General features: G+C 39.5%; 5 protein-coding genes and 1 pseudogene across 14 annotated transcripts in view; 3 read left to right on the forward strand and 3 right to left on the reverse strand.

The window, feature by feature from the left end:
* The window catches only part of LOC144706506 (putative methylenetetrahydrofolate reductase (NADH)), a 3,886-nt gene extending 3,447 nt beyond the window's left edge, over positions 1-439 (reverse strand). The window contains exon 1 of the mRNA XM_078579492.1: positions 140-439. Coding sequence (XP_078435618.1) covers positions 140-358 — 219 coding nt within the window. The 5' untranslated portion in view covers positions 359-439. The remainder of the gene's footprint in view (positions 1-139) is intronic.
* Positions 440-15,290: 14,851 nt separating this feature from the next.
* On the reverse strand, positions 15,291-16,354 carry LOC144707112 (protein LURP-one-related 5 pseudogene; annotated as a pseudogene).
* A 5,870-nt stretch (positions 16,355-22,224) lies between these two features.
* On the forward strand, positions 22,225-26,876 carry IPGAM2 (Phosphoglycerate mutase, 2,3-bisphosphoglycerate-independent). 5 transcript variants are annotated; one of them, XM_078580372.1, is made up of 10 exons: positions 22,225-22,378; positions 22,664-22,837; positions 23,124-23,251; positions 23,357-23,507; positions 24,376-24,579; positions 24,654-25,078; positions 25,848-26,040; positions 26,118-26,213; positions 26,305-26,460; positions 26,539-26,876. In XM_078580372.1, the coding sequence occupies exons 2-10, from the start codon at positions 22,676-22,678 to the stop codon at positions 26,701-26,703; spliced, it is 1,680 nt and encodes a 559-aa protein (XP_078436498.1). In that variant the 5' UTR covers positions 22,225-22,378; positions 22,664-22,675; the 3' UTR covers positions 26,704-26,876. The 5 variants fall into 5 exon arrangements, with proteins under 5 accessions (XP_078436498.1, XP_078436500.1, XP_078436497.1 ...); XM_078580374.1 differs by having other exon boundaries at positions 22,229-22,378; positions 22,667-22,837; XM_078580371.1 differs by lacking the exon at positions 22,225-22,378 and adding an exon at positions 22,387-22,529.
* An 893-nt stretch (positions 26,877-27,769) lies between these two features.
* On the forward strand, positions 27,770-32,089 carry CDKB1;2 (cyclin-dependent kinase B1;2). Its single transcript, XM_078580377.1, has 8 exons — positions 27,770-28,078; positions 28,173-28,317; positions 28,467-28,528; positions 30,190-30,301; positions 30,398-30,491; positions 30,714-30,783; positions 30,874-31,012; positions 31,817-32,089. Exons 1-8 carry the CDS (start codon positions 27,882-27,884, stop codon positions 31,907-31,909), a joined length of 912 nt encoding a protein of 303 aa, XP_078436503.1. The 5' UTR covers positions 27,770-27,881; the 3' UTR covers positions 31,910-32,089.
* Positions 32,090-33,523: 1,434 nt separating this feature from the next.
* On the forward strand, positions 33,524-39,372 carry LOC144706335 (uncharacterized). Of its 6 annotated transcripts, none has more exons than XR_013582231.1 (4): positions 33,524-33,895; positions 37,215-37,517; positions 37,665-37,752; positions 38,639-38,690. XR_013582231.1 is itself a non-coding variant. In XM_078579242.1 (3 exons), exons 1-2 carry the CDS (start codon positions 33,594-33,596, stop codon positions 37,513-37,515), a joined length of 603 nt encoding a protein of 200 aa, XP_078435368.1. In that variant the 5' UTR covers positions 33,524-33,593; the 3' UTR covers positions 37,516-37,517; positions 38,639-38,779. The 6 variants fall into 6 exon arrangements, 4 of the variants coding, with proteins under 4 accessions (XP_078435368.1, XP_078435366.1, XP_078435365.1 ...); XR_013582232.1 differs by having other exon boundaries at positions 37,669-37,752; positions 38,639-38,670; XM_078579242.1 differs by lacking the exon at positions 37,665-37,752 and having other exon boundaries at positions 38,639-38,779.
* On the reverse strand, positions 39,334-41,849 carry LOC144706334 (hydroxyproline-rich glycoprotein family protein). The gene is made up of 6 exons (XM_078579238.1): positions 41,499-41,849; positions 41,142-41,218; positions 39,932-39,997; positions 39,792-39,866; positions 39,634-39,708; positions 39,334-39,560 (listed from the first exon to the last, which is right to left on the reverse strand). Exons 1-6 carry the CDS (start codon positions 41,821-41,823, stop codon positions 39,405-39,407), a joined length of 774 nt encoding a protein of 257 aa, XP_078435364.1. The 5' UTR covers positions 41,824-41,849; the 3' UTR covers positions 39,334-39,404.
* Between the last annotated feature and the right edge of the window lie 29,673 nt (positions 41,850-71,522).

Raw genomic sequence — 71,522 nt, forward strand, 5'->3', positions numbered from 1 at the left:
AAAAAGTGAAGACAAGGCTAAAAAAGTGCGCTAGATTAGATCCAAGAAATCCAAAACTCAACTTCGAAGATCCAAAAAACACTAAAAACAGATCCTAACAGACCAGATCTGAGCAGAGGAGCGAGGAAAGGACTAATACCATATTCTGCATACGATTGGCGATATCAAGCGTGACGTCGGCGGTGGATCCACCGGCGCCCCAAGTAATGTCGCAGAAGGAAGGATTGTAGGAAACCATTCGGTCCATTCTCTCGAACAGATTCTCCACACCTTCCGCGGTCTTCGGAGGGAAGAACTCGAAGGAGAAGAGCGTCTTCCCATCTTGCTCAGCTGCAAGTATCTTCTCAATCACCTTCATCTTGCTCGAGCAATCTGAGATCTCTTCTTCTTCCTCCAATCCGAGATGCAGAATATGAACGAAATTGAGCTCGTAATCTTCAGACCGCCTCCTATTTATAGGCAGAGCGCCACTGTACCCGTCCCCAACAAACCCCGACTCGGACCGGTCGAACCCGTTCCGAGTCACTGACCCACCGACTCGAGCCGGCCGGTTCCCCGTCTAACCGACGCCACCAACCATAATTTAAAGAAAAACATGTACATTTGGATACGTTGATGAAAATTTGGGTCTATTTTAGGAACAATTTTATTATTATAAAATGGTTGAAAAAGGCGGAGCCCGATGAGTAGCAACTTTTTATCGGTAAAGTCGATAATCTTTATTTTATTCGTCAAACTGGATTTGCTAATTAAGCTGATTAAGCTTTTCAAATAATTAAAACTAATTAAGCTAAACTCTACTTCTTGATGTTTGGGAGCCTCGGATGTCGATGAGATGACGACATGGATGTCGTCATCTTTTTTCGTTCCAATTAGGATGACGATGGCGAGACGAAAGCACCGGTTTCTCGCTGAAAATCTCGTTTCGATGACGATAGAGGATGACGAAATACTCACGGCCAAGCGCCTGCGGCAGGATGACGGTTTCTGGGTCGTCATCGTCACAAACAAAAACAAATAATTAAAAACTTAATTATACAGTGCCTTTGTACATTGCGCCTACGTGTGAATTTAAAAAATAATAATTAAAAACTTGTCGTTTGTCCTCTGTACTCTCTCTCTCTCTCTCTCTCTCTCTCTCTCTCTCTCTCTCTCTCTCTCTCTCTCTCTCTCTCTCTCTCTCTCTCTCTCTCTCTCTCTCTCTCTCTCTCTCTCTCTCTCTCTCTCTCTCTCTCTCCTCTCTCTCTCTCTCTCTCTTTCTCTCCCTCTCTCTCTCTTTTTCTCCCCCTCCCCCTCCCTCTCTCTCTCTCTCTCTCTCTCTCTCTCTCTCTCTCTCTCTCTCTCTCTCTCTCTCTCTCTCCCTTGTTCCTCATTGAAAATGAAGAACGGAAAGAGTGTCAACAGAAACTCGAAAGCAGCCAATAGGATCCTTAATAAGAAGTAGCGAGTAGTAACTAAACACGTACCTTATACTCGTTAGAGAATAGAAATAGGAAACTATATGATTAAACGTAGACTAGGATTAAACATAGATAGATCAAATATAAATAGCATCCAACGGTGACGATTAAATCAAGATATAGCTGTTATACTTGTTATAAAGGCTATGATTAAAACGTATCGAACAACCTAAACCTTTCGATCCATGGCCGTTATATTTCATATAACGACTTGCAGTTTGAAACACCTACTATTTTAGGTATCATCGCTCAGTATATAATACGAACCAATGTAATCTTTAATTTAATGGCGAATAAAAGATCCTAATTACTAGGCTTAAGTCGGTGTCTCTTCTCCTTCTCTCCCTCTCTCCCTTGCTCTTCTCTCTCTCTTTCCTCATTTTTCTCAAGCAAAGTACGAGTTCTTACATGGTATCAGAGCCAGGCTGTTTGACGCTCCAGATGGCTCAAGAAAGTTATGTAGTGGCAATTACTTCAAAAGTGCCGATCGGTGAAGCATGCACAGCAGCGGTTGGACAAGTCCAAGTTGCGAGCCCGCCTGGAATCATAATCAATCCACGTCTGGACAGCAAAAATTACCAGTTGTGGAAAAATCTCGATGTTGCCACTCCTTTATGGGTATGATTTGATGAAATTTATAAATGGAATTTCACCTCCTTTATGATTGCAGGTACCTAAGGAAGCATGGTAGAGAATCCCGATTTCAAGAAATGGTGGAGAACAGATCAACAAGTCTTGGGATTTCTTCATCAGACTATTTCTGAAATGGTTCGACCATACATTAGGAAGGCGAAGTCTTCAAGTGAAGCCTGGGAATGTCTGGAAAATACCTTTGTCAGATGGAATCAATCCAGAGTGATGGAACTGCAACGGAAATTTCACAACATGAGAAAAGGTACACTCAATGTTGAGGATTACATTAAACATTTCAAGGAAGTAGTAGAATCATTGGAACAAATGGGTCATCCCGTGGATGAGTCATCCATCGTCTTCACATTTTTGAGAGGACTGGAGTCTGCATACTCTAAATTTCTGGTCAGTATCAATATGAATCTTTATCGTCTTAAATTTGATGAAATTGTTGCTCATCACAAATCACATGATGCATTCCTCGTCTATGAACAAGAAGAAGAAAGGAATTCATTTCCACCCATGGCTAACAACCTACAGATCCAGAGGAGTCAGTCAGGATATCAAAGGGGAAACGTTAGTCATAACAGATATAATTTCTAGAATAGAGGACGAGGAAGAGAGAGAAATCAAAGATTCAACCTAGATGCCAGATATGTCTTCGATTTGGACACAGGGCAAGAGAATGTCCAGAGTTCCAAAATTCAGGTACAAGAAGTCATTCTTTTCAAAATGCTCAAGCATTCATAGCAGAAAATCAAGAATGGTACCCAGATAGTGGAGCAACACACCATGTGATAGCTGAACAAAGCAATTTGGCTCAGCCAAGGCCATACATTCAGAATGATCAACTACAAATCAGTAATGGCTCAGGTTTGAAAATCCTATCCATTGGTTCCTAAAAAATTACCACTTCAAATCGATTCTTATATCTTAATGATATCCTTCATGTACCAGATATCACAAAGAATCTCATAAATTTACTAAAGATAATATTTTTTATAGAATTTCACGAGATTTGCTGTCTTGTGAAGGAAAAATCAACCCACTGAGTTCTGCTTAGAGGGACAGTTAAGAACGGACTGTATCATCTTGATAGTCAAGATCTTTAAAAATGTGCTTTGGTGGGGGAAAAGCATCATCAGAAACATGGCATTCGCATCTAGGACATCCTCGATTTCAGATTTTGAACTCCATTTTAAACAAGTTTGGTCTTCCTGTTTACCTACGCATTTCAAAATTTGTTTGTGAACATTGCGATCTACTTAAATCTCAAAACTTACCTTTTGTGTCCAAATCATTTTTCCAATAAGCGTTTAGAAATTATTCACTCAGATTTATGGGGGCCTTCTCCTATTTTATCCAGACCTGGGTTTTATCATTATGTTATTTTTATCGATGATTTCAGTAAATATACGTGGATTTACCCCCTTAAGAAGAAAAGTGACGTGTGTTCCATTTTTATTGAATTTAAAACTCATGTAGAAAAACAAGTAAATGATGTTATCAAATATGTGCAGTCTGATTGGGGTGGAGAATTTCAATCACTAAGTTCTTTTCTTAAAAGTAGTGGTATAATATATAGAGTTTCTTGTCCTCATACCCCTGAGCAGAATGGAACTGCTGAAAGGAAACACCGTCATATTATTGAAACATCGCTTGCACTATTAAAACATGCAAACATGCCTAAATATTTTTGGGATGAAGCTGTTGCCACTGTTATTTTCCTTATTAATCGTCTTACTACTCCTGTTATTAACAATAAGTCTCCATATGAAAGATTGTTTAAATTCCCTCCTGATTACACCTTCCTGAGAACATTTGGTTGCTTATGTTATCCATATCTCAAACCGTATGCTCGAAACAAACTTGAAGATAGGTCAGAAACCTGCATATTTTTGGGATACAGCTCAAAGCATCACGGGTACATATGCTTATCTCTCCCTTCAGGTAAACTACATATCTCTCGACATGTTGTTTTTTATGAAGATTCTTTCCCTTTTACAAGCCATGAAAAGGATCCGTCTGAAGGTATTTTAAGTTATTTTCCACCAAATTTTTTTCCAAAGTGCTAAAGATAAGACTTTTGAAAACGATATATCATAATCTCTGGTAGTATCTCATCATATCAAAGATCCGATATCACCCCAAGATGTTATGGACTTAGAAAAAGTCCCATCATCTTCAGATCCTATCTCATCTATGGGATCTCTTAATTCAGAAATCAAAAAGGCACAAATTAATTCCATGTGTCCTTCTGATTCAAATAAATATTATCCAGATGTTTTGGTTACAAAATATCCTGATATTATTGCAACTTTTGACAATACTCCTGAATCCAATGTTAAATTAAAAATAAAGAACCTTGCGGATATTCAAGATGATCAAAATACTAGTCCTAAAGAACTGCTCCTATGCTCTGTAAGATATCCAATCCCCTCATGTTTTCATATACAGAAATCCAATATATCGGAACCTACTTCGTTTACTTCTGCATCAAAAAATTTAAATTGGATGCAAGCTATGACTTAAGAATTTCAAGCACTCATGAAAAATAATACTTGGACACTTGTACCCCGTGATCCAAATTTTCACATCATTGGATGTAAATGGGTGTATAAACTAAAATACAAACCATCAGGGGATATAGAGAGGTATAAGGCATGCTTAGTTGCAAAAGGATATAATCAACAAGAGGGCTTTGATTTCAACAAAACCTTCAGTCCAGTTATTAAACATATGACTATTAGACTCATGCTTTCTCTAGCTGTCAGTCAAAGCTGGCATATTCATCAATTGGATGTCTCAAATGCTTTTCTTCATGGTGATTTAGATGAAACTATCTTTATGGAACAACCTCCAGGTTTTAAACACAAAAATTTTCCTGACCATATTTGTCGACTTAACAAGTCAATTTATAGTTTAAAACAGTCTCCACGAGCTTGGTTCACCAAACTCACAGGTAAATTAGTCACACTTGGTTTTTTGGGTTCCAAGACTGATACTTCCTTGTTTTTCAGACTTACGCCTAATCCTCTTTTCATTTTGATTTATGTTGATGACGTCTTAGTTATGGGACCAAATCTCCTTGATATATATTCTCTTGCAACTCAGTTACATCTTGAATTTGCGATAAAAGGCTTGGGACCAGCTCATTTTTTCTTAGGCATCCAATTTCTCAAGAATAGTAACGGATATTTCCTAACACAATCTAAATACATTTTATCCATTCTTGAACGAACAAAAATGAAAAACTGCAAACCTCTTCCCATACCATGTGCCATTTCGGATTCTACAACATTAAATGCTCCAATTACTGATGGAACAATCTATACACAAATTTGTGGTTCCTTGCAATATTTGACTTTAACTAGACCCGATATTGCATTCACCGTAAACAAGTCTTGTCAGAAAATGCATTTACCAACCAATGGTGATTGGAAATTTCTCAGACACTTACGTCGTTATTTAAAAGGAACAATTCATCATGGACTTAATTTGTATAAAAACTCAGATCTTACTTTAATGCATTTAGTGATGCTGATTGGGCTGGAAATAAAATTGATAGAAGGTCAACAAGTGTTTTCTTGTTATATAGAGGAAAAAATCTTCTTTCGTGGAGTTCTAAGAAACAACAAATAGTAGCTCATTCTAGTTCACAGGCTGAATATAAGGCGCTCGCCAATTGCGCAGCAGAGATCTTATGGATACAATCAATTCTCAAAGAAATACATATACAGCCTAATCAGAACCCAACATTGTGGTGTGACAACATTGGAGCTACCTATTTAGCAGCTAACCCTGTTTTCCATGCAAGGACTATACATGTGGAAATAGACTTTCATTTTGTATGTGAGTAGGTAGCTGCCAAAAACATCTGGGTCAAATTCATCAAGGGAGATGATCAGCTAGCAGATGCTTTGACGAAGCCGTTGCCTCGACCTTGATTCAAGCTGCTATGAGACAAGCTCAACGTCGGCAAGCGTCTGTTGAGCTTGAAGGGGGGTGAAGATGAGGAAGGGAAAGAGTAACAATGGAAACTCGCAAGCAGCCAATAAGATCCTTAATAAGAAGTAGCGAGTAGTAACTAAACACGTACCCTATACTCATTAGAGAATAGAAATAGGAAAATATAGGATTAAACATAGACTGGATTAAACATAGATAGGATCTAACGGTTACGATTAAATCAAGATATAGTCGTTATACTTGTTATAACAGCTATGCTTAAAACGGATCAAACGATCTAAACCGTTCGATCCATAGCAGTTATAATTCATATAACTACTTGCAGTTTTAAACACCTACTATTTTAAGTATCATTGCTTAGTATATAATACAAACCAATGTAGTCTTTAATTTTATGGAGAATAAGAGATCCTAATTACTAGGCTTAAGCCGTTGTCTCCTCTCCTTCTCTCCCTCTCTCCCTTGCTCTTCTCTCTCTCTCTCTCTCTCTCTCTCTCTCTCTCTCTCTCTCTCTCTCTCTCTCTCTCTCTCTCTCTCTCTCTACATATACTGTAAACGAGAAGTACCCCAAAGGTATGAATGAATGAGCTCTTTCGCCAAGGAATGTGGCCTTGGTTGAGACAGGCGGCTTCACCAAGGAGGATTTGATGCATGTCTTTGTCCTTCACAAGACAATAATTGTCATGAAATTCAACACAGACATTATTATCATTGGTGAATTTATAAATAGACAGTAATTTTTTTAGTAATTTCTGGCACATGAAGAATAGCTTTTAAATAAAATTTTCAGCTAGATGTGGACATTTTTGACGAACCAATAGATACGATTTTTAAACTTGCGCCCTTACCGATATTCAGTAGATCATGGCCATGATATTCTTGATGCAAAGATAAATTATGCTGATCAGCAGTGATGTGGTGTGTTGCTTCACTGTCAGGATACCAGGCTGAATTTTTCTTTGAGGAGAAAATGTAGGTTTGAGCAGGTGCAGATTCTCGGTCATGGGGCTTCAAAATAGGATTTTTTTTCTACAGCTTAGGGCATTCTCTTGCACGATGTACAAACTAAGAACATAATTGATAACGAGGCTGGAATTGTTGATTTCATCCTCTTCATCATTGATAACACCCTAAATTCGGTATTTAATTCAAGCAATTAACACAATCTTATACATTTAAAGAGTTTAAAATATGGTTGTTATCATATATTTACATGTTAGTTTATGTTTCCAAGTAATTTCTGATTTTCCCCTAATTTTATGTTAATTTATGAATTTTATGGAATTTATTTAATTTTGGATCAATTCTATTTAAATGAAAATGGCAGGGTTAAAAAATAAATTTAATGTAAATTTATGTGGGGGTGAATTACTAAATTTTATAGAATTTTATGGAATTTTATTGGATTTTTTGGGAATTTATTCAAGGAAGAAATGAATTTTTAACTAGCAAAAGGATATGGTTATATGGAAAATAAAAGTTTTAAAGCAATTTCTACAGCCAGAGGGGGTTTTCTTAAATTTTTGTCACAAGTATGCCCTTAAAACAGCTCTCGGTCATCCATTGCAGCCGTAAAGATTCAATTAAAATAGTTGAAGGTTTAAGTGAATTAATCAGAATAAGGAAATATGGAAGTAAGGGGTACAAACACAATTATTTTGTGGGCATCATCCGTTTGCACGGGTCACTTTTAATATGAGACATTTCTGCAAAATTCCAGGAAATTCTCTCTACAGGCATAAGTGATGTAACACGACTAACGCAGGAATCGAACGGCTCGTCTTACACTCAAGGAGGGCGAGGGCAATCATGTCATGAAGTGGAAACGACTAATGCGGACGTAATGAAAGTGATGATGATGCAACGATTAAATCAATGATAAGTATAAGTCCGACGTCAACAAATGCCAACGACCACTAGGCTACGTTAAGTGTGATGTAGGAATGCCACTAGACTCTTGCTGACCCGGACGACGGGTTGAGGGCGGACAATGCGAGTAAAACTATTATCGCTCGTGCAAGCACCGTTCGAAGCCCCAATCAAGATCGACCGATAGAAACCTATTCCCACTGAGGTATTCCTATCTATCACTAACCTAACCCCGGTGGTGGAGAAACATAACGCCGAGAGGGAGTTATGAGCATACTAGTAGCAGCAGGCGAGACAATGTCTGCGTCGACACCGGTGGACAGCAAAATGCATGTAGGCGCAATGACGGCGCAGGTAGACGCAATGGTGTGAGTAGGTGTGCCGGCGAGAGCAGACGCGACGGCGGGCGTAACAATGGACGTAGCAATGGGCACGGCAAAGGCGCAGTGATAGTAGGTTGTGGCGGTGTGATGGCGTGGGAGAGATAGGGTGTGGCGGCTCGACGTAGTGGAGAGGCACAGTGGAGTGAACGCGGCGGCCTGGGGAAACATGTACAATGGCAGCAAGGTAACAACTTTAGGCACTGAGGTGACGGGAGCGGCGGCGACGAGTTCGATGGCAGCAGTCATGGCTAGCATTGATCAAGATAGCGTAAACAGGTTGTCGGTCAGTGGCTGCATAGGGCCGCTGCAGTGGTTGATAGGGTTAGTGCGGTCGCGATAGGCCACGGCGACCGCTAGGGCTGTTGTGGTGGCCGCGGCTGCGGCAGCGGCAGAGGGCGGTTGTGACGACTCTTGCAGCTGCAGGCTGCTCCAGCGGCTATGGCACTTGTGGGCTGCTGCGATGGTCGTGCGCGGCTCCGGCAGCCGTTGGTTGCTGCAGCAGCTAAGGACGGCTTCGACGGCCACGGTTGCTGCGGCGCCCAACAAGGGCCTTCGGCGATCGCAGTTGCTGCAACAACCATGGGCGACTGTAGTGGCTGCTAATTGCCACAGGAGCCGCAGGCTATGACTTGCAGCCGCGGCTACTAGCCAGAAGGCCGTAGTGGCGATGCGACTGGTAGCGATGGCGGCACGGGTGACCTAGGGGGGCGGTAGTCATGGATGGCAAGGCTGCGGGAGATAGCGACTAGAGCTCCAGCGAAGGTGGTGGCGGCGGCAGATTCCGGCGAAGATGGCGACACTTTCCAGTGTACTCTAGGGGTTTTTTCTCTCTCCTAACTTTGCAGTGGCATTTTCATAAATATGTAAAAAAACTAAATTAAACACTAAAAATCAAGAAAAAAATCCTTAAATTTTTTTTTTCTCCTCCTCTGTTCCTATGGGTGGGCCCCACCTTTTATAGGGGCAAATATGGGCCTCCTCCTTAGAAATAAAGGGTAGAAGGCTCAATTAAGAGTAATTAGGGCCCCCTAATAGGAGATAGAAACCCACTAACATGCCCACACACGGGCTCACACACGCACAAACGTGTAGGTCCATATATCGGTCCAAACACGTGCGAACAAACAGAAAACAAACACATACACGGCCGACATACAAGGCCTACTAAACCAAGAAAACATAAAGAAAGATAGCATCAAACCTTTGTGGCCCATTGACGAGGCCGGTACTTTGAAGGTTGGGGCTCGCGCGTGAGCCCTTGCTCGACGAACTGGTTCGATGAGGTCTTTGAAGTTGGATGGTCCCCCATTAGTAAGTTTATCGCACGTACGATGCATACACAACGCGTGCACAAAGGGTGACGTGGCGCTCTGTAAACGGGTGGCCATAGTACAAACGCAAAGGTGCGTGCAAAGCGCAATCTACAATGTGGATTTTTCTATTTTCTCTTACTTATAGGAGGGGGATATTTAGCGCACCAAGAGAGGATGTGGAAAATGAACTTGAAATTTTGCATCCAATTAGCAGTCGACACGTCATTGCATGTAAGGAAAAAAATTTATCGATCCAATGGCTTTGATTGGTCAAAATTCATTTATTAATAACTTTTGATCCAAAAGTCCGGTTAAGGGGATTTTTTATGGATTTGCAGATGAATAATTCAGATCAAGCCTACATTGGGGGATAAAAATTAATAACTGATTGGAGGTAAAATGGTAATTTTACCACTTAACCTAAGTATAAAAGCTGAATTTCGAGAGGAGGAGGTCATTTTGGATGTGGCTCTATCACAACTGCATGACAAAGTGGAGCTCCATCCTGGACCAACTCTATTAGGTGCTTTCTATTTCCTTGTATTTGAATTTTTTGATGTAGCCCAGAAGCCCATTTTCTGAGGCCCATTAGGAAGTTGTGGCCCAAGAAGGAGATTCTTCTAGAACTGACAAGATCTGCATAAATATACCTAGAGCCCCTCAAAATCCTCTGACAAGATTTTCTCTGACAAGATCTTCTGACAGGATTTTCCCTTACAAGATCTTCTGATAGGATTATCTCTGACAGGATTTTCTCTTACAATATCTTCTGACAGAATCCTCTACAAGATTCTTCTTCTGACAGGATCTCTGCTCTAACTTGTCAGATTTGCATATCTTCTGTTTTGTCCCATCAGGATCTTCTTGAACCACACAAATATCTCCTAAAAACTTCTACAGGGCCCAGAATCTGTAGGATATTTCTGCTCATGCCTGTCAGGCTGCTTATCCTCTATATTAGTTTGTCAGATTTGTTTTTCTCAATGTTTTGACTTGTCTTGTCATGGGTACAGTCATATGGACGACCCTGTACTTCTTGTGGCCTATATAAGGCCTCCATGTACCCTGAATGAGCATCATTGAAATCTATTGTCTTGTTGAAACTGTTGTTTCTCCCCCCTGAGTGTTCTCTTTGTTAGAGAGTGCTAGTGTGCTTGTGGATTCAAGTACAACCCCTTGTGGACTCAAGGGTTGGAGAGGATATTTCTGTGGATTCAGGACTTAGCTCCTTCTAGTAGAGCAAGGCTTGAGGACTCAAGTTGTGTTCCTATCTTGTTCGTGTACTAAGGCTGCGTCATTTTTAGTGTAATTTGGATGATTTTTTAGTGAATTTCTTCATTGTTCTTCTCTATCCTCGTTTGAATTTCTAAATACATAGGCTTGAGCGGAATGTACAAACTTTTACTGGGACTGAGAAGAGAGATTGTGAAATTTATCTAGTTATTCCATTTGCACAATAAAAAAACTATAAAAATAATTTAATTTTTAGGATAAATTAGATTGTCTTTATGATAGAGTAGCTACTGAATTTTGATACCTAATTCCCCTAAGCAAACTAAAACAAAATCTCGTTCTTAAACCCTCTAATTGACCCATTTGATCCTTTTTGTTGGATCAAACAAGTCAATCTAGAGCTCCTAAATTCTTTGATTCTTTGCATCTCTTCTGTCCCCTTTCTTAATTCGTAACCTAATTAGGGTGATTTGATCTTCATTGAAGATTAAATTAACTCTAATTAGGGTAAAAATTATTAAAGCAGATCACTAATTGAATTCCTTACTAGCTTCCCTTGGACGATACCGATACTTATCATTATACATCTTAAGTTAGGGTTTTATAAATTTTATTGTATGAGATAAAATCAACAACGACAAGGGATTAAAAAATTGCAAAATTTACCCCTATTTTTGGCTTATCACTCGCCCTTGTATTTGGATGGAATCCTAAACTGTAATTGTAATCTTTCTGTTGAAAATGAGCTGAGGATTGCTGATGAGATGGCATATGTACCATGAGAACTTGAATGTTGTTTGCAGTAGGAGGGAAGAAGGTATTGTCTTCTTCTTGAGTGAACATAAGGAACGCTATTTGGGATTGGTCACAGTTTCATTGAAGGTTAGATAGCCAATATTGGCGTTGATGATAACAAAAATTTGAGTATAGGCAGATCTGATTTCCTATAAGAAAGTAAAAGCTATTGAGGAGTCATTGACTTGTTTCCCTACCAATTCTAAGGCTTCGGTTACTGACGTGAAATGTTTTACATATCCATCAATGTGCATTAATCATTTATTCATGTTGCGGTGTTTTTGCTAAAGTTCCATCACACGAATCTGATTCCATCCATCAACTGTGATTTCTACGATGTCTCAAGATTCTCGTGTTGATTTAGCTTTGCTGATTTGGGGAATGACAAATTCAAAGATGGTGTGGTGGAGAAATCTCAAAACCTGTTGGTCAATCAACCACCATCTCTTGAAATCGGGATTATCAACTATGTTTCCCTGATCATCTGAAATAGATATTGGAGGAGGAAATTATTCTATGAACTTCATTCAATCATACCCCTTGGGAAGCGGCAGCAGTGCACTCATCCACATCAGTTAATTTTTACTGTTGAGCTTCACGTAAACCATAGCTCCAATCGAAATAACCATTGGGGCTTGTCCCATAGTTTCCACGCAGATCTCGTTGGGGAGTCTGGAAGAGAAAGACATTGGGGTAGAAGAGGAAGTCATGGCGGAGGAGTTTGCTTCTGTCATGTTTGATGCCGCCCTGGCTCTAATACCATGTAGGTAATTGCTCTTGCTTGAGGAATTTGAGAGAAGAAGGAAGAAATAGAGAAGAAGAGAACGGTCTAGAGTAATCATTTTGTATATTTCCTTTTAAATGTATTGATACATCACTGATACATATTTATAGCCATGTAGGTTTACACCGTAATATATTCGTTGTAGCGGCTATATTAATGTTTCCGTAGTCGGGTGAGATCATAACAGTTTATCTAGATTAAGTCTCATACGAGTGTGGGATATGGGTTCACTTACTATTAGCTATTGTTAATTATGATGCTTATTGGACAATGTGGCCTCTGGTTAGGATATCAAGTTTGCTAACTCGCTTACATATATATCATCCCTCGTCTATCTCTCTCTTTACTCATCTCTCTCCCTCGTTCCTCATCTCTCTATATTTATCGTCCTTTGTGTATCTCTCTCTTTGCTCATCTCTCTCTATATATATCATCCATCGTCTATCTCTCTTTGCTCGTCGCTCTTTCTAGTTTCTCCTCTCTCTCTCTATAGATATGGTCAGGCGATGTAGAGGCTGAATAGACCCACACCTCTATCACAACTCTACTTGGCATGTGGGAGGCAGTGCGGGCAGGACAATGCTGTAGAGTGGACGGGGAAGATGTCACAGACAAGGGGGGATGGTGACAAGGGTGACAGGGATTGCAATGACGGCAATGTCAAAGATGACAACATGGTGATGAGGACATCACACTAGCTACATGCTAGTACGACTAGACAGAGATAGTGTTACCATGAGATAACATGGTAAGGTGGCAGCATGGGCGAGACTATACATCTTTTTGTAACTGATTTTTTTTTCTCAAAAACTTCTTCATCCTCTTGTGCACATCACAAGAGGGTTTATATAGCCTCCCAGCGATGTTCCTTTAAAAAAACAAGGAAATAAAATAAAAACATTAAAAAAAGGAAATTAAAAACTTAGCAGATGGGCCAGATCATTAAGCTCGGCCAATTTCCCATCATTAGTCCTTCTGCTAGCAGCAGCACCCAGCTCAACAGCAGCACTATCGGCAGCTGATTCTAGTCACACCGCACACTCTCAAGCTTCAACCAGGGTGAATCATAGCAGAGATTTGCATTAACCCTCCAATAAAAACACCTTCAACTAAGGAATGAAAGAAGCCGTCTAGAGCATTCGCCCCATGAAATCATTCTCCCTCAAATCAAAAAAATCTAAGATTCTTCATCTTGAGGTGAAATTTGGATTTGTCCAAGAAAGAAGAATGAGAAAAAATTGTTCCCTTCATTTCTTTAGGAAAAATCACACCAAATCACACAAGGCGTGAGTAGTTTTCAGGTTGGTGGGTTTGTTGTTAGTAGGGTTCATCATTTTGGACCAGGAGTAGTCAAACAGCTCTGAACTAGGACCGTAGGATTTATCATTTCAGTATACACCATGTGCTTGTGGGTTGTGGCCCACCCCCTCTCTCCCCCCAGCATTCACGCTCTCCCATCATACCCGTCCCTCTCTTTCTTATTTTTGTATTTTTCTTCTCCTCCTCTTTTCTTCTTCATTTTCATTTTCTTCTCTTCATCTATTTTTCTTCCTTTATTCTTCTATTTTTCTTTCCTTCTTCATTTTGTCATTCTCCTCTTCTTATTTGATTCTTAGTTTCTTCTTTTCTTCTTATTTTCTTATTCTTTTCTTTTATCCTTCTTTTTTATTCTCTTCTTTTCTTATTTTCATATTTTATTCTTATTTTCTTATTCTCTTCTTTTATTCTTATTTTCTTATTCTCTTCTTTTATTCTTATTTTCTTATTCTCTTATTGTATTCTTCTTTTCATATTCCTTTCTTCTTCTTTTTAAAATGTTTTCGACTTCCTTTCTTCTTCTCTTCTTCTTTTTTTAAAAATGCTTTAGACTTCCTTTCTTCCTCTCTTCTTCTTCTTTTTAAAATCTTTTAGACTTCCTTTCTTCTTCTCTTCTTCTTTTTTAAAAAATGTTTTAGACTTCCTTTCTTCCTCTCTTCTTCTTCTTTTTAAAATCTTTTAGACTTCCTTTCTTCCTTTCTTCTTATTCTTTTTAAACTCTTTTAGACTTCCTTTCTTCTTCTCTTCTTCTTCTTATTTTATTAATCTTCTATTTTTCTCTTCTTCTTCTCTTCTTCTTCCTTCCTTCTTTCTTCTTCCATGCCATTTTCACTTTTTCATCTTTGACTTTGACTAATCAACCTGATTAAACCGGACTGGACCTGAACCCAATTTTTAATAAGGTTCAGGTCCTCGCTAAAAACCTGGACCATAAACCCAATATCTAGTTTCTCCTCTCCCTCTCTCCCTCTCATCTCACATATCATGAGCAGTCTTACAATATTAGCACTACTAAAGATACCCTTTGGGCATTCCTATCGAGTTACACGAGATTTTATAACATTACAATATTAAAAAATTACTCTTGGTGAGACCATCAAAAGATTTTTTTTAATTTCTTAAAAAGAGAAGAAAAAAAACCGGGGGGGAGGAAGACTAGCACGGGTAGGGCAGCCTTCTCGTCTCCAGCCAGAGGAAGAAGAAGCTCAAATGCCGGGGCCAAAGATTTGACTAGTCAACCTGATTAGACCAGGCTGGAACTGAACCTAATTTTTAATAAGGTTCAGCACCTCGCTAAAAACCTGGACCATAAACCCTCTCTCTCTCTCTCTCTCTCTCTCTCTCTCTCTCTCTCTCTCTCTCTCTCTCTCTCTCTCTCTCTCCTCTCTCTCTCCATCTTTCACATCTTTTGATGGTCTGTCATCTTACATATCATGAGCTATCTAACAACATTAGCACTACCAAAGGTACCCTCCGAGCATTCCTGCGAGTTGCAAGAGGTTTTAGAACATTACAATATTAATATTACTCAAGGTGAAACCATCAAAAGATTTTTTAAATATCTTAAAAATCGAAGAAAAAAAGAAAAAAAAAACCGGGGGAGAGGAAGACTAGCACGGGGAAGGGGCGGCCTTCTCGTCTCCAGCAAGAGGAAGAAGAAGAAGATGATGATCATCATCATGATGATGATGATGAAGAAGAAGATGATGATGATGAAGAAGAAAATGATGATGATGATGAAGATCAAGAAGAGGAAGAGAAAGAAGATGATGATGATGATGATGATAAAGATGAAGGAGGAGTAATAGAAGACGAAGAAGAAAATGATGATGATGATGATGAGGAAGATCAAGAAGAAGAATAACAAGAAGAAGAAGATGATGCTGATGAACAAGAAGAAGAAGAAGAAGATGATGATGAAAATGAAGATCAAGAAGAAGAAGAAGAAGATGATGATGATGAAGATCAAGAAGAAGAATAAGAAGAAGAAGAAGAAGATGATGATGATGATGATGATGAAGATCAAGAAGAAGAAGAAGAAGAAGCTCAGCCGAAGATCTGATCAAGGACGACGACGAGCGCCACGGCGGCGGCGGCGTCGAATCCTGGCCGTACGATCAGCCGGAACACGTCATCCCCGAGACGGACCCCGCCGGCGGCCTCCTTCCTCGCAATCTCCGCCACGCGCCGCCGCTCGCCGTCGTAAACGGCGGCGCGCCGCTCCACGTAAGACCCCTCAACGGCCAACCATAACCGCCGCCCATAACCGCCGCCAACCGCTGCAACCGCCAACCGCCGCTGCCCAAAACAACCCTTCACGGAGAACAGCGCCGCCCCCGCCGCCGCGTCCCCCGCGTACACCCGCCACCGCGCCGCCGCCGCCAGCCCCCGCCGATGACGCCTGGCCGTCATCACCGCCGTCCCGTCCCCGTCCATGATGACGACTTCGTCCCGCCGCGTCCTGCTCGTGTCGTAGTTGTCCACGCGGAAGACGAGTTTTCCGTCCTCGTCGAAGACGGCGAAGCCGTCGCCGTTGAAGAGCAGAGACTTTCGCCAGACGGTCAGCGCCGCCGTCTTCGGCGGAGCTTCGGCCATGGCCATGCCATTACCGCCGCCGTCGCCCGGTTTTATAGGGCAAGGGGAGGACACGTGTCGGGCTCTCAGAGGGGGCCGGTGGGGGGCGGCGGGGGAGACTTACGTGTCGCCCGCTGAATGGTCGGAGCTGGAGGACATCCTCACGTTTTCTCTAGGGGAATGAGTGATGTTTTCTTGAGCGATTTGTCTCCTCTTTTGTGGGAAATTAGGGTTTGAATAATGATGATTTGCTTAACCCGTTTAGGAATTAGGATTATTGAATGTTAACTTCATTTGGACTAGGCTTCAGATGTTGGATATTATAAATGATATTAAGTAATAGAAGTTAGGGTTCAATGAAGGTAGTCTGGTTGGTTCATTAAGTGGATTGTTTAAACCCATTTAGGATATTGAATGTTGACGTCATTATGGATTAGGCTTCAGATGTTGGATGTTTTGATTAAGTAATAGATATTAGGGTTGAATGAAGGTGATCTGATTGGTTTATTAAGTGGATTCTTTAAGCAAATTTAGGATATTGAATGTTGACGGTATTTTGGATTAGGCTTCAGATGTTGGATGTTTTGAATAAGTAATAGATATTAGGGTTGAATGAAGGTGATCTGGTTGGTTTATTAAGTGGATTCTTTAAGCAAATTTAGGATATTAAATGTTCACAGCATTTTTTAATAAGCTTCAGATGTTGGATGTCTTAAATAATATTTGATGTCTTTAAAGCTACTAGAAATTGGGGTTTAATGAAGGTGATCTGGTCGGTTCAATAAGTGGATTTTTTAAGCCCATTTAGGATACTGAATGTTGACATCATTTTGGAATGAGCTTCAGATTTTGGGTGTTTGAAATAATATGTGATGTATTAAACTAACTAACTTGTACTTGAAACAGTTTAGTTTAGCTGATTAATTAATGTATTTTTGAAGAGGGGACAGTGGTGATGCTAAATATCTTGAAGAATTGAAGAGGGATTGGACTTTGAATATTTGTACTGTTTCAGTATCTAGAGACATTTTTTATTTCTTCAAAGGTGGAGTATGCCTACAAGCTGGAACCACCCGAGCAGCTTCGTGTCATCATTGTCAAATCGATGAATACTGCACTCCAATGAATTTGTGGTCATTTAAACGTTTAACGCCTAGGAAGTTGTTTGTGGTCTGATATTTTTTAGGGTTTTAAAATAATGAAAACAAAGTTCATTCGGATCATGTATAAACCAAATTTTATTGTCACTGATTTTATCAGCTCAAATGTTCATCCTGGTGCTCATGATTAAACCCCAACATTTTCATTAAATTACCTCAAATATTCTAAATCTGACCTCAAGATTATAGCCATCTCTCTGCGCTCTTAGCCTATCTTATTTACTCTATACGGTATATGATGGTGTTAGTTTGGTTTTCCTCGTTATGGGGTACATAGTGAAGCATATCATGAAATATATATCTTGTCACGTATTTCAAATGATAAATGGAGACGAGCTTATCAATATGGATTCAATTTTTTAGGCGCACATGTATTAGTGTAGATGTAGAAAGGGGGGCATTGCTTTGGAAGTGGGTCCAACTTTGATTGTCGTTGATGGACACAACAAGCTTCTGAAGTCGAAATTTCTGGCATTTCTTGGATTGAATCTAAGCTTATTATTTCATTCTTGATATCCTTATTTCTCCAAAGCACCAAGCATGGGATAAATGTGCATAATCTAGGAAGAGGGATTTATCAAGAGCACCATAGTCTGGGGTGCACGAAAAATCCATTAAAAATGAGATAGTTTGACTGAAACTACTAGGATCGACAACAATATTTTAATTGTAGAATGTTTAACCTCTGATCCTCTTTCATTCACTACATTTCCAATATATTTCTTTTCAAGTGGGGAGAAAAACCAAGCATATCCTACTCTCTCATCCTTATATTTTGTATCCTAAATCTTGATCTCTTGAGAACATCAAGATTTGAACATCCCTATTGCCATACTTCTTCTCCTTGAGTTTACTTAATCTATAGGAGAAGAGTTGGGTCTAATAGAAAACATCTTTCCAATATGCGGAAAATGAAATCAATCTCAGCTGACGTCTAAAACAAAATAAAATTTGTGTACCTTGTGCTAAACTTGCTCCACTCCTGACTTAATCTCTTGGTGAGTGTTTTGAAGCCGTTCATGTGTCTTCTTCTGAAACTATTTTAGAAGACCTTGTTGATATTATTACCATAAATATTCTCCTTTTTTTGTTGAAGAAGGAAAATGAGAAGGAAGGAGGGGCAGCTTTGGCTGACCTTGGTGGCAAAATAGGTTTCCCTCCCATATTTATACTTAATTTTTTTTCATAAAAGTTCCCTAAATCAAGTATATCCACTGATGTCCTTTTAATCTTATGCATGTGACCATCTTCTGCATAGCTTTAATTATCTCATTATAGTTGACAACCTTCATGGCCCAGTAACAATTATTAGCCAATCTTACTAAATAATATAGGATCTATTTAACCTAGTTGATAGGGTAAATTTTCAACATCTGGAGTGCCAAGCTAAACCATGGGATCTATAATATATGTAGAATTAAATGAACTCTCTTATAGAACATTTACTGGCATTCATCACCTGTATACATATAATCATTTGCCCATAGGAGACTCTCGAATGACATAACCATTATTCTCACTACCCTGGCCACGTATTTTGCTGCATCATCTTCCTTGAGTCAATCTCCTCCTAGATTGACCTCTCAACTACCTTCATAGGCTCCTTCCTATATCCGAGCTAAAACTTGTTTGAATCCCATGGTTAGAGACTCCTAAGTAATAGTTAAAACATAGTCATTCATCTATGAGATGTCCTTGATGAACCATAAATTAGGGTTAAATATGTTTTTTAAGGTTTCTGGTTTATACAACAATATTTATATTTTCCTTATGAGCATAGAACGAGTAAAGGTCAAATCCATGGGGAGAAAGTATTTAATAAGTAAAATTTGTCTTTAATTTCTATTTTTTGGATTGCTATGTTTATTTTAAGAATTAAACTTACTCTAACAAAAACAAACTAGGGACAAATAATTCAAAATAAATATCGGAGGGTCAGAAAATATTGATCATATTTATTTTAAATTGCGCAAATTTGATAGAATAAGGTTGATAATTGTGATATAACTTTACAATAGAAAATTTCTAATTAATTCTAATGTAAAATACCTTAGTCAGCGCTTTGGGAGGGTCGGCTGAAAGTAGATGGGCATGGATGTGAGTGGAGTGTAGCAGATGAGAGGAATACCTTGCTGATTGCTATGGAGATGGTGTTGGATATACATCAAAGAGCGGTGGAGCGGGAGCAAGTGATGGTAGTTTTACTATCACTGGTGCGATATAAATGGAGGTGGATACACACTAATGAGAGGCAGAGTTGAAGGGGGGTGTTCATGATATTGGAAACATAGACTATCAATGATCACAACCTAAGAAAAAAGACAGATACGGGAGTTGAAAAAAAGATGAAGATCACACTGAGCTCGTTGCACGTGCCTAGTGGACAAAGTGGTGTTTTTTGTACTTCTATATATCTGAACATCATTCCTCATTTTCTCTTAGAGTACAAATACATACCAAATGAAATTTGAATTGAGGAAATCACTCTATTAGTTGATAAATTCAAAATGAGCGTAAAATTTGCAGCGTTCTGAATTTGAGTTTAACCAATAATACTTATAATTCTTTACTTATGAATAATTTATTTGGATAATGATGAGCAAGGGTCGTCTCCACAAGGAACAGATGTTAGGGAAATATCTCATTGTATAGAGTGAATTCTAGAAGGCGAGAAGGATTGTGTATAGTGTAAGAGATAGTGATTGGATGAAGATATTGATCATTATACATATAGCAGTAAATTAGGAAGACTTAACGAGTATCATAATATTGATAGTTCATAATCAAGTGAGTAGAAACTAGAGCTTAGGATGGAGGAAGACGCGAACGGTGGTGATGAGATGAGAATTAATGAAAGGAAGTAGCTGATTTAATACAATAATAGAATATAGGAGGATTGGAAGGCGAGACAAAATGAAGATGATAGTGTGGTGTGTGGCGATGAAGGTAGTGAAATGGACGTAGAGTGAGGATTGAAATGGGGGTAGATTGAGCTCTTGGTTTTCTTAAACGAATGGAGAGGAGGATACATGACAAGGTTGTGAAGGCATGGGTGGCACGTGAGGTGGATGGTAGAAAATGATAGATATGTATGATGATGGATGGAAGTGATAGATAATCTACCTAAATTTGTTGAAGTATAATCAATGTTAAGCAAGACGCTAACCTTAGATCCTTATATTTTGCCAGGATCAAGACATAATCCTAAGGCAGATCAGCCTCCCCACTCCTCTCCAAGCACTAAAAACGCCAAGAACACCCTCGAGGGATCTTCCAAACTTCATTTTGTTTCAAATTGTCTATCTAGTAGGAAGTGAGCTTAAAGATGTTTAACAAAGATCAGGAGCACAATTTATAGATCCAACCACATAGATTGATAGATGGCATAAAGACGGAGCTACCCTTGAATTTTCATCTCAATCTAAGCTCTCTATCATCAGATATCAAGCCCGGAAGTTGGATGATTCCTTCTTTTTTTTTTTTTGGAAGTTGGATGATTCCTACCCATTGATTCTATCAAAATATCTCTCTCTCCTTATCCTCGTTAGCCCTGTCATGTCATTCTATTAGGTTTTTGTATCATTGTTACATTAAATGCAATCATTGCCTCATATTTCCATGCATCATCCTTGATCGATAGTTCTTGTCGTGCCATGTGTCACATTTGGAAAAAGACAAAATTAATAATTAATTAGTTGATATTAAAATATACTCTATATGTGTTGCAGTCGACATGGCCCTGCGTCATCGCATGCCGCATCAGCATGCTTCCCTTTATAAACTAAAAATAATATGATACATGCGCGCCACATGTACACGTGGAGCTAGGCGTCTCATAACAAATGGGACAACTGCAACTTTTGACCAGTCAGAACTATTTTTAAAAATCATCTTTTAAAAATCATTTTTTGGATGGATATGGAACGTCCGATCACTAAGAGAAAGAGAGAGAGAGAGAGAGAGAGAGAGAGAGAGAGAGAGAGAGAGAGAGAGAGAGAGAGAGAGAGAGAGAGAGAGAGAGAGAGAGAGAGAGAGAGAGAGAGAGAGCAAGAGAGAGAGAGAGAGAGCAAGAGAGAGGGAGAGAGAGCAAGAGAGAGGGAGAGAGAGAGAGAGAGAGAGAGCAAGAGAGAGAGAGGGAGAGAGAGAGAGATATAGAGAGAGAGAGAGAGAGAGAGAGAGAGAGAGAGAGAGAGGGAGAGAGAGAGCAAGAGAGAGAGAGCAAGAGAGAGAGAGGGAGAGAGAGAGCAAGAGAGAGAGAGGGGGAGAGAGAGATGGAGAGAGATAGAGAGAGAGAGACAAAGAGTGAGAGAGGGAGAGAGAGAGCAAGAGAGAGAGAGAGAGATCGAGAGAGAGAGAGAGAGAGAGAGAGAGAGAGAGAGAGAGAGAGAGAGAGAGAGAGAGAGAGAGAGAGAGAGAGAGAGAGAGAGAGAGAGAGAGAGAGAGAGAGAGAGAGAGGGAGAGAGAGAGAGAGAGAGAGAGAGAGAGAGAGAGAGAGAGAGAGAGAGAGAGAGAGAGAGAGAGAGAGAGAGAGAGAGAGAGAGAGAGAGAGAGAGAGAGAGAGAGAGAGAGAGAGAGAGAGAGAGAGAGAGAGAGAGAGAGGTAATTGATTCAATGGGCTTCTTGGGCCTGGGCCTAGAAAACGGCAGCAGGAATACACCATCAGAATATCCCCGGCGGGTCAACGCGGTAAGTCACTCAATCTGGACCGCCCGTTACCGGTATACGATCAGCGTCCGAGTCGCGGGTCTCGAACCAGGGAACGGCGCGATTTAGGGCAACCCTCGGCACGAGTCTTCCCCAGATTGGTGCTCAATATCTCACATTTCCCAGCCGGGGCGAAAGATATTCGCTTGCAGATTTCTTTAATCCACGCGTGGGTTTTCAATTGAAGGTATACTTCGATTTCTCCTCCTGTCGCTTTCTCCGTGTCGCCATAAAACTGTCATCTTTGAGGCTTTGCCTCTGTCCTCGGTTTGCCTTTGGTCATTCTCTCGCCTCTTAAGTTCTCGTTTCTGATTTCTGCTCTTGGCGCTCGCTTTTAGGTAGGAATTTTTTCGATCCGTGCCCTCGTTGTCTTCCCCTGCTCAGAGTTGCGTCTTTTTTTTTGTTTAATTTGGGATTTTTTTAATCGCGTGTCTTGAAATAATGCTAATTTTCGTTCTGGTTTTTTTTGTAGAAGATCTAGAACATGGGTAGCACTGAATTCTCATGGAAGTTGGCTGACCATCCGACTCTTCCGAAAGGGAAGACGATTGCTCTTGTGGTTCTTGATGGTTGGGGCGAGGCTGATAACGACAAGTACAATTGCATCCACGTTGCGGAGACGCCCACCATGGACGCCCTAAAAAATGTATTTGCGCTGTTAAACAACTCTAATTCCCCTTTGATTTTCTTGACCTTGTCTGATCTTGCATGTTCATCGTAAATTCTTCCCATTTATCTGCCCTTTATCTATTTTTTCTAACTGATGTTCTCTAACACTTTGTTCTACTCTTCTTTTTCCTCTGCCAAATCTGTTGATTTTTTCTTCTCTTAGCTTGTTCCTTAGTATTCAATTATAACTGCTCTTTTGTCAACAATTAACTATTCCTCAGTATTTGAGTTAATTGTTTCATTAATTTTTTATGTTTCTATAGGATGCGCCGGAGAGGTGGAGACTGGTGAGAGCTCATGGAACTGCCGTGGGGCTTCCTTCCGAGGATGACATGGGGAACAGTGAAGTTGGGCACAACGCTCTCGGAGCTGGCAGGATCTTTGCCCAAGGGTATGTACTGGCTGCCGTTTTCTGAATTTTGTTATTGTCTGTTGTTTGGATTTGCGTTTAGTTTCATCAGTATAGTGATATTTATTCTTGTTGATCCTCGTTAAGTGCTAAGCTGGTGGATCTGGCGTTGGCATCTGAGAAGATTTATGACGGTGAAGGCTTCAAGTATATCAAAGAATGCTTCGCCGAAGGAACCTTGCATTTAATCGGATTGCTGAGTGACGGTGGAGTTCATTCTCGACTGGATCAGCTTCAAGTATGTTTATCAACCCTTTTTTATTCAGCAAAAATATTTTTATTCTTGTCGGAATTATAAAATGAATCCGTCGCAGTTTTTCCCTCTAGATATTATAGAATCGTTATTTTTTTAAACTCTGAAACGTACCCATCGCGGTATCCCGACGATTCAGCTCGTATTTCCAGCATCTCTAAATTATTAAATGGACCCGTCGTGGTTTTTAGCTATAGAAATTATAGAATCGTGGTTTTTTTATTAACGAACCAATAGGGGTATCCGGGCAGATTGCCTACCGTAATTCTAACATTTTTAAATTATAAAAAGGAGCCATCTCGGTGTTTTCCTCCTATAGAAATTATAAAGTCACGGTCCTATAGAAATTATTATAAATATTAAAGCCGTGATTTAATAATTATAAACTAGTCGATGAATATACCGCAGTATCCTGACGATTCAGTACATATTTTTATCATTTTAAAAATATAATACGTGTCCGTCGGCGTTGTTTTTTCCTTTAGAAATTAGTAGATCACAGTTCTCTTAATTATGTAATAAGCGCATGGGGTTTCCTGACGATTTGTCATGTATTCCTGCATTTTAAAATAATGTAATACTCTCAGTCAGTGTTTTTTCTCCAGTAGATGTTTATCAAAGATTCAGTACATATTTTTATTTATTTTTAATTGAACTCAAACCAGTCTCCCCTCTATAAGGCACCTATTTCAGGCATTGGTATCTAATTAATGGACCCATCGTGGTTTCTTGTCCCTAAACAAATCATATTATCGCGGTATTATAAATTAAAATTTGAACCGATTGTAGTCTCCCGACGATTCGGCATACATTTATTGCATTTTAAAATTATGCCCACTTTCCATTGTTCTAGTTACTCCTGAGAGGTGCCAGCGAGCACGGTGCCAAAAGGATCCGCGTCCATGCTTTCACGGACGGTCGTGATGTTCTGGATGGCTCCAGCGTGGGTTTCGCTGAAGCTCTTGAAAAAGAACTTGCCGATCTGCGGTCGAAGGGCATAGATGCCCAAGTTGCGTCAGGCGGAGGCCGTATGTACGTGACCATGGATCGCTACGAGGTACAAAATTTTCCATATTTATATGAAAATTTAAATAAGAAATATTCATTAAACTTTTTCCTCAAAATTTTCAGAATGATTGGGAGGTGGTGAAGCGTGGATGGGATGCCCAGGTGCTTGGAGAAGCCCCCTTCAAATTCCATAACATAGTTGAGGCGGTGAAGAAGCTGAGGGAGATTCCCAAGGCCAATGACCAGTACCTGCCTCCATTCGTGATAATTGACGACGAGGGCAAGGCAGTTGGGCCCGTTGTTGACGGCGATGCCGTTGTGACTTTCAACTTCCGGGCTGACCGAATGGTCATGGCTGCCAAGGCCTTTGAATACGAAGACTTTGACAAGTTTGACCGGGTACGGTTCCCCAAGATCCGATACGCTGGAATGCTGCAGTATGACGGAGAGCTGAAGCTGCCGAAGCATTATCTTGTCTCCCCCCCTGAAATTGACCGCACCTCCGGCGAGTACCTGGTCCGCAATGACGTGCGGACCTTCGCTTGCAGGTCAGCAGTTTTGACTTTGACTTTGACTTTGATTTACGGTAGCTCAATGGTTGTATCTTGCTATGGGTTTTTGAGTTTCTATCTTTGTCCTGAACAAGTTCGGCTTGTGAATTTTGACTTTTGTATTTCTCAAACGTTGTCTGTAATCTCTTTTGGGTCAGCGGCAGTATCTTTTTCTGGGGTTTTGAAAAAAGTTCTCTCTGGGTACGTTTAGCTAACGAAAGTGAATTCCGATCGAACATTGGTCAATGGCAGTATCTTTTTCTGGGCTTTTCGATTTGCTCTTTCTTCGGGTAAATTTGACTGTTGGATGTCAAGTTAGGTCCAACGCTTTTGACCTTCGTCTGTCTACAATTTTGACTTTGATACGTCATGGGTCAACAGCATTATCTTTCTCTGTTAATGTGGTCACTTTGGCAACAGAAACTGAATTAATCTGGCCTCAGAGGTTGCGCTGTTGACTGTTTTCAACATTGGCTTTGATAAAATTTTCTGGGTCTATGAAACTTAATACTCTCTGGAGGCGAATTTTGCAATTGTAGAATAAATTTATCCTTTTTACTTCAGGACTTTGACAACAGAAATTGAATTAATCTGGCCCTAGAGGTTGCTCTGTTTACTGTTTTCAACGTTGGCTTTGATAAAATTTTCTGGGTCTATGAAACTTCTACTCTATGAAACGTTTGTTTTGACTTTAGGACTTTGACTTTTGTTTGGTCAAACTGGTACTTTTTCTGGGGTTGTCTGAAAATTTTCTTCCTCGTGGCAGCGAGACGGTCAAGTTCGGCCATGTCACCTTCTTCTGGAACGGAAACCGCTCTGGTTATTTCGATGCTTCCAGGGAGGAATACGTGGAGATCCCAAGTGACTCTGGGATCACGTTCAATGTCAAGCCAAACATGAAGGCCTTGGAGATCGCCGAGAAGGCCAGGGACGCAATCCTCAGCGGCAGGTTTGACCAGGTCCGTTGACTCTCAGAAAACCCATTTCTTCGTGCCCTTGTTCTCTCTCTAAGACGTGTACTTACCCGATTGGTCAGATTCGCGTGAACATTCCCAACGGAGACATGGTGGGCCACACCGGCGATATCGAAGCCACCGTCGTTGCCTGCAAGGCGGCAGACGAAGCTGTCAAGGTGAGAAAGTCTGGCACTTGAAGGATGACTGAAAATTGAATTTTGTTGTTATTTTTTAAAATTGAATTTTGTTATTATTTTTTTTCGGCAGATTATTCTAGATGCAGTGGAGCAAGTCGGGGGGATCTACGTCATCACCGCCGACCACGGCAACGCCGAGGACATGGTGAAGAGGGACAAGAAGGGCAAGCCTCAGCTGGACAAGGAGGGGAAGATCCAAGTGCTCACCTCCCACACTCTTCAGCCGGTCCGATCCCCGTCTTCCATCCTTTCTCTTTGGCGTTGACCCGTGTTTTGATCGTTGACTGAGATCGTTCATCTGCAGGTGCCGATCGCGATCGGAGGGCCGGGTCTCGCCCCTGGCGTTAAATTCAGAGAGGATCTGCCCGACGGCGGGCTTGCGAACGTGGCGGCGACGGTGATGAATCTACACGGCTTTGTGGCGCCGGCAGACTACGAGCCCTCCCTAATTGAGGTCGTTAACCAGTGATTGGATTTTCTGGCGAGTTCCCTTGAAAGTCTGCCTTTTTCTATTTTTCTAAATTAGGGGCAAAAAAAGGGATATTACCGATCGTCTTGGCTTTTGGGGAGTGATCTGGATTCCCTGGAATAACATATCTGAAATAAACTGCTTGAAAGTATTGGAAACGTTATTTTAGACTACTCCACGGCAGTTTTTTTTATCCCTGTAGGATGTTTGTCTCATTTTCTGATAATTAAAGAAAGCTTAATAAATCACGTGAATATTTACTGTTCTGAAGATTGCGATTTCCAGCTTGAGCAAATTTCTCGATAAAAAACAAGATACTATTTCTATGTAATAAGTCAATATTTTCTTTTGCAACATCGTTATGACCAAAAAGGAGTGTTTTTTTAGACTATTCCAGGGCAGTTTTTTTTACCCCTAAAGAATGTTTGTCTCATTTCCAGATAATTAAAGAAAGCTTAATAAATCAAGGGAATATTTACTGATCTGAAGATTGCAATTTCCAGCTTGAGCAATTTTCTCGATAAAAAATAAGGTAGTATTTCTATGTAATAAGTCAATATTTCCTTTTGCAACATTGTCATGACAAAAAATGAGTGTTTATCATGTTTTACATTTATCTCCCACTAGAAAGGATAAAACTGTGATCAGTCATAGAAATCCAGAGTCCGTAGAAAAATAAATAAATTCAAAACGCAACGAAAGTGAATTATGTTTTTTTTTAAGTAGACTTCATGGAATTTATGAGGAAATTTATCGATGAAAAGATTCTATTAGCAGTATTCGAAGGCGGCTGAGCCGAGTATTTTTTATATTTTAATGAATTTATAAAGGAAATTTAACAGTCTTAGAAAGTCACGAAAAACAAGTTTCTCCTAACTCGGGATAAATCAGAATAAAAATCAACCAGTCTTATATTAATCGACCAAACTTATAAATGAATAGAACTAACTGTTCTTGATTATGTCTTGTTGGATACAACGGTCATAAGAGTGCGGGTCCCACAGCCACGTGTCCTTTTCAAAATTTGAAAAAGAGAAAACGGCAATCTTTCGACCGTTGAAGAATCGGCCCAAATAGCCCAACAGATCTGGTCTTCGTCTTCGATCTCTTCTTCTCTTCAAAGGAATTGCAGAGGAGGAAGAAGAAGAAGAAGACGAAGACCCCAGAAACCCTAGGCCATGGACAAGTACGAGAAGCTCGAGAAGGTGGGAGAGGGCACGTACGGGAAGGTGTACAAGGCCGTGGACAAGGCCACGGGCAATCTCGTCGCGCTCAAGAAGACTCGCCTCGAGATGGACGAAGAAGGCATCCCCCCCACCGCCCTCCGCGAGATCTCCCTCCTTCAATTGCTCTCCAAGAGCATCTATGTCGTCAGGTTAACGGCCGCGGTTTGTTTTCGGCAATTCGAGAAGAGAATTTTGGTTTTTTTTAATGTTTTTTTTTGTTTTTTTTTGGTGTTGGATCTTCAGATTGCTCTGCGTGGAGCACGTGGACAAGAACGGGAAGCCGGTGTTGTACCTGGTGTTCGAGTATCTTGATACGGATCTGAAGAAATTCATTGATTCTCATCGCCGGTGCGCTAATCCGAGGCCTCTGCCTCCGCAAGTGATCAAGGTTTGGCTCGTTCTTGGGTTTTTTTTTTGAAATTAATTCTGGTGAATTGAGGGTTTGCGTTCGCTTGATTTTTTTGGGGTTTTTTCTGATTTGAGCTGTGATTGTGATGGGTCTGAGAACTTATCCTTGTCTTGTGATGTTACTCGCAGAGCTTCCTTTTTCAGCTGTGCAAAGGAGTTGCCCACTGCCATAGCCATGGTGTGCTTCACAGGTCGGATCTCTCTCTCTCTCTCTCTCTCTCTCTCTCTCTCTCTCATGCACACTCACAAAAAACAAACACACGCACATACACACACCTGTCTCTTTCTCTCTCTCTCTCTCTCTCATGCACACTCACAAAAAACAAACACACGCACATACACACACCTGTCTCTCTCTCTCTCTCTCATGCACACTCACAAAAAACAAACACACGCACATACACACACCTGTCTCTTTCTCTCTCTCTCTCACACAATTCTTTGTTTCTCTCTCTCTCACAAACACACAATTCTCTGTTTCTCTCTCATCTCTCTCTCATTTCTGTCTCTATATCTCTCTTTCTCACACACAATTCGCTGTTTCTCTCTCACATCAATCTCTATATCTCTCTCTCACAGAATTCTCTGTTTCTCTCTCATTTCTCTCTCTCACATCAATCTCTATATCTCTCTCTCATAGAATTCTCTGTTTCTCTCTCATCTCTCTCCCTCTCTCACATCTCTGTCTCTATCTCTCTCTCCCACACACAATTCTATGTTTCTCTCTCATCTCTCTCTCACATCTCTGTCTCTATATCTCTCTCTCATACAATTCTCTGTTTCTCTCTCATCTCTCTCCCTCTCTCACATCTCTGTCTCTATATCTCTCTGTCACACACAATTCTATGTTTCTCTCTCATCTCTCTCTCTCACATCTCTGTCTCTATATCTCTCTCTCTAATATAATTCTCTGTTTCTCTCATCTCTGTCTCGCACATCTCTGTCTCTATAATCTATATCTCTCTCTCATACAATTCTCTGTTTCTCTCTCGTCTCTCTCTCGCACATCTCTGTCTCTATATCTCTCTCTCTTACACCATTCTCTGTTTCTTTCTCATCTCTCTCTCGGACATCTCTGCCTCTACATCTCTCTCTCACACACAATTCTCTATTTCTCTCTCATCTCTCTCTCGCACATATCTGTCTCTATCTCTCTCTTTCTCACACACAGTTCTCTATTTCTCTCTCATCTCTCTCTCGCACATCTCTGTCTCTATCTCTCTCTCTCACACACACAATTCTCTATTTCTCTCTCATCTCTCTCTCGCACATATCTGTCTCTATCTCTCTCTTTCTCACACACAGTTCTCTATTTCTCTCTCATCTCTCTCTTGCACATCTCTGTCTCTATCTCTCTCTCTCACACACACAATTCTCTGTTTCTCTCTCTCCTCTCGCTCTCTCACGCACACCCGTCTCTTTCTCTCTCAGACAGACATATCCCTCTCTCTTTCTACCTCTCCCTCTCTCTCTCTCGCTCTTTCTCTTTGCAGTTCTCTCTCTCTATATATCTATATGTTTCTCTCTCCCTCTCTCGCTCTGTCGCTCTTTCACTTTGCATTTCTCTCTCTCTCTCTCTCTATATCTATATCTTTCTCTCTCCCTCTGTCGCTCTTTCTGTTTGCATTTCTCTAGATAAGTATATATTCATATATATATATATATATCTATCTAATTATCTATATTTCTCCCTCTCTCACTCTCCTTATATATGAATCTCTCTCACTCTGTTGAGTTTTTCTCTGTCTCTTTCATTTCAATCTCTCCTCCATTTTAATCTCTCTATCTATCGATCTATCTCTCCATCTTTCTCTCCAATTAAAGAAACATGGGTGGGAAACATGAACTGCAGGGATCTAAAGCCTCAGAATCTGTTGGTGGACAAGGATAAAGGCATATTGAAGATCGCAGATCTCGGTCTTGGCAGAGCTTTCACTGTTCCTCTCAAGAGCTACACCCACGAAGTCTCTTTCCCTCAATCTCTCGATCATCTTTCCTCTTTTAATTTTTCTTTCCTATTAATTTTTTTCCCGTTTTTTTTATTTATTTCTGCTGAACAGATTGTCACACTCTGGTACAGAGCTCCGGAGGTTCTCCTCGGAACCACTCATTATTCTACCGGAGTTGACATCTGGTCTGTCGGATGCATCTTTGGTAAGTTATTATTGTCAAATTTCAATTCTCTCTTCCAAAAATTATTACCCAAAAATTAAAACCCACTGAGTGTGTTTTTGCCAATAAAAAAAACTTTATTATGGTGTCCAGTAAAAATTCAAAAAATCAGCCTACTTCGTTTCTCAGGGATATCTTAGAACTGAAAATCAGTCAAAATTCAAATAATACACTTTATGGTTCTAAAACATAATTCATGAGCAGCTGAGATGTCGAGACGGCAAGCTCTCTTCCCTGGCGATTCGGAGTTGCAGCAGCTTCTCCAAATCTTCAAGTGATCTCTCTTCCGCTTTCTCTCAGCGTTGACCTATGTTATAATTGTTGACCTTTACATTGACTTTGACGTTGACTTTACATGGAAAAGGTTGATGGGGACGCCAACGGAGGAGCAGTGGCCGGGTGTGAGCTCATTGCGGGATTGGCACGAGTACCCGCGGTGGAAGCCACAGCCTTTGGCACGTGCCGTTCCTTCTCTTGAACCTGAGGGCGTTGACCTACTCTCTGTAAGTTCACCTCCAATTTTCGAGATAAAAATCAAATTTTATGAATTTTCTTTTAATTTTAGAGATCTATAATAATAATGTTATCAGTTAACTTTTCCTCTCTCGAAATATTTGGAGATCTCACCCTCTCTCTATCTGTTTTTTGTTCTTTCTTTCCATCTCTTTCTCTCTGCCTCCCCCTCTTTCTACCGACATCCTTATCTATATATCTCTCTGCCTCTCTATCTGATGTCTATTTCTGTTTTTCGCTCTTTATTTCTATCTCTATCTCTCCGTCTCTGTCTCTACGTCCATCACTACTATCTCAATCTCTATCTCCATCCATATATTTTTTTCTGTTTATTTCTTTAGCTTGGATCTATATTTCTTTATCTCTATTTCCATCCATATGTTTTTTTTTTTTCTGTTTGTTTCTTTACCTTGGAACTATATATCTATATTTCTTTATCTCTATCTCCATCCATATGTTTTTTTTCTGATGATTTCTTTACCTTGGAACTATATATCTATATTTTTTTATCTCTATCTCCATCCATATATTCCGTTTATTTCTTTCTTTACCTTGGATCTATATATCTATATATCTTTATCTCTATCTCCATCCATATATATTTTTTCTGTTTGTTTCTTTACCTTGGAACTATATATCTATATTTTTTATCTCCATCTCCATCCATGTATTTTTTTTTTCGTTTATTTCTTTACCTTGGATCTATATATCTATTATTTGTTTATCTCAATCTCTCTCCCCATATTCTCTTCATGTCATCTTTGTTTTTATCTCTATCTCCTTCACACATGCAGAGGATGCTTGCATACGATCCTGCTAGGAGGATATCTGCGAAGGAGGCGATGAATCATTCCTACTTCGACAATCTTGACAAGTCTCAATTCTGAAGGCGCGTCGTTGACCAGGCAACACTCCCAGTTGTCTGCTGTTGACTTTTAGTTGACTTCCTTGTATGTCACTCACGTCAATATTGCCCAATGACCCATCCGTTCGTTGACTTTCTTTTAATGTGGGCCCACTTCAGCCCACTATAAAGTCTCATGTGACATGAGTATAAGTTTATAGAACTTGTCAAGTTCTGATAATATTATGACGTAGGACAGCTAGGGAAAAGGGCGACTGAGGAGATGGATAGGACAACGATGGAAGGAGGGTACTAACGGGTTTGGTAAGATGGATAAAACAGACCACAGAAATCCACGCGATCGAATTCGGAATTTAAAACCGATGAAATACTGCTGGTGCAGTCCCGTTCCTCGTCGAGGGCGGGAGTACTGTCTTCAACCACCGCGACGATGCCGAAGCACCAAATCCAATACACAAATTCACGTCACGAGGAAATCTCACGATTGATAGAATTTTAGGGAATTCCAAATCAAATCAAATCTGTCATCGGTGGAGGATTCTTGCGGAATACTGGACGAAGAACACGTCGACACGAAAGAGTTCATGCATACCTCGGCACCGAAGTGCATGAAGAGGCTGCGGTGAATTCTGGTCGTGACGAGACTGGACGATCCGAGCGTTGTATGGCCCACTGGACGAGAAGATCTGGACGTTCCAGGCGTTGAGCGGCACTGGCAAAGAGACGTTCCGCGCTTCAGTGGCCGGAGTGCTTGGGCGTGGGGCATCGTTGGCGAGATGATTGATGTGCGCTTCGACAGGGTGTCGCAGATCCAACTGCGCGTTCAGTCGCCTCCTCGCAGGGTTCGGGGCAGCACCCCGGAACCTAAACGGTATGCGCCGCGGTAAGAAGCTTCGAGGGCGTCCGGAAGCTCTGGTGACGGGCGCGCCGCGTGCGCGGGCAGCTCTGGATGGGCAGGCTGGGGCGATCCCTGGGCAGGCGGCCTGGCGGCCTATGCAGCCTTGGGTGCCCTTAGGCTGTCTTGGGGAGGCCTGAGGACGGTCCTGGACGGGCAGCCGAGGGCTGTCCTGGGCGAGCGGCGACGGCGATCGGAGAAAGCGACGTAAGACATCGACGGCGGAGGTGGCGGTGGAGATCGGAGAAAGCGAGCAGGAGGCTAGGGTTGGGGCAAGTACTCCAAGAAGAGAAAGATAACTCAATTCTTGAAATAAACTTGCCTAATTGTTTCTTGAAACAAAGGCCTATACATATAGGCCTTGGAGGAAAGAGAAAATACAAGTAACTAAAAATAAAGACGAGGGACGTGGTTAGTGTCACGTCAAGGGGCAGTTGTTGATCTGCGTTTGGCGATGTGTCATGATGTGTGAAGAGGCGTGCGTGCTTGGAGACATGCGTGGAGACGCGCGTGGAGATGGCGGCATGTCTTCGGCGGTCTTGTTGACTTGAGATGATAGTGGCATCTCTGTAGTGGAGGCGTTGACTTCGGTTGACAGTGGTGACGTGTCCGGTGTCGATGCGTTGGCGTCGTCACCATATTAATTGTCATAATTGGAAGTGATGGACCAGTTTAAGGAACGTGATGAGTGGAGGGACATGTGACACAATATAACATACCTTAAATAAAGAGTTTGTTACGGTTAAACGGTCGTCGCATATTCTTCATTCTATTTGTCCGTCGTCTTCTAGGGTTCTCCGTTGGGAGATGCATGCTACAGATGAAGCTTCCCAAGATCAGCAAAGCTAGCGGCAAGAGATTGAAGATCTGCATCGTTGCATCTGCGATCTGCATTGTTCTTGTTGTTTTCATTCTCGGTTTCACCGTGTTTCGTCCTCGCCACGCGATCACCGTCGTCAATGGCTTCTCCATCGGCGATGTCGAGCTCGGGAACACGTCTTCCGACTTCGGCGTCGACCTCAACGCCACTGTCCTCATCGATATCTCCATCAGGAACCCTAACCACGCCAGATTCATCTATCCGAGCGGCGGCACGGCGGAGATCTTTTACAGGTCTTGAAAAATAGAATGCGAGAGGAGTTTCCTTGCACAATTTCGGATTACCGCCGTGGATTAATTGTTTTTCGTATGGATTTTTACTTGAATCGTCATTTCTCTGATTCATTGACCTGCAGAGTGAGCTTGCGCAGATGGATTTTCTTACACAAACTATGCATCATGATAGTTCTCCGTACATAAAATATATAGATAAATGCTTTGTCCAATTCTACTGTTATAATTTCCTCCGTGATTCATAGATCAACCTTGCGTTGACTTCCGAGGATTGAGCGTGTTCTTCGCATCGCATGCCTAGTGGAACTTTCCGTCACAAACGGCATTGATTAATTTTTAACCTATTTCGTCATTCATTAATTCATATTTTTTCTTTTTTTATTTAAATTCTTATTATTGATCTTGTTCTTATTTTAAAATTTTATTCCTATTCTTATTCTTTATTCTTAGTTCGGCTTGTATAATATTTATTATTCTTATTCTTATTCCTTATCTGTATTCTTATTCTTTGCTATTAATTTTAAGTTTAAATTATTTTGTTCTTATTTAATGCTAACCTTATTCTATTCTAATTCTTGTTTTTATTCTAATTCTTATTTCCAGCTTTTCATTCTTATTGTTATTCTTTTATTTATTTCGTATTTGTTATTCTTATTCTCATGCTTTTCCTCAATTTTTATTTCCATTCTTTTTCATATATATTTTTAATTTAAAATTCGAATTTAATTTCAGTCTAATCTTAATCTCATTTATACTTATGCTCCTTCTTATTCTATTTTAATATTTTAATTACTTTTATATTTTCTATTTGTTACTATTTTCTTGTTTTATTTGACTTTTACATACAATTAGTTTTTTGTGAAAATTTCACAGTTGACTGGTATCTGGTTTGAGAGTGTCAAACCAGATAAATTTCAGGGGAACTCTAGCTGGCGTGGCGGCAGTCCCGCCAGGAGAGATTAATTTTTAGCCTATTTCGTCATTCATTAATTCATATTTTTATTTACATTCTTATTATTGTTCTTGTTCTTCTTATTTTTAACTTCTATTTGTATTTTTATTCTTTATTCTTAGTTCGGCTTGTATAACATTTATTATTCTTATTTTTATTTTAATTCGTATTCCTTATCTGTATTCTTATTTAATTTTAGTTTTAAATTATTTTTTCGACCCTGCTACGCGGGCAACCGGTTGCCCCAAAGGAATCTTGGGCAACCGGGACATGTGGAAAAAGAACTCCGGAAAAATATGGTTTATTTCATTTCTCCGGCGAAAATACGCTCGTCTGGCGATTCTCCAAGGCCCGGCGATTCTCCGGCGAAACAACCCTGGCAATTCTCCGGCGAAACAACTGTGGCGATTCTCCGGCAAAACAACCCTGGCGATTCTCCGGCGATTCTCCAGCCTCTGGAAAGCCCCATTTCATTTCCCAATATTCTCTCTCTCGCCCATTTCATTTTCCTTATTCTCTCTGGTGACTCTGTCTTCATTTTCCTATATTCTTCTTCACATCGTTCTTCTTCTTCACCATAACGTTCTTCTTATTCTTATTCTTCTTACTCTCTCGCTCTCTCTATTCGAATTGTGTGCTGCACTCCGCTCTCTACTTTGTGTGCGTCTCACTCCTCTTCCCGCGCCTCACTCCTCGCATTGTTCTTCTTCTTCTCCGTCTTTTTCTGTGTAGCATTTCTTTTCTTTTTCTTCTTCACCATGTTCTTCTTCTTTACCATAACATTCTTCTTAGCTTATTCTTTGTACTCCTCTCTCTCTTCTCTCTCTATACATGGCATGGAAATTGGTGTGGAAATCTCTATACCATGAACGGCGGCGTGTCTCTGTAGCAATCTCTATACCAATCTGCGGATCAGAGTCTACAGAGTGAAGAAGATTTGGGGATTCGAGGCTATGGAGGCGTCGGTGGAAGGGGAAGAGAGGGTGAGGAGCCTGGGCACCTCGAAGAACATGAATTCGGCGTCTCGAAGATGACGAAGCTTTCCGCAGAATAACTCAACTTGTGTCCAGAAAAATGTGATTTCCAACTCAAGAACGATTCGAAACAGGCGCAGACCCCAAAGATGAGGAATCTCTCCACAGACTGACTCAAATTTACCGAGAAAAATTCCACTTCCAACCGCAAGAACGATTCCAAAGACTCGGATCTCAAAGATGACGGATTTTTCCGCAGGAAACCTAGAATTCGGCGTCCCGAAGATGACGAAGCTTTCCGCAGAATAACTCAAATTGTGTCCAGAAAAATGTGATTTCCAACTCAAGAACGATTCGAAACAGGCGCAGATCCCAAAGAAGAGGAATCTCTCCACAGAATGACTCAAATTTATCGAGAAAATTTCCACTTCCAACCGCAAGAACGATTCCAAAGACTCGGATCTCAAAGAAGACGGATTTCAGACAGGAAAAACACGGAGATATGGAAGAACTTGTTGACGCGGAAATTCTTGCTCTTTGTGCCGGACTCACAACTAACATCAGATGGTCGTGACCTGTGTGGGTGACACGGGTGAACCTTCAACCCTGGACCTTTCAGAAGAATAAAAAACGGGCAGAGTGCTCGACCCCGATGAAGCATCGCCAAAGAACAAGTCGGAGAGATAGTTGCCGAGCTCGTCGGGTGTGAACCGCAAGACGGAGGACAAATCTCTGTCCTCGATCTGCATGTTCGCAGCGGCCTCGTGCAAGCTTTCGTATGCAGGGATCAGCTTACAGTGATGCTGGAGTGGTGATTTAGTATGCCGGAGTGGTGATGCCGACGGTGATGTCACCCTCGACGGTGTTGGAGAAGAAGGCGGCGGCTGTGGTGACGGGTGGCGGGGCTTTCCGGAGGCTGGAGAATCGCCGGGAAGAGAGAGGAACATATAGTAAAATGAAATGGGCGAGAGAGAGCGCGAAAGAAGAGCGCCAAAAAAAATTGGCCAACCGGTTGGTCCAATCCTGGGACGACACGTAGTTTTTTTTCCACGTGTCCCGGTTGCCCAAGATTCGACGGGGGCAACTGGTTGCCCGCGTAGCAGAGTCGTTATTTTTTTAATGCTAACCTTATTCTATGCTAAATATTATATTTTTTCTAATTCTTATTGCCAGCTTTTCATTCTTATTATTATTTTTTTATTTTTTCTTATTCGTTATTTTTTTTTCTGCTGCTCCTTCCTATTTTCCTTTTGTAACTTTTTAATTACTTTGATATTTTTCATTTGTTACTATTTTCTTTTTTTATTTGACTTTTACATACAATTAACTTTTATGAGAAAACTTCATAGTTGACTGGTTTGTGGTTTGAGAGTGTCAAATTAACAAATTTCAGGGGAACTCTAGCCGGCGTGGCGGCGATCCCGCCAGGGGAGATCGGCGCCGGAGAGACAATCCGGACGAACATCACCCTCACCGTGCTGGCGGCTCGCCTCATTCCCAACTCTGGCAGCATCTACGCCGACGTCCTCACCGGAGCCGTGCCGGTGATGACATCCACGAGGATCGCCGGCGACGTGGCGGTGCTCGGGATCTTCAACCTCCACACCATCACCTTCTCCACCTGCGACGTGATCTTCAGCCTCCCCAGCCGGTCAATCTCAAGCTCCACCTGCAACTACAAGACCAGACTCTGAAGGTTAGTTCATCGGACCTGGTCGTCTAATTGGGCCTTGAGAAGGTAGCCCAATAACAAACTAACCCAGCTTAGGAAGAATTATATTAGAATTGAAGGTTTTCTAGTTCAATAATTTTAGAATTGACTAAAGAGTCGGGCAATTAAAAGGCAGGGGCCCGGCGGGTGGTTGGGGCAGCGGTTAATCAGAAGTTCCCCGCGGACACGTGGGCAGCATGTCGAGAACAGGGGTCTACAAGTAATTTTCCACTTCCATCTCCCCTTGCACGTCAACTGATCAGGGACGTTAAATCAGCCCGATGAATTCCCCCCACTCATCCAAGCCTCCTGCCCTGCCGCCACTCAGTCAATTCCACCATCCCACGACCTCTATCTCTCTCTCTAACCATACCATCCTCTTTCTTCCATCTCTCTCTCTCTCTCTCTCTCTCTAACCATACCATCCTCTTTCTTCTATCTCTCTCTCTCTCTAACCATACCATCCTCTTTCTTCTATCTCTCTCTCTCTCTAACCATACCATCCTCTTTCCTCTATCTCTCTCTCTAACCATACCATCCTCTTTCTTCTATCTCTCTCTCTCTCTAACCATACCATCCTCTTTCTTCTATCTCTCTCTAACCATACCATCCTCTTTCCTCTGTCAATCTCTCTCCTCTCTAACCATACTTCCTCTCTCTTCTATCTCTCTCTCTAACCATACCACCCTCTTTCCTCTATTTCTCTCTCTTTAACCGTACCATCCTCTTTCCTCTGTCTCTCTCTCTAACCGTACCATCCTCTTTCCTCTATCTCTCTCTCTAACCATACCACTCTCTTTCCCCTATCTCTCTCTAACCGTACCATCCTCTTTCCTCTATCTCTCTCTCTAACCATACCACTCTCTTTCCCCTATCTCTCTCTCCTCCCCACCATCGTTGTATTATCTCTGTCCAGACGAGGGGGTTCTTACAGTTGGTGGCTGCCGCCGTATTAAATGGGTAGAACCACCGATCTCCTCACCCCTCTCGTCTTCCTACAAAGTACAAACTTCCCCCTTCCCCAACTCTCTCTCTATTTCACGAGATCTAGCGCAGATTCGCCGTATCTTTCTCTACATCTGGTCTGAATTTGTACCGCTTGCCAGGAAGAGATGACGGAGAGCGGGGAGATGCTGACGAAGCCGACGGCGGAAGAGGAGCGGCGGCGGCGGCGGCGCCGCCGCCTCTGCTGGGCCTGCGGAGCATGCTTAGCCGTAATCGTGATCCTGGGCGTGGTGGCGCTGGTGCTGGGCCTGGTGGTGTTCCGCGTGCGGCAACCCACGACGACGCTGGTGTCTGCTACCCCGGGGGGCATCGCACCGCGGTTCAGCCTGGCGCCGTTCAAGCTGGAGCTGAATCTGACGGTGGATATCGACCTGCTGGTGTACAACCCGAACCGCGCCTCCTTCGCCTACGCCGGCGGCGCCACCGCGTTGACCTATCGGGGGATCGACGTCGGTCAAGGGGACGTCCTCCCCGGCCGCGTGCCGGCCCGCGGGTCAACGCACCTTCTCACACGTGTGACGGTTGATGCCGCCAAGTTCCTCGAGGGCCCCGGCCTCCTCGGCGAGCTGGCCGCCGGCCGGCTCTCCCTCAACGCGTCAACCGTCGTCCCCGGACGGGTGACGCTGCTCGGGTTCGTCCACCGCCACGCCGTCACCTACAGCGACTGCGAGTTCGTCTTCGGCGTCTCGCTTCTCGCGCCTCCCGTCATCCTCCAACAGAATTGCCGCCAGCGCACCCGCGTTTGACCCGTTGACTTTTCCTCCTTCCCGTCCCTCTGTATATGCGACACGTGGCGTTTGTCCTAATAAAAAAACCCGTGTATTTTTTGTTTTTCTTTTTTTTTGGTTTTGGTTTCCTGGGCTGCTGCTACTGAGGGGCTGGGGGGAAGTTGAAACCGTTGAGCATGGGCGGTGGCGGAGGCGGCGGCAGTGTTCTCGGCAGCATCCCGTTTGTCGGGGGAGGTGGGGGGGGCGGCGGCAGCTTTACACCCTCTGCCGGCTTCAGCTTGAAGTAGAGCTGCAACTGCAGTGAAAAAAAGAACATGGGCTTACTTAGTTTGTGAAACGGCCTTGGATTTTAGGGAGAGGGAAAGAACCATGTAGGTCTTCAGGTCGGGGTCCCAGTGTGAGAAGAACTTGGGCGTTGACTTGTCAATTTCTACGCTGGGGACCTGACACAGAGAAGAAATGGGGTGAGGATTTTTTTATAAAAAAGGAATTTTTTTGGGGGGGGGTTGGACTTGGAGTGTTTGACCTTGAAGGCGATGATCTCGTAGGGCTCGGCGGCGAAGAGCAGATACTGGTATCTCCGGTCAAAGGGCTCGATTCTCTGAGAAGGAGAGATTCTGTTGGTCAACGCCAGAACCTGAAGAAAGAGGCCAACTGGGATCTTACCTGCTCGTAAGAGGACATGAATCTGTGCCTGGGCTTCGCCAGATCTTCTATTTCCGGGTACTCGATCTGTAATGCAAACAAAGGAATATCTTGTCATGAATGCATTTTTGCTGAGATATGAATTTTTGTAGTTAACTTTTATTGGTCGATGAAAGTAAAGGAAAATGAGTAGACGTTACAGAGAAGATCTTAAATACTATGAACAACGTCCCAAAGGTGATCAGATTAGCTTAAAATTTAAATGAACTTTGGGTGCTGATTTAAAGAAAAGAGGGATATGATAGGGTTTGGTTGACATTGACAAAGTCAACGTCACTGTCCTAGAATTTCCACCAAGGTCAATTACACTGATTGACGTTGACGATATAGACATTCACGGGTTTTTAACAAAAATTAGAGAACTGATGTCAACTGCCTGAGATGCCCTATCGTCGTCAACATCATCATCAAGTCACTAAAATTTGTCAATGTCATCGTCAAGCGCTAAAAAATTCTTTGACGTCGAAAAAGGATCGAGGGATATGCGATGAAAGGGAATGATAATACTTCGGACATTCACATGATTTGAGTTTTTTGGCTCTTTCTTTTGCGCATTTTCATTTGCTTGGTTTCCAGTGTTACTGCGTCGATCTTTTTAACCTTCTAATCCTTTGGATGTTTCTCTGCATTGTTTGAGTGTTTCTTGACTTTTTCCTTGCTAGGAGAAAATCCTTGTGTTTCAGCTACCACGGTCTTAAAGAGTTGACATCTTTCAACGTTTGTAAATTAAAAAAAACAAGGGTTAATCGCTAAGGTTGAACGATTAAGAGCATTTGTATCCACCTACTAAGTTCTATGAAATAGAAGTGAGAGAATTCTCTCCAGAAAAGGTTTAGACAAGTTTGAAAGAAAATCTCCTAAAGGAAAGTTTTTCAGCAGAATTTTCTTAGAATCACGGCTTCCCAAAAAGCACAAAAAAATCTAATCCCGAACTCAAATTTCAATAGCCGAGGTCAAAACTTTCAATAAACCAATCAAAGGTAAATGAAAGGTTTCTACTGTGATTTTCTGTCTCCCGTCCCTCGGAATAATTTTCACCATGATCCATAAGATGACCGCCACATATTCTCAGCACAGTAAATACTAAACGAAGAGAAATATAAAAGAACGCCTAAATTTCATAGGAAAAACTTTCAACCCAAAGAACTAATCCAAGAAATGAATTGCACACCTGAAAGAGAAGAGACCGTTGTTTGGTATCCGAATCGAACTGCTTCGTCACGCGGTACCCAGGCCTCCCGATTTTCACTGCAGCAGCAAAACCCAGATCACAAAAACCGAAAATCAATTTCAAATCAACCCAAACCCAAACCCTAGAAACCCCAAACCCTAAAAAGCAACCCAAACCCTAGAAACCCCAGAATCAACCCAGATCACACAAACCAAATCAATTTCAAATCCCTAAAAATCAACCCAAACACTAGAGACCCCAGAATCGACCCAGATCATACAAACCGAAATCAAATTCAAATCCCTAAAAATCAACCCAAACCCTAGAAACCCCACAAACCCTAGAATCAAGCCATACCGATCTTGCGCATGGGCGCAATCTTGCGCTTGTGCGGCTGGGGCTGAGCGGGGGCATCCTTGGCCTCGCGAGCGGCGCGCTTGGCGAGGTTGGTCTGGTGGCGCTTCCCCTGGGTGTGGGCGAGGTAGTTCCCTTCGTTGTTGTGGAGGGTGAGACAGAGCTTGCACTCATAGCTGCCGAGGTGATTGCGCATGAAGTAGGGGTCCTTGGCGAGATCGATCGTCTCCAGCGCGAGCCTGCGCAGCCGCTCTCTCCGATCGATGGCTTCGTTCTGCGCCGAGGCGGCCCCGCCGCTCCCCGGCTTCGATCCCCACTCTCGATCCATCTTCCAATCTCTTCTCTTCCAAAATCCCCCCCAAAAACTGGGCCTTTATCGGCATATATATAGGTCACGATCTATGACGGTGACGTTGACGGTTCTTCGATGACTGTTTAGATTATCATGCTACGTATGCTAGAGATGAAGGTGACGATGTCGATGACGAAAATGATGGATGGAGACGACAGTAGCGACAGTAGCGATGACGATAGCGGCCATGGTGGTGGTGACAGTAACGATGACGATGACGGTTATGATGGATGGAGACGACAGTAGCGATGACGTTTATGATATGGTAACGATGACGATAACGATGAGGATAACGGTTATATGATTATGATAGGTTTCTATTGAGCTCAGCGGAGCCGCCATATATTTGAGCATCTGTGCGCACTCACTTGATGTTGAGGAGTTCTTCGAATGTGGGCTGTAAGAACCCATCTAAACAACTTTTTTACTATTGAAGGTTCCTTCCTTCTCTAGTCACCCCAATAGTTCTCCGTAAAGAAAGGGAGGTGTGGAGGGAGAAAGACCTAGAGAGTGGGGAAAGAATGGAAGGGAGGCGAAGGGGAATTCATTACCAGCTGTTCTAGATCTCATTATGTAGATATTCAATATAATCATCAACATAAATGTATTACTTTGCCTTTGACATTGACTAGTCAACCTAACCAGACCGGGACTGGTCCAGATCAGACAAGGACCGAACAGGAATGGACCGGAACCAAACCGAAGTTTAGGTAAGGTTTAGGTCTTTGCTAAAAACCCCGATCAGACAAGGACCATCAAACCCGATGTCTTTGTTAATGTCACGAAACTTTATAAACTTCAGGATGAGGAATTATCATCTAGCCGATTCCAATTCTGTCCCATTTCTGAATTCGGCTTGATTTTGTATGTCTTTAGAGTAGTCTCTTTGCCTGTTCCGTCATCCATTCTGTCCAATGACTAGGGTGGGAATGCCATAAAGCTAGGTGTCATGTTCAATCCCATTCCATCTATCCCAAACCATTGTCTTGATCAGTTGGCAATACTATTTTTTGACTTTCCTAGGAAAATAAATTATGTTTTATTTAGGTTTTCTGGGATGGAAAGTCCTGCCACTTAAACCATATTCAAGCAATTATCCACGTAGAGAAAAAAAATTGAACAAAATACTATATTATTTATTACTGAGTCCTTCTGATTTCATGTTTACTTTGACATAAGTCTCAATTATTATACAAAGCTATATCAAAATACTTCGATGCCACTTTCCTTTTCTTTTACTGGTGCAAGGCCTATCACTTGTCAATATTTTACGATTAACTCAGAACTAGAGGTCCACCTCTTTGGTGAAAGTCTTATGAAATTTCCTTCTTTGAGTCTCCTTTGCCTTCAATTCTCAAGCCGTGGCCATAGGTCTCTAGGAAATATTTGGTACATGCAATTACATGTACGTGGGGAAGGCCATGCGGTGCAATGCAAAAATTACACATGTGTGAATTTTCAATTGATCCAAAACCATTGTGCGATTACCAGTGCAAATTTGTGCAGAAAGTTTGCATCGCGCATTGCACATCCCAAATATTTTCATAAATGATTGCACTTTCTGCTTTAAAAAGTATTTTAATTTACAAATATTTTGTGGGGGCAACTATCTCTGCAGACTACAAGCAACCCACTTCTATAACAGCACTTGAACAATTACGGCATGCACATATCAATTGTGGAATGTGGAACAACTATTGATCGGTGAAAAAAATCTTCAGTCCAAAATGCTTCCTTCAGATTTATAGATGAATGTGTTAAGGAATGTGAGATGCCCCGTTTCCAAGAAGATAGAAGTAGAAAAGAAAAGAGAAGAAGATGAGGCGGCATCTCACAATCCTCGCTCAAATGCCATTCAGGCTGAATCACTGAACTGAAGAGAGATAGAGGTTAGAGGATGGATAGGGCGACGGGCGGAGCCGCTGCCCTGGGAGACATAATAGAAAGAAGAGCCTCATTGAAACAAGAGCATTACAGGGTAATTTATAGCAGATCGTTTGGGTTCAGTTATAGCAACGGACCCTTTCCTTGCCGTTTCCTAATTCAACAGTTTCCTGATTCTCGATTTCCCTTTGTCTCCTTAATAGAATGTATCTTGCATATTTCTCGAAGAGAGCAGGCATGTTGAAGCCCCTTTAAATAGCAGTGTTGTTCCCACTCTGCCTTTATGGTGAAGCATGTTTGATCGGTAGGAGCAAAGCCTGCTCCTGCACTTCAAGCGTCGTCAAGTTTTGTTTTCTTTTGCCCTTCTCCCTTCTATTCTGGTCGTTTTCAACTCTTCCTTGACTTTTTTTCAAGATTTTCACCTCCAATTCGCTTCTGTCGTTCCCATGAGAGAATGGCAAATATCATTAGAGAGCTCACCAACAGTACCCACGTTGTCCAGAGGGCCAAGCGCCTCTACGTTTGTGTGGGTTTTTTGCCTGTGGCCCATGACTGATAAGAGATCATGTCATTCTTGACGACGGTTTTCAATGTCTCTCAAGTGAAGAAATTGTTGGTTTCTGGAGATGAGACACTCTAGGAGAAGAAGAAGGATCAAATCCTGTCACGGTTGCCAATTTTGGAGTCCAAGACCTTCTTAGCTTGGGTAGCTGCTTCAATTCCCCACCCATTGTTTCAATGGGAAAAGCCTTTTTTCTCTTTGAACACCCAATATTTTTTTCTATTTACTTAAAATTTAGGCAACTTCACACATTCAATGTGTGGTGCAGTTTATCTACGAGGTGATCAATGTATATTCTGAAATTTGAGCCGAAATTGAATTTGCGGTCCAAAATTTGAACAAAAATGGATGTGCAGTTGCTTATCACATAGTTTTGCTCTAGTTACACGAGAGAACATACCCTAAGTGTATGATGTTGGTCAAAAAAGGATGCATAACTAACATGAGAAAGGGCACTTTCTATGACCTATAAATAATTCCTCATTCTGCTTTAAAATGATGCAGAAAATTTTAGCACAATTTTTATATTTGGTAGCTTCATGAGGAAAAATTACTAAAGAAAAATAGGTTCTTGAGGCCTTAATTATATTAAGTTTTCATTCTGATGGATATCACTACATGTGTCCCTTGGCATTTCTTTTATCATGCATTCCCTTTCTTTGGCCCTGCTCGGCCATTACATTACTTCCAACTAGCAATCATGATCCATCTTCTCAACCTGTACGGAGTGCACAACAACATCATGATGTTTCAGTAAGAGGCATTAAAATGTAAAAAAAAAATTAAAGAGTTGAATACCACTTGAAACAAAAAAACACGATTCATTTGAGTTCATATGTGTTATCATCTACTTCACAATCAGCTACCTCATAATCCACGTGGTCCTCGTGAGTCCAACATTTCATAGTCATTAGAATAATTATTATTTATGAAGGTAAACTTCCTTCTTTAAATATCTCAATTCGTTGCCCTACAAAAAAATACGCTCCAATTGAGCACTTGAGGCATAAATTGATAAGAGTTATTTTGACAGGATAGCAGGACGTGGATATGTTTAAAAATTCAATATGATTCCACCATTCAAGTGAGCTGTCCTCGGTACCAATGCGATGTTCAATTAAATAATTACCTACTTCATTTCTGGTAGATATTAGTACTATCCTTGTGTTTTTTTGTTTTGGCTCCATCAATGCAATCATTCCTTTTGATCGTTTGACGCTTGCAACATGACTATCTTCAATAATTGTATTTACATTGGTGGAGACGGTGGAAGAGATGGAGTCTAGATGCAGAATTAAACATCCTCTCTGATCCTTAATTAAGATATGTGATGGCTCTTCATCACCTTGTAACTAGGTCTATTATGCATTTTAATTTCACATGACAGAAAATTCCTGCACAACACAACGTACTAATCCTAGCATCATATTCCATATGAGTATTATGAAGCTAATGTCGGATCTGTTAGGCATTTAGATCCAGTACTACAACTGAACCTAATGAGTCTTAATATTATTTACCTCACAATTATGAAGCTAATGTTGGATCTTTAATGCGCTAAGGTTAAATAATACTAACTTGCCAAAATTATACTGATACAACTCCAAACCAGTAGTTTTTTCAGTACTCATCCCTATTTTTAAATGTTCTCCAGAATCTATGTTATCTTCTCTATGCACCAATGATATGTGGTCATCTTTGAGGCTTGACATCACTCGAGCATTTGTGGTCAAGTAAATTAACACTCTATTTACCTCATTGCCTCCCACGGCCATTATTCTCTTAGAGTAAGTCATGGGCTTCTCCTAATGAGATTTTGCATTCTCCCAATAGATTGTACTTTTTTCTTATGAAAAAGTTGCCAAGATAAAAATTGTATATTTATATGTATTTATTTATCACGGTGTTCCTCAAAGTTCAATTCAATGTTTCAACTGAGATCATCCCTTTAATAACACCTTGATTCTAGATCAAACTCAATTTATTACTCTAAAATATAATCTCAAATCATCTGATGAAGTTTCAGCCAACAAAATTTTTATTTATCCCACTAACTAATTGACATGTTGGAGTGTCAATTTTTTTCTTTTGAAAGTGTTCATGAAAGTATTCTCCGTCCATTATCTCTGAACTATTTACTTAACCCTCAAGGCTGACCCAAAGTTAACTCCACTTATTTCAGGAAATATTTAAATTTATTTCAATAGGAACCCATTATAAAGGGAGCATAAATATGTAATAAAATAAATAAATTAATTTAGTGATTTAGACATGACATTGATAAAATGATTAATCTCTAAACATGCAAGGTGTAATGACTCAATCTGAACTTGATTGGGAAACATAAGATTGAATCAAAGACATATCTTAAAACCAAAAACATAAATCATATCATATTTTCATGTATTGAATGTGGAGTCTCTTTGGACTCTTCATATGTTTGGCCTCTTGACATATCCATGTGATATTTAGAACTTTGGATCTTCTCATCATTCACATAAACCTTTTCTGTAGGATATTCAATTTCCTCGTCATGTAGTCTCATCAAAATCAGCACTTGGGAAGAGAAATATAAGAGAGGGAGGGTACTCAAGAATGACTCACACGGTATAAAAAAAGGGCACCCCTCTATTTATACTTTATGAGATAGTTTCACAATATCCCCATCCCTAGAAGTTTTTTTCGTAAAAATCTGTATATGTTTTCATGTGACCTTGTATTCTGTATTCCACACATCAGTCTACTTTATGACCTCTTATATTTATATCATCCAAGATAATTTCAAACAATTCTCCATCCCAATTTTTTTTTATTGAAGTCCTTATATTTTTGTGTGCGACTTTATAGGTTGATGTCTCAGTATAGTTAATTATTAATTATATATATATATATATTGATCAAATCAACCAAATCAATAAGTTGAATTGCCGACATGTTCGTTAAAAGATACAAATGAGTATGTCAACTTGTTATGAAACATTTTCCATCACTGGTTACCATGTATGTGTAATCCTTCATGCGCGCAAGACTCTCAAATCATTTAGAGTATATTTAACCATAAAATCCTATTCGGTCATTTAGTTTGTACTTATGTGGGGCAGAAATCATTACAGAATACCTGGTATGATATTTCCACTACCTTGGCCATGGATTACTCTGCATCTTCTTCCTTATATTAGTCTCCTCTTATACTAAGGGTGCACAATCATCATTTATGAAGGATGACACATAGTAATCATGACCAATCATCAAAGAGAGGAGAAAACCTTAAAAGCTATGTGACAACGGTGATGAGGATGAGTAGAGAGATTAAATAAACAACTAGGAATTATCCTTCTTCAAGGCTTGTATCCAACAATCCAAAAGGCCGACTGAGCTGAAATTTTTAGGGTAGATTCATCTTTCTCTCCTCTATTTATCTATATAGGATCAATAAATTCAGCCCCAGATTTTTGTAAAAAAAAACTTGAGCTCCCTTCCTCCTAGAGAGACATATTCAAAGATTGAGGTTTTTGAAGTCCCTGAAGGTTCTCTTGGTTTCTTGAGTGCTTAGAGAAGGTCAACATAGAAGAGGAGAGGCTGATCTACAACAAGAAGTTGCCCTGATCCTAAAGCAATGTAGGGATCTAATATTAGTCTCTTGCCATACATTTCTATTCTTTATTACATAAATTAGTTAGGTCTATGTCACCTTACTCATCAGTTACACTCCAATCCATCATCATCCATCACCATCCATCATCATAATCACGCATCATCTACATCATCATCTGCTCATTCCTTGTTCTCTCCTCCATTTTAATCGTAAACCCTAAACCACTATCTTCCTCTATTTCCCTTCTCACTCATCTCCTACATCCACCATCTTCCCATTAAGTCTTCACCTATCTTACTCAATCAGTTCCATGCACTCTATCCATGACATGCTGCCTACTTCTTCTCCTATTTACCATCACATCCTAGTCAAATATTTTGTACCTTCCATCTCATCTCACTGAATCCTTCAAATCATTACGTGAGTATTGGTTTATAAAAGTTATTCGTTAAACTCAAATTTTAACCCTAATTTGAGTATATCACACTAGTAACTTCATATTTTGATTATATAATATAATGTACCAATTTATTCAGTGATGGTTAAATAACATATGTTGTTCAGACAATAAAAATGATGATTAGATAGTACATGTATTCTAAATAAATACTTTTATTTATAATAAATCATAAATGGGATCTTTATTGGTTTTGGAAAATCAAATTGAAACATGATTTTTAATTAAAAAATGATTATTTCTCAAACATTGAAATATGAAGATGACATAGCTACAAGTATTCGATTATATATTCTCTACAAACATTGCAAAACATCACACCTCATAAGCTATTACAGGAAAAACTACTAGGATATAAAAAAACAAGGAAGCGATAAGCCATACAAGAAATTAGCTAAAATATTGTTAAAACAACGACCATTACTGAATGAAAAAAATAAGTAAAGTTAATGATGACAGAATTTGGGAACAATATCAAATAAAATGAAAAGAAACAAAAAAATAATAATGAAGTAGAGAGATAAAGAGCGGAGGAACAAGGAGAGAATAGAAAAAGAATGATGATGAATTTTGTATTTAGACTTAAAGGGATATGAGCTAATCAGATTATCCGTCACCCCAATCAAATCCTTTTCAAGAAATCAAAGAAATCTTCCCGTTAAAATTCATCTTTGATGACCTATAAAATTAACATTATTGTTGGATTCTAGCCATTTCTGATGACTAAAATCTGATTCACGCAGTGGAATAATATGAATATAAACGGAGCTTTAATATAAAAAATGAAATGCATCAGTGGTTTAATCATCTTAGAAAGAAATGAATCTGCTACCCTTTGGTTCCTTGAATGAGTCATCAAGAGCCATACATAATACTATTTTTCTATGTTTCCATTCCATGGTTTCCTAATTTTTAAATATGTGCACCAATTCATGTGGGGGGATGGGGAATTCTTTAAAAATCATGAAATTATTTCAATTTTTTGCTTCATAAATTTAATTAAATCCCACTTTGGAGAGTTCATTTACTTTTCCTAGAAGCATTATTGAAGTTCGGCTCATGTAGGGGATAGAGTGCACCTCTTGATGGTGTGGACCATGGGTAGAGACTCATATAGTCATCTTATAAGTGGCTAGGATATCTGGGACAGTGAGGAGTAAATATGAAATTGAAAGAAATAAAGTACTATTTTCATAGGCTATGTGCGGCATGAACAAACGGGACGTACCTTTTTCCTCCAGCTTATCCTTCTTAGTTGTTTTGATCTCCACAAGGTGGAATATTACGTAGGGTAAGGTTGGTTGTCTGTTCAATTATTATGCACAAAATCACTTTTATTTGATCAATCCAAAGCCTCCTTAAAAAACTGTGCTTACCATCTCCACCTCATTAATCATCATCCATTTCCCCATCATTTATACCTATTTATCTTTTATATGAGACCACCGTAAACCCATTACCTACTTCTTATGAAATAAGTTAATAATACTTGATTCACCTTTTTGGGTATTAAAATGAAAAATTCCTGAATATTTTCTTAAGTACAATTTGTAAGTATTTTATCAATTTCTGAGGCTAACCCCACTTGAATCCCAAGAGTCAAATGATTTTTCTCTTCCTTTTTGTAGATTTCATTTCAAATACATGACTTGGTAAATTAAATGGTACTATTGGATTCATTGGGAGAAAAAGAAAAGCCCAAGCCATGACCTATATCATAAGATGTATCTCAAGGCAATACATGGAGCTGAAAGAGAGATCCAATACACAAGAAGAGCATTTTCAGAGCCTATACCTATTTAAGATCTGGGTCAATTCAAGACAAGAAGTGAAAAACTAAACCCTAATTTTAACCTGTAAAATCTATTTGCATAACTGGGAAATCAGCGACATGGATCCACACTGGCGATCAAGTCATCCTAGCTCCCTAGACACTTTTATCAAATATAAAAGCTAGGAGACAAATAGTATCTTTATTTAGCCACTTTCCTCTTCCCCCTCTCTTTTTGTATCTTATATTGAACTTCTGATCCCAACACGTTGTTGTTGATCGAATGCATCAGATTTATTTGATCCATTCTTTCTATACACGGGTATATAGGAGAGATTTCAAGTTTGATCAAGTTTCCTGTGGAGAAAATGTGACGTGGCCCTAAAGGAAATTAATTGTGGAGTCGCTGTGATCTATGGTGTTTTTCTTTTCAAATTTATCACTTTTTTTTTCTCTAGAAAAGTGTTCAAATAGATATCCTATATGGAAATTTATCCATTAACACCAACCCCTGAGAAGCCTAATAATTGGGTGCAGTTAATATTAAATAATCAAGTTGGTAGAGTTTATTAGAGCGATGCTATAATATTTATATTTTTTCCTCGTAAAAGTATATAATGACAAAGGGTCAATCGACAGCATGGTAATTCTCCACAAAACACAAAATTATATCTTCTTTAACGATGTTAAAGGAAATAGAGGAATAAAGAATTAATTTCTATATTTTCTATTATATAAATTTATAGAAAGAATTATTTTCTATATGAAAATTTACTATTTTGAAAAGTTTCTAACTGAAATTGGTTCCCAGACTTCATCTATATCTAAAAATAAGTTTTAGGATAGAAAAAAATTAGATTAAAACCTGAAGGTGTCCGTTTGAATTTTTGAAGGAAAAAAATAAAATGTTAAATTGACGGGGAAGATGAATGCTGTTTTTGGAAAGTTTTGGGGGGATATAGGCCACAGGGAATGAAACTATGGAACAATAACATTCCAAATCTAGAGTGAGAAAATAGGGAAATCATTCTAGATGGAGAAAGTAGATAAAAGGGGGGATATTAACTTTTATGCTTTTTAATCTTGATCTTGAATGTATTGAAGTGGTCTTAATCCTAAAAAGTGCTCCAAGGCCATATGCATTTCACAAATGCCTTGGCATTTTGGAGACGTAAAGAAGAAAATTAAGACTAAGTAGAAACTCAAGGTTTGAATTCAAGAGGCAAGTCATTTTTTTACTAAAGCATCTGCTATGTCCTTGTTGGCCAACAAAGGTTGATGGGAGCTTCCTAAGTGTTTTTTCTATGTTACCTACCTTTATCAATGGAATCAACCATATTGATTGATGAAAATTAAACGATGAGGCTACCATAAAAAACTGGGTGTGATCCAATGGTTATATCTCAAGATATTACAGTTTTATTTTTTCTTAATTTCCACCATTGAATCTTCATCATCTCTCATCCCCACTCATGCCATTGATAACACCCTAAATTCGGTATTTAAGTCACATAATTAGCCTAATTTTATGCATTTAAACAGTTTAAAATAGGGTTGTTATCATATATTTACATGTAAATAATGTCTCCAAGTAATTTATGATTTTTCCCTAATTTTCTGTTAATTTTATGAATTTTCTGGAATTTATTTAAGCTTGGAATAATTCTGTTTAAATTAAAATGTCAGGTTTAAAATCTATTTTTGATGTTAACTAATGTGGAGACGAATTACTGAGTGATGCAAGACAACTAAGGGAGACGGGAGTGACGACGAGGGATGGATGACGTAGGACGATCAAGGGAATGGCGATTCAGGTGACGGGAATGTCAATGACGGTGGAGAATGATGGACGGGTTTGGGTAGAGGAAATAAACAGGCACAAAATTCACACGATCGAGTTCGAAAACCTAAAACTGATGAAATGATGGTGGTGCAGCCCCGTTCCTCGTCCAGGGCGGGAGTACTGTCTTCAACCACTGCGACGATGCCAAAGCACCAAATCCAATACTCAAATTCACGTCACGAGGAAAACTCACGATAGAGAGAATTTTAGGGAATTCCAAATCAAATCAAAAATGTCGGCGGTGGAGAATTCTCACGGAAGACTGGACGAAGAACACTTCGACACCAAAGAGTTCAGGTGTACCTCAGAACCGTAGTGCGTGAAGAGGTTTCGGGGAATTCTGATCGTGACGAGACTGGGTGATTCCGGGCGTTGAATGGCCCACCGGACGAGAGGATTTGGGCGTTGCGGGCATTGTACGGCCCTGGCAAGGAGCGTGACAGACGAGTGCGGACACGGACAGTGCTGGCATGCGTGGGCACCGGCGCGGTTGGTGCACCTTGGGCGGCCCTAGGCGGGTGGACTTGGGGGGCCTGGGGCTGTCCGGGGCGGGCAGCCTTGGGTGGCCCAGGGCGGGTGGCCTTGGGCGGCCTAGGGCGGGCTGCCTTGGGCGGCCTTGGGCGGCAGCCTTGGGCGGCCTAGGGCGGGCTGCCTTGGGCGGCCCTAGGTGGCGGCCTTGGGCTGTCCTGGGCGGCAGCCTTGGGCGGCCTAGGGCAGGCTGCCTTGGGCTTCCTTGGACGGCCTTGGGCGGCGGCCTTGGGCTGTCCTGGGCAGCAGCCTTGGGCGGCCCTGGGTGGGCGGCCTTGGGCTGTCCTGGGCGGCAGCCTTGGACGGCTCAGAGCGGGCAGCCAGGGGAAACCTTAGGCGGACGAGGTAGATGGGTGGGGTGGAGAAAGAGGGAGAAGGAAAAGAAGGAAGAAGGGAAGAGGGACGGGCGAGAGAGAGAGATGCGGTAGCCAGCGGCGGCGAGTGGTGGCGGCGACGGCGATCGGAAGGAGAAGGGGATAGGGGAGGCTAGGGCAAGTCCTCCAAGAAGAGTCTAACAAAAACTCAATTCCTGAATTATGACTTGCCTAACTGTTTCTTGAAACATTGACCTATACATATAGGCCTTGGAGAAAAGAGAAAATACAGTTAAAAGAAATAAATAAAGACGAGCGACGTGGTTTCGCATCACGTCAGGGGGCAGTTCTGGATCTGCCTTTGGCGACGTGTCAGGACACGTGAGGGGGCGTGCGTGGGTGGAGACGTGCCTGATGCTGGCGTGTTGACTTGATTCGGTGACGATGGTGGCATGTCCGCAGCGGTCGTGTTGACTTCAGATGACGGTGGTGACGTGTCCGGTGTCGATGAGTTGACGTCGTCGCCACCACTGAGTTTCCTAGAATTTTTCTGAAATTTAATTGGAATTTTTGGGAATTTATTCGAGGAAGAAATGAATTTTTAACTAGGAAAAGGATATATTTATATGGGGAATACTAGTTTTAAAGCAATTTCTAAACTTGAAGGGATTTTTCTTAAATTTCTGTTGCAATTATGCCCTTAAAAATAGTTCTCGGTTGTGACGGCAGATGTAAAGATACGATTAAAATAAGTACAGGGTTGTATTGCAATTAATCAGGATTTTTTAATGATTTCAGGAAAAAGTGGAGGAGAGAGAACAGAAATATTTCTGGGTGGCGTCAACCAAAAAATAATACTTTTAGAAAGGACTTACTTGCAAAACGCCAAAGAGTATTTTCGGGTGACCTATGTGGTCGAATCTTGGCCGTCGGATGAGAGTATGACGGCGCGCGAGGAATATTCCTCTGGGCGGTAAGTTCACCGCCTACGTGGCGCATACAATCTGACGTGAATCTTTTTGATTGGTTTAAGTTATGAGGAAACACACAGATAAGTGCATTTTAATTGTACGACCGTCATTTTTTTGATCCTTTTTCTTTATATTTATTTCCACTAGGGGTACGTGGCATTCAAGGAATCAACCCAAAAATTGAAGTTCAAAATTCTCCAGCCAATCCGCCATCGACACATCATTGCGTGTGAAGAAAAATAATAATTAAATAAATAAAATTTGATCCAACGGCTATGATTGGTCAAAATTCATTTATTAATAACTTTTGATCCTAAAGTCCGATTGAGATGATTTTTTTTATGGATTTGATCGTCTCAACCTCCTCTTTTTATTTGTATGGTTAGATCATTCAGATAAATCCTACATTGATGGATAAAAATTAATTACTAAATGGGGGTAAAATGGTAATGTTTACCATGTAACCTAAGTATAAAAGCCAAATTTCGAGAGGAGGTCATTCTTGAAGTGGTTCTTTCATAGCTGCAAGACAGAGAGCAGCTTCATCCTGGATCAACCCTATTTGGTAATTTTTTCTTCATTTTATTTGAATTTTTAGTGTAATTTTGATGATTTGGTAGTAAATTTCATCATCGTTCTTGTCAATCTTGGTTTGAACTTCTAAATCCCTAGGCTTGAGCGGAATGTACAAGCCCTTACTGGGGTTGAGAAGAGAGATTGTGAGATTTATCTAGCTATTCTAATTGCACCATAAAAAATCTAAAAAAAGGGTTTGAATTTTTAGGAGATTAAATTGCCTTGTATGATCTAATAGTTAGTAAATTTTGAATTGCCAAATTCCCAAAACCAACCAACACCAAATAAAATTTCCTTCTTAATCCCTCTACTTGACTCCTTTGATCCTTTTTATTGGATCAAAGAATTCAATTTAGAGCTCCCTATTTCTTCTATTCTTCCCATCTCTTCTACCTCGCTTTCTAAATTCATCCTCTAATTAGGGTGATTTGATCTTCATTGAAGATCAAATTAACTCTTATTAGGGTCAGGTTACTCACACATATCAGAATTGAATTACCTTACTAGCTTCCTTTGGACGATACCTCTACTTATCACTATACATCTTAAGTAGGGTTTTTATAAATTTTATTGTATAAGGTAAAATTAACAACATCAAGGGATTAAAAAAATTGCATAATTCACCCCTAATTTTGGCTTATGAGCCATCTGGATCTTGATCCCAATATTTATAGCTGATCTTCTCCTTGTTTTCTCCATTGATCAACCACATGGCACTAGGTATCCTAGGTACTAAAGAAGTGCAACCATTAATAAAATAAATAATAACAAAAAAATTAAGCACCCTTATTGGCCTGATTTCAGTGCCACTTGGGTGCCATTTAAACCAATAACATGATGACACATTGATTGGGCCCTATCAAAAAATAGAACCTTTAATATAAAAACATTGGTGCTTGAGGGCATGGGTTTAAGCACCATAAATATGCCTTTTTACCTTAGTAAGAACACACCACGTTATCATCAAATTTCAAAATCTCCAAGCCACGTTATCTTGCACTTATTATTCCAAGAAAAGGAAACTAATTTTTTTCATTGGTCCTTGTTTGCAAGCGGGTAAGCTACATTCATTCTACAACATTACTGGAATTTAAGAAATCATGTGATTCATTACTTAATAAATTTAATAGATTATTTGATGATTGCACCATTATGACCCTGTTATTCATGAAGCCATAAAAATGCCCAACAATTGGTCTGGCAAATAAAAAGAAGTAAAAATGGATGAAAGTGTCTGCAGCACATGCTGGGATGCCATTTTCTTCCCGATAAGTGACTTTGATACATAAAGAAATAAGAAAATCTATAGAAATATATTTCTGGCTACTAAAATTAGTTTATTTATGAACTATTTGTTCTTGAAATTCTCTAAAAATACAGATAAAATTTTAGAAACATGTCAATGGCCATTTTAATCAGTTTAAATCATGATATCACGCAACTATGTTAATTTTGATGCATATATTTAGGTAATATTAAGTATATATTTTTATCATTTTCATGTTATCAATTTTTCAAAAAATTCTTCATATCGAAAAAGGTAAAACATTTTTATCCCATACCTATTGCTCAGCGTTATTGCATGTCTCCTGTCTGCAATTTTTTTCATCTAAAGCTTTCACCCATAGAATCTGACACTAGGGCACTGGCCAAAGGTATTCTATGTATTTTAAAGCTCCCATGTTTTAAAATTTCAAGAAATTTTAGGAAAATCTAAAGAATTAAACTATTTTCATAAAAAATAAAATAAAATAACTATTTTTATTTATAATATTTTCACTAGTTTTCTTCTATTTGATTGAGTTTAATTCCTAAAAAAAATATATAAATCCCAAAAACACAAAAACACATTTAAATAGTACAAAATTTTTAACTGAAATTCACCATCATATTACCTTCTCCCTATGACTTCAACCCTTAGTTACCCTGTATAAAGGAACAAAATTAAAAATATCAGATATTTAAGATGAAATATTTTAAATAAAAATTTTGTCTTATCAAGTATGAAAATTTCCAGGTTTTTATATCTCCTTTTTTCTTATTACCATTTCATTGTTGTCACCATTTTAATTTTTCTTCCTCTTCATGATTATGTGTTTTTGTAATTCTCAACATCTGATATTTCTTTGAACTGGTATGAATTTGTCTCATCTAAATATATTCATACATCACTCACATTGGCTTCTTAAGTTCCTATCAATTTGAGAAATCAGTCCTGAATTTCAAGAGTACTTTCATTTGTCTATCACCCCTCACTATTGTTGGAGATAAATCTTTCATTTTAAGAAGATCACTTGAGTGAAATCCCATTATTTTGAGTATTGAATGGTTTTTATTTTTTATGCCTATTTAAAAAATAATTTTAAGTATTCAACACTAAAAGTTTTTTGAAGAGCATAAAATGAATCGCGGGAGCTTGTTCTCTTTGATATAGGTTTGTATTCACATATTAGATCCATCTCCATAAGGATATCACCATGATTTTTTCATCATCATCTTCCCTTATCTTACTTGATGCTCATATATTTATTCCTTACTTTGAGAATATTTCTAAATCATTGAGAATGTGAAATTGTATTTACTTCTTTGAATACCTCATGCTCATTCATTTATCTGGGAGTAGAATATCTTCAGGAATATTTGACCTTTGTTTTAATTTTCCAATTACTCTAGCCGCCTATTACCTATCTCTTGTTGAATTCCCCAATTATGTTCCCTATGTGGCCAAGTATACATCATTGCCACCTTATTTCGTTGATACACATTTGATATTTTGTGTTTAAATGTACAGAGAAGAATGCCTATCATTTACATTCAGGTAGGACGAAGATGAGTGGGGAACCCCGAACATTGCCTGCTACTTGTAAGATAGTGACCTAGATATGGATAAATATGAGATCTTCTCTTGGATTTTAATATCATGCCCGATGAGAAGCTTCCCTACTCACGACTACCAACTGTTTTTGAACCACGTGTGATTTTATCATGGGCGTTCTACAATGAGGTTAAAATAATCATATGTGCATGTGATCTATCTTAAAATGGTTAGGTCATTAATGAATTATGATTTTTTGGAATTTTATAAAATATTCCACCATCATGTTGCTACAGAAAATAAATTTTAATTAGGGATAGTTTTCAGGGGTCTGAAGAAAGTTACTTACACTTACATTGTCATCTTATTCTAAATATCCTAAGTTTAAATCCATACATATCCATCCATCCCAATCCGTTTCATCTACATCCTAAACCCTTCCTCATCATTCTAAACCCTTCTTCTGAATATCTATTTATCACCTTCTCATCTCACCGTCATTCATAATTTTCTCTATTTCTTACATTGTAGAATATCTATAGCATCCCCTAATCAACATTTTCAAAATCATTAATTGACTAATCTTTATTCCTTGTGGACCCTTTCTCATCACTATCTCATCATATTTTTGATAGTCAGGATCCTTTAAAAGCTGTATTGATTACTTTAATTACCAATGCTAACAAACACCCTAAATTTGAGATAATATTTAAGAAAAATTATAAAGATGCTCTTGGTCAAGCCGTTTATGCCAAAAAAATATGAAGAAGAGTATGAGGATGATAAAGGGAAAGAAAACCAAAGGAGGGATGTTTAAACAATATCTCGTAAATGATGCATATGTTTTCCTGTCCCACACCAATTCTGCAACCCATACACAAATCCTGAATTACACATTTAAAGTAAAACATGTAACATGATAGTTAACGGTGCATGGGCCAGATAAGAGGTTGATGTAAAACTCAGGGATGTAAAGGACACAATGTTAGGGATAAAGTTCATATAAAGTAGTTTTCCCCTGTCCATTCATGAGGCAAGATAAAATTCTAATTATTAGATTAATATCATGGTTTTGATATTTTTATTTGAAGTAAACTAATGATAATCATATATTTTTTTAATTCAAAACTGATAATGAATATGTGCTATGAAACTCAAAATAATTAACTCTTAGTAGAATGACATTCTTATTCATCCAAATTTTGGCTTTTTAAAATAATTTTATGACATCATATTCATAAATAAGATAACTTTATAAATCATTATATACCTTTTACATATTTGTAAAAATTCCCATTATGATATCACGATCTACGATGCCATAAATGATCAATGGAGTCATGATAAAAAATGGTTAATTTTTTGCATTAAATATAATGGACATAATGGACATGTGTCAGCACAATAAAAATTTTGTGATTTAAATCCCAATAAATGTGATTTCAATAGTGGAAAAACCACGTACACTTGGCAGAATGCAAATCATCTATTATATAAAATGAAGAAATACTTTCGGGAATCTGAGAATATGCCCTTTCACCAGCAAACACATGTCATATATAGTTAAAATATCGAAATAGAGAGAATTCCATGACATGCTGGCATTCCGACAAGTGGATTGATTTGGAGAGAAAAATACAAGGGCTCAGAATGATCCTACTTAAAAATGTGATTTCTATGACCCCCTATAGGATTTTTGGGCTAAAGTTTTGAGTTTACTTTCACACTCTCTCCTCCATCCATCTGATGTATAAATAGATCCCTATACTCACGTAAATATTATCATGGAATTGCTCCTACATTTGTAATCAGTTTGAAAAAACAAATTTGAGATCTGTCAAGTTTTCGTGGTATTCATCATTGAGTTTACACTGAGTCTCCTTGCACTAATGTTGTCATATGGGTGGATAACCCCGAGTTGATGATACAAAAGGAGTTCTTAGAAGCAATAAGAACATGTGCACCTAAGGTGATAACATAAGTGACTAAACAAACACTAAAATAGTTTAATGACTTAATGTGTTTCCAATAGTTGTTTCATTAAGAGAAAAGGAAATATTTATCATTGGAGCAGTATGTGTTTGGTTGGACGTCGTCGGTGACGTCGTCCGACGAGTAAATTCCTACGGCAATGAAACTACATGATGTAGTGTTCCTAGGCAGATGTATGTGCAGGCCCCGACTCGTGGGGTTCGCCGAGCTCCGAGCTCCGGGTGGGCAACCGGTAACGGTGATCTCCTGACCCTCGTCGTAGCGACGATGGCGACTATAGTGTCAAGCGGAAGAATTCCATTGGCGCTCACACGTAATGGACGGGCTTGGTCCGTACCTAAGAACTCACTCAAGTTGTAGTTTTCAGAATATAAAATTTCACCTAATCTATCCCGATCGCGGTGGAGTGCAATTGAGAGATATACTGTAGCATATAAGTTAACTAACGAGAAAGGGGAATGATGTACCTTGTCATTGATGTCGCCCATCGTCAATATACTCGTTGGTGCAGTGGCCGGTGAGGGCATGTGCAGTGGAGGCGTGCCAGATATGACAAGACGTTACTCGACAGGTGGCAGAGACGCAACGCTGGAGCGAGACGCTGGAGAATGAAGATGCAGGATGAGGAGGCGCAGGTGGCGTGGCACAGGAGGACGGCGCGGCGCGATACAAGTAGCGCAGTTTGGTGACGGTGGCGCTGGATGTGCAAATGCGGCGAGCGGCAGATCCTCCTGTGTGCTGGCCTAGCGGGTGACACGGGCGACCAAGTAGACCACACAAGAGGTTGACAGCGGAGCAGCGGCCACACGGTGGCACGATGGTGGTGCCGGTGCCGCAGTAAGCAAACTTTGAGCGTGGCCGGCGTCGGTGTAGACACAACGACCCAAGGTAACGCGAATGATCAGGCAACGTCACTGGTGATCTGGTGGCGTTGCAGAAAGGGACTCGACCGACAGCGGACGGAGGCAAATTGCAGTGTTAATTTTAAATGTCGTTGAAACTAATTTGCCTATAATCAAATAAATTTGATAAAATATAGAAAATTACTCAAATGTATAGAGTGAGTAAGGTTGTCTCCACATGGACTGGCCTTTAGGTATGTACTCCATGAATGAGTTGTTAGTTACTAAGATATAATAGTAATAGTAATGGATATAGTGAATATAAGAAGAAATAAGTAATTAATAAGTAGATATAAAATAATAGGTTAATAAGAGAAGTAGAGAAGAGAGAATATCAGATATCATATGTATATATATTTTATATGTACTTAGAATAATAAAGAATGAAGAGGTTAGATATTATATTTCAGAAGGATAATAATATTGTTCGTGAAAAGATAGCTAAGAATTTAATAAGAATAAGTAGTTTAATGAGAGTAAATTAGAAGAAGAAGAAGTTAAACGGATAGGGAAACATTTAGTATTTATCTAATTATAATATGATTAAGTAGCTAGATAAATATATAAAGAGAGAGTGAAAGGGTTAGAGTAGTATTTATATATACTAAGAAGATAGGTAAAGAAAGAGTATAAGGGTAATTAGTTAAATTTAATGTACTAAGTAAGTATAAGTATAGAGAGATATTAAGAAGGGATAAAGAGGTAGTAATAGAAATTCATAAGTATTTATGTTAATATAAAAATACCTTATAGGTATAGAATACTCCTGAGAATTAGTATAGATATTTATATATATTTTATATAATTGATATTTATATATATAGTTTATATAATCAATTTTGATAATTAATGGGTCGATTTAGTCGAACACCCGAGAGATGTTCGACCAAATGCCTGATAGGAGGTAAAAAAAAATAGACGTATAGTCTACTTAGTTATATTATGATTTTTATATAGGTTTTGTAGAGACAATAAAAAACAGGGGGTATTTCTGTCGAACGCCCATGAGGTGTTAGACAGAATGCCCGACAGAAGGCGGAATAGAGGGGATGCATATGTTTTTAAATTTTTATAAATTTGACTGGGGTAAAACTTAGATAAATAAAAATATATTCATCGAATACATGAGGTGTTCGATGAAATGCCAAAATGAATTTGCGGTAATTTTTTTTTATCGAACATATTCAACCAATGATTAAACTAGAAATATTCAAATTAACAAAACCACAACCGTTTCTCATCCAAATGAAGTGAAAGAAACTTACCAACTCGCCCTGAATCAAAGATAAGGGGGTGGCGGCGCCATCTGCCGCCACCTGGCTTCGGTATGCGGATTCCCCCTTACTTCTCTCCCGTGCAGGCACAAGTCTTCATCTTCTTCTGCCTCCTCTAGCGCCTTTTGAAACTCTAAGAGCCGTCGGAGGGTTGTCACGCCCCTCCTCTTGCTCCGCCAGCCTCTGACGGGTTCTCCGCCGTCTCTACGAACCTCGGTTGAAAGATGAAAAATTATATACCAAAACTCCCCTTTAAAGGATCGAGAGAATTTCTCCGGACCCCTTATAGGGCAGGCTTGATCCAACGTCCCCTAGAGGGTCGTTGGATCGGCCAGTGGTCCCCTCATCGGTGGCTTCCGCCGGACAGCCGACGAGGAGGACGGCCAGGGGTGAAGAAGCTTGAGTTTACCCCCGGCCGTCCAATCCTTCCGACCCATACCGATCAGTGCATCCCTTCCCTTCCACATCAGCATGCCGCGTCATCGCCTCGTTAGCTTCCCTGTCTTCTGAATCGCCCGCCGAAGGGTCCCACATCCGCGTCATCCTCGCCAACCAATCAAGGAGCCTAAAAAAATATAAAACAAATTAAAAATGTTGGAGAGATCTCATCGTCTGATCTTCTTTAAGAAGATCGGACGGACGAGATCATATATGTTTACTTAAAAGAGAACGAAATGATACGGGCTTCGGGTCGGGTAGGCTTGAAGCCTGATCATATTTTGTTTTATAATTTGATCGGCCCGGTTCTATGCGAGTAAAATAGATATGGGATTTGAATCCCATATTGGAAAGTACAAAAACCCGCAACACAATATAATTGTCGGCGTGAATCAATAAGTGAATAAAAATTTACCCCTTTAGTGCGCGAATGCTGCTTCTTCGTGGCCCTGAGTTTGGGCCTCCATGCACATAATGTGGCCGGCTTGGCCTTGCCTGCCAGGCGCGCTGCCCCTTGCCGGCCATGGGCGGGCTTGAGTGGCCTGTGCGCTCGCCTTCTGTGGCTGGCTTGGGCGCTGGTGCGGTTGGTCGGCTCCTTGATCGGCCAAATACCCTTTTCTTGATATATATATATATATATGTTTCTTTCTTCTTTATTAATTTTTTCTGTTTCTTTATTCTCTTTATTTCTCCAATTTTTTTTTCTTCCCTGCAATAGCATATACATACTAAATAGAGCATTAGAAACTTTAAAAGATCTTAAATGTATATTTTTACTAAGAAATATTTAAATTGTATAGCATGGATAAAAAATGATGTTAAAATGCAATTTTTTATCATTTGCTCTATTTAGTGCATGAACTGCAATATTTCATAAAATTGGGGAAATACACATGAAATGATCCCAAAATTAACTTAAAATATGCATAATTACATGACATATTTTGGGTCTATCATATACCCCAACGCGTCCGGTTTGGAGGAGTCACGAGCAACAGATTGAAGGGCGGGCGGTGAGCTGGGCTAGCATTGAACGCTTTTGACGCTGGTGCAGACACGACGACCGGCAACAACGAGGGCAGCCTGGTGGTGCCCCTACCAATCAGGTGGCATGGTGGAGGTGCTCTACTGATCAGCATCGTGTGCGACAAGGCAAAATCGCATGCAGTCGTCGTCGAGGTCTGCGGGCCAGCAGCAATGCGGGTGTGGCGGTGTGCTGCGCTGGTGATGGTGACCAAATGGTCAATGGCGTGAGCATGCAAATGCCGGGATGTGAAGCCTCGGCAGCGCACGAGTGTGCACAGGCGGCACGTCGCAGAGCGCAGGGAGGGATAGGCATAGTGCAAATCGTCACCGGGTATGCGCGCACACGGTGATGTACCGTGCGTGCGGCGTTTCGATGGCAGCGAGTGGCGGTGTGGGATGATGTTGTCGTCGGGTAGCGAGCGTTTTCCACCCACCAGCTTCCCTCCGCACTTCCTTTCTTTCCCTTTGCTTCTTCCTCCTCTTCTTTATCTTCCTTCTTCATCTTCCTCTTCTTCTTCTTTCTTACGTTGAGCAATGCTTGACCTAGAAATTCCTTCAACAAAATAGCATCGCTAAGGAGAATGGGAGCCCATCATGCCCTTATATATGGGGGCATGATGGACTCTTACAAAGGGTCCAATAGCCCTCAAAACAAAATAAAAATGACAAGACATACAAAACATAACAACACGAAAGTGACACGACGCATGACTGGCACAAACACAAACACACGGACACAATAAAATGATAAACGTAATAAGCACGTGCCTGCAAAAATCAAAACGCTTAAATGCACATGCATGCTTTACTCAGGGTATTTGAACCCGGGTGTTTTCACCTTCGTCTTGGCGTGCCCGTCAGGCTGGACGCGAACCAGTGGGGCCGTTGATGATGATGATGAAGGCTCCGAAGACGTCTCTGATGGAGTGGGCTGGCACGCCCCATCAAGACGCACTAGAGATATAACTGTTGGTGATAAGTGAATGAGTCAATAATGGAATTATATATGGATTGCAAGCGAATAAAATATTTCATGTCTTTTTGAATATTTATTATTACATATACATTATTTATTATGTACACAATGCTTATAATGGAGTCCAGTAATCTATGCAATGATTTTTGAACTATGTTGATATCATAATGTGATTAGTTTTTATCTTTAAACATATATTTAACTGTTCATGTTCGTAGGATATTAAAAAATATTTAAAGAATCAGATACAATTTAACTATTTTGTCCTTACAAGATGAGTATGGTGTATCTCTTAACCATTAATGTGTAGATGTTAAGGATAGATAGTGGGCAATCTTTTGAGAAAGAGCTCACTAAATTGACTCATATGAACTGGATGGTAGTATAGGTAATTTTCAGCCATGTCAATTAATTTCTTGATTGCATGTAGATTTGGGGCATCAAGGATTTCATGTAGATTGGTGTTGTATTTTGACTATGACCAATGAGGCCTTGATCATAAGATACAGGTATACTTAGCTTGGATATAAGAATCTCATAAAGATTATTGATCATCAAGATGAGATTGTATTGATGAAAATATATGTGACTAGCAAGCCAATCATATATTCCATATATCGTTGAATGTTTGTAAATGTAATATATTCATATAATACACATTTGATACTTATAATGAAGTCTATGAATACATGATCTAACTCAGTAAATCATGATGAGACCGTAATACAGAGATCACTAGTCTTTACGCATGTGTCATAAATATTCCTATTCGAAGGATACTCAAGAAGGACATTGAAATACCCTAATAGAATAGAACTATACAATCCTAATTATATAATAATTATGATCAATCCCATAGCCATCAGTGTGGAGAAACTAAGGATATATGGTGAGTGATCTTCAGTGGAAAGAGTTCATTGAATTAATACGTATGAATCAATGGATGGTATTTTATCAAACTATCAATATTGTTGATTGATCTCACACTTGCGTAAGTGGTCCTTAGACCTGAGACACCAAAATACATCTTGAGAATGGACGATGGTGCTATGACTATGACATATAAATATCTATTCATAGTATTCCAAACAGTCTTGGCTTGGGTGCATCAAGAAGTTCACAAAGATGATTGAGTAAACCAGATATGATTGTCAACCCTTGATATAAGAGGAAACAACTCATGTAAGATGATACTATGAAGTCACTGGCCAAGGTAGTGGAATATCAAAATTTCTCAAATGATTTTCAAACACATTAATACTAATTCAGATGACGAATTAGGGTTTAACAATAGACCATATCCTTAGTTGGCCTAGGAGTGTCAAGCAGATGAGGATCTATGACAAAATGGTTCCATGAGTGATTCAATATAATCCATTATATCTTCTAGTGCACAAGTTGTAGCTTAATACCCCACTCCATGGGCTAGAGACTTAGCCTATCGATTGGGTTAAATGAATTCACCATTAATTAATTTATATGATGGTATATATAATTAGTTTAAAAAGCTCATAAAGTTTATTGGGTCATTCGAGTCATTAACTACACTGATACATTAATCGATGAAGCCTCACTAAGGTGTTCTCAATCGGCAAAGCCTCTAAGGACTAAGGTGTTCTCAATCGGCGAATCCTCCTAGGTGTTCTCAACCGACGAAGCCTCCAAAGTGTTCTCAATCAGTGAAGCCTCCAAGGACTAAGTGGAGGAGTTCTCAATCGACGATGCCTCCAAGTACTGAGCTTAGGATTTCTCAATCGGCAAAGCCTCACACCCAAGACTTGCTAGCTCATTTTATTTTTAATTACAATTTTAAATTTTATTTTAATTAATGTTTTAATCTTTATAATTTATTTTTAATTATAATTTTAATTTTTATAATTTAAACTCTTATGAAAAAATTTACTATTTTTAATTTTTGTCATTTGTTTTGTTCTTTTTCGTTATTTTTCATTTTTTATTTTATTTACATATTTTACTATTTCTATAGCACTGTGTTTAAAATCCTTGTCCTGAGGCTTATTTTGTTCTCATAAACCTGTTCTTTATACCCTATGATAGGAGGGGGTACGTCTCTGTTTTGCTCACTTTTCTGTTCTCATTACTTTTGACCCTACGTTAGAATTCTATTAACTGTATTTTTTTGGGCATAGAGGGTCACCCACAAATGGTATTTTGGGCATAAAAAACTATTACCTAAAGTTTGGGGTTTTAGAAAAAAATCCCAGTTACTAAAAATAGGCGAAGGCCCTAAACAAATTCACTCAGGAAATAATTGCTCAGGGCCCTACTCTTCTTCTTCGTTATCCCATTTTCTCCTTTCCATTCCCAACGTGATTGAAACGATGTAATGTCAATGATGAGGATATTCAACGTGTTGGAGATCATGTGTATACATCTAAAGGCTTGACAAATGAAAAACTCGGCCCGTCTTATGGGAGAATACGAGAAATCACAGATCCGATATGTTCACATGTGATTTGATCATCATTTTGTAAGTGTCATTATGATTATGTTAGTAGCCTTTGGCCGCATGAATCAGCTGATTATCATCCCGATCGAGGCCATAGAACCCAACACGAACACCTTTGGTATAAGAAGAGACTAACTTAAAAAGATGACATGATGAAGGTAGTAGAAATATCAAATAAAGAGTTCCACAATGATTTCCTAATGCATTAGTCTTAATTAGGATAATCTATTATGGTTTGAGGGTTTTCCTACCTTACGTCAGCCTAGGAGTATCACACAAATAAGAGATTATCTGTACATGGTAAATAATGATAAAAAGGATTTATGAAGGTTTGATGAACCTCTTGCGCCTTTTAGAATATTCAATATAGCTTTACACCTTACATATTGGTAACTCAGCCTATCAGTTGGGTTAATTACATCTAATATATATCAATAAATGTATGCATAATTAATCCATAAGGCTATCCGATAAAAGATTACTGGGCTCATGGAGTTATTAAATAGAATTATGCATGAAACTAGTGGGTCAAACATTAAAGGTTTATTAGATATTAGAGGATATATTTAAATCACATGATTTTTCAAGAATCTCACTGTTATTATAAAAGGAAGGAAGACCTAATTAATATATGCTTATGCTAGCCTTCCTTTGGCCCCTTTTTCACTGTTTCAAAAAAACTAAAAATTAATATGAAACATTTATCATTGAAAAACATGATAATATTTTTTTATAAATTAAACATCATCATTTTGTCAATTTAAAATCATTACATAAAATTTACTAAAAATTATAATTTAAGTCATAAATTATGCAACCTAGTAATTTCAACCATATGTATTACTAAAATTCCAAAATTTTATTGATGCCACATAATTTAACTCTTAAAGTAGTTTTAGTGGTTTTAACTTCATTTTGTGTGCATTTAATTCGAACGGCCACAACCACAATGCATTCTACATTAGATAATACACATCCAATAGAATACAGAACATAATTATTTTCTAATAAATGATAATTGCATTTAAAATATTTTAATAAAACCACACACATAATGAGATGATAAAGTTTGCATAATAAATACACTCAACATGTTGTAATGTGACAGCAGATGTTGCATCACACCATTTGATGAGAGGAAAAAGACACATTCTCTACTTTAAACTACCTTTTTATTTCTATTTCATGTAAATGTGGTAGAGCGAGATTGGGCGGATGATTGACAATGAATGACAACTTTTCTAAAAAAATGAAGACAGTTTTTAGAGATTTACTCTGATTTTCATGAAAATACACAAATTTTCATGCAGACGATTGGTGTTTTATTGTGAAATGGAGAGCACATTTCAGTTCATGGTTCAAACATATATTTCTCACTTCCAATTTTTTACTTGTAAACTTTTATATATCTAACGATTCCGCTGCTATGTTGGAAATCCATGAGGTTGATCAAGGATGAGAGAGAGAAATAATCAAAATCCCATATTTCTCCATCCTCATAACATCATATATAGCTGATAACGTCAAATTAGATCAATAAAATTATGCTTTTATACTTCTTTTTTACCACATATTATTATATTCACTAGCATTATTCACCATTTTTAGGATAAAATGAGAAATTTATGATGTATTTTTACTAAGCTAAGCTCTATTTTTTTATATTCACTAGCATTATTGAAATATTTTAAAGAATTAAATAAAAAATAAGCTATAACCTTAGGTCTAAAAACATCCTACGGTCCTTTACTGGCACTTATTTAAGATGGATAATATTACATAAAGATTCATATATTTGAATAGCAGGGATTATCATAATTTTTTCTAATCATACTGGAAAGAGTTGTTGGCAAAATTTGATGGATGTTTGATCTCAAAATGAAATGAAGGGAACCAATTTAAATACATGATTCAGATAAGGTTATTATAAACAAAAATATTTCACACAGTCCCTGGATCATTGATCTAATTAGTCATTGGTATAATTTTTTTTTGCTGCTCCTAGTGATATAAAATTTTCGAGACAAAAATAAAACATTCCCAAAAATACCAATGTTCATTTTTGAACCTACAAAATTTATATATGAATAGCATTAAAAATATATAAAAAATAAAATATTGACAACCTTTAATATAGAATATTATGCATATAGACGCCTTCAAATGATTGGAAAATGGATTATTCATATGTAGACCATGTGTTATGTGAGTCTGTACACAAACTAAAAATGACTGAAACACAAATTTTTCATATGCGGTCTGTGCCAACATTTAACATTTGGAACATATTAATTATTTCATTAAAGTGCATACTTGTCATACATTTTCATCTCTGTTAAATATAAATTTTATGGTTTACATCAAAATTTATATTTTTATGATTTTTATGTGTTAAATATATTTGATTTATTTAAACTGAAGAATTAAGATATGACGGATACCTTCACTTTTCTTGTTTTTAGGAGATAAATAATTATAGTGTATGGAGATTCATTTCAGTGAAGAAGCTTAGTGGTTTAAAGAAGTTGTGCTGAGGATCTGATTACTGAGTGGTCCATATTAATGAATTATTTGAGTCAATTTTTGTTTCAATAAAAATGTGTATATGTTTTAACTCAAGGACGAGTAAGGGTTAAAACCTTAGTAAATCAGTTAATATTTTATTGGTCTCATTCAAAGACAGTAGAGAGAGAATGTATTTCATAAATAAAATGGAATATACTGAGATATATACGGAATAACTCTAAAAGGTTTAATAAATCCTTTATGGTGGAGAATTGATAAAAAAATAAAAAATTATTTTTGAAGGAAAGAATAGGTAATTTATTTTTCATGGTTGATGGAATAACCCCAGATACAAAAAATAATAAAATATTAGGAAAAATGGTATGATCCCTTTCCTGGAATGATATCGATTTGAAACAATTCAACAGGAATGCAGATCTTATAGCATGAAATTCAGAATACCAGTTCGCGGAGATTGTAATTCCAGAGAAACGTAGTTCCGCGTACAATGTTGATCCCAATCTTAGAAAGATAGTATGAAGATCGAGGAAGATAGAAGGAAAGAGAAAGATAAGAGTGGGGTGATGAGGCAGATCGCTCTCGTCATTCTCTGAGGAGGAGGATCTCCTGCTCAGCCGAGGTAGCTAACCACTTCTCCAAGAATCCCCCCGATGACTTATTTGCCCTTTATTTATAGGCTTGGGCCTCCACTACTAGGACCGCTGTGTGACATGGCCCCAGTCAACTTCTTCTTTTCTTCCTTTTCTCCATGTAGGTCTGGGGGAGACTCGTATCAATACTCCCCTTCCCCAAGACTAAATTGTCCTCAATTTTGAAGTCGGGGAATTGCTATTCCATTGAAAGGACATCCTCCCAAGTTTCTTCACAATGTGGTAGATTCCACCATTTAATGAGTACTTGCATGCAGTCACGATTGAATCTGTATGAGAGTATGGCTTCTGGGATAACCTGCCATTCCCAATCAGCAGAAAGATGAGTGGTTAGTGGTAAAATTGTTTTACTTTCATCTAGGACCTTGCAGAGATGTGACACATGGAAAACTGGGTGGATTGTTGCAGTTGAAGGAAGATCTAGTTTGTATGCAATGGGTCCTTTTTTTTGTAGGATTTTTTACGATCCGAAGTATTTGGGAGAGAGTTTTTTAGAACGACGTTGGCTAGAATCTTCATTCTGTAGGGTCTGAGTTTGACATAAACTAAATCTCCCACTTTTAAGTGAACATCTCTTCGGTGTTTGTCATGCTGCTTTTTCATATACTCTTGTGCCTTTGAAAGATGAGATCTGATCAAGCATAGATTTGTGTTTTGTTCTTGGAGCAGTTGATCTATAGAGTCTAAAGGAGATGTGAAGAGCCATATCTGATCAGGGCTGGAGGATCTCTTCCATACACGACCTTGAAAGGTGTCATCTTTATAGAGGAATGATACGATGTGTTGTAACTATATTCTGCCCACGGTAACCACTTAGTCCATTGCCGAGGACATTATGAGGAGAGCAACGTAAATAACATTCCAGACTACGATTCATAACTTCTGCTTGACCGTCTGTCTCAATGTCGTTCCTTGATGTTTGTGACTTTCCCTCCAGAAAGAACTAGTAAATAGGCTGCCCTTATCAGATATTTTAGTGTCGTTCCTTGGTGTTTGTGAATTTCCCTCCAGAAAGAACTAGTAAATAGGCTGCCCCTATCAAATGTGAAAGAGCGAGGAATTTCATGAAGATGTACAATTTCTTTGATGAATATATCAGCAATACTTGGCGCAGTAAAATGGTGTTTGACTTCAATGAAGTGACTGTTATCCATGTCCACCACTAGAAGGATGGTGGTATAGCCCTGTGATAGTGGCAATCCTTCAATAAAGTTGTGTGAAATATCTTCCCAAGCTTGGTGAGGAATTGGCAAAGGTTTAAGTCAATCAGCAGGACTAAGGTTAGAGGCCTTATGTTGCTGACATACTTGGCATTGAGAGACATAAGCCTTAATTTGTTTCTTCATTCCTGGCCAATACAGTTGCTGTAAAATTCTCTTGTAAGTTTTTTGAAATCCACCGTGGCTCCCCACCTTGGCATCGTGAAACTCGTGGATTAGTGGGATTAGGGATGAATGTTTAGGGAATACCAGTTTCTGTTTGTAAAATAGAAGATCATGCTGTAGAGAATAATGTGGTACCGTTGACTCTTGAGAATTTAAAGTTCGCCTGATGGAGTGAAGCTTGGATTCTTCCCCATATTCCTTGATAAGGATGGGCTTATCTAACCAATGTGTCGTGGATATAGAATTGCAACTCATCTTACAATCTTCCATGGAACGTGATAGAGAATCAGCCACTACGTTGTTCTTCCCTGCCTTGTATCTGATTTCAAGATTGAATCTAAGGAGTTTTGAGATCCATTTATGATAATGCTGTGGGATTTTGTGTTGATCATTCAAAATTTTTAAGCTGAACTGATCAGTGTGTATATAAAATTTCTGAAATAATAAGTAATGTTTCCACTTTCTTACTGCCAGGACCATAGCCATTAACTCCCTTTCATAAGCCGACCGCGATTTGGTGTGAGAAGATAAGACCTTGCTAAAATAAGCAATGGGATGACCATCTGGAAGGACTGCTCCGATGCCAATACCTGAAGCGTCTGTTTCCACCACAAAAGTCTAGGCAAAATATGATAGTTTTAAAATTGGCATGCTTGAGAGAGCTTGTTTAAGGTGGCTGAAAGCCATGGTTGCTTCGTCACTCCATATAAATGCATTCTT

The sequence above is a fragment of the Wolffia australiana genome, chromosome 8 (assembly GCF_029677425.1).
Source record: "Wolffia australiana isolate 7733 chromosome 8, ASM2967742v1".
NCBI lineage: Eukaryota > Viridiplantae > Streptophyta > Magnoliopsida > Alismatales > Araceae > Wolffia > Wolffia australiana.

Bases quoted from the DNA above. Each gene is read 5' to 3' on its own strand.
- IPGAM2 (XM_078580372.1), top strand. From the start codon at position 22,676: ATGGGTAGCACTGAATTCTCATGGAAGTTGGCTGACCATCCGACTCTT. The intron at 24,580-24,653 runs GTACAAAATTTT...CAAAATTTTCAG, and splicing joins TGACCATGGATCGCTACGAG to AATGATTGGGAGGTGGTGAA. The intron at 26,461-26,538 runs GTCCGATCCCCG...GTTCATCTGCAG, and splicing joins CCTCCCACACTCTTCAGCCG to GTGCCGATCGCGATCGGAGG.
- LOC144706334 (XM_078579238.1), bottom strand. From the start codon at position 41,823: ATGGATCGAGAGTGGGGATCGAAGCCGGGGAGCGGCGGGGCCGCCTCG. The intron at 39,998-41,141 runs GTGTGCAATTCA...TTTGCATTACAG, and splicing joins AACGGTCTCTTCTCTTTCAG to ATCGAGTACCCGGAAATAGA. The intron at 39,561-39,633 runs GTTCTTTCCCTC...TTTTCACTGCAG, and splicing joins CCGACCTGAAGACCTACATG to TTGCAGCTCTACTTCAAGCT.
- LOC144706335 (XM_078579240.1), top strand. From the start codon at position 38,645: ATGACGGAGAGCGGGGAGATGCTGACGAAGCCGACGGCGGAAGAGGAG.